The sequence below is a fragment of the Bufo bufo genome, chromosome 9 (assembly GCF_905171765.1).
Source record: "Bufo bufo chromosome 9, aBufBuf1.1, whole genome shotgun sequence".
Taxonomy (NCBI): Eukaryota; Metazoa; Chordata; class Amphibia; order Anura; family Bufonidae; genus Bufo; species Bufo bufo.
The window spans coordinates 221,646,954-221,707,901 of record NC_053397.1 but is presented as its reverse complement, the minus strand read 5'-3'; the positions used below and the strand labels follow the sequence as shown (position 1 = coordinate 221,707,901).

At 43.1% G+C, this 60,948-nt stretch overlaps 3 protein-coding genes across 12 annotated transcripts in view; 1 reads left to right on the top strand and 2 right to left on the bottom strand.

The window, feature by feature from the left end:
- Positions 1 to 10,337: 10,337 nt before the first annotated feature.
- Positions 10,338 to 27,411, top strand: C8A (complement C8 alpha chain). 3 transcript variants are annotated; one of them, XM_040407236.1, is made up of 11 exons: positions 10,338 to 10,506; positions 14,777 to 14,873; positions 17,804 to 17,948; positions 18,032 to 18,176; positions 18,566 to 18,755; positions 19,256 to 19,456; positions 20,260 to 20,500; positions 20,589 to 20,723; positions 22,888 to 23,045; positions 24,541 to 24,763; positions 27,128 to 27,411. In XM_040407236.1, the coding sequence occupies exons 1-11, from the start codon at positions 10,367 to 10,369 to the stop codon at positions 27,277 to 27,279; spliced, it is 1,827 nt and encodes a 608-aa protein (XP_040263170.1). In that variant the 5' UTR covers positions 10,338 to 10,366; the 3' UTR covers positions 27,280 to 27,411. The 3 variants fall into 3 exon arrangements, with proteins under 3 accessions (XP_040263170.1, XP_040263172.1, XP_040263171.1); XM_040407237.1 differs by lacking the exon at positions 10,338 to 10,506 and adding an exon at positions 14,647 to 14,694 and having other exon boundaries at positions 14,736 to 14,873; XM_040407238.1 differs by lacking the exon at positions 14,777 to 14,873 and having other exon boundaries at positions 10,339 to 10,506.
- A 5,232-nt stretch (positions 27,412 to 32,643) lies between these two features.
- Positions 32,644 to 51,386, bottom strand: C8B (complement C8 beta chain). Its single transcript, XM_040407144.1, has 12 exons — positions 51,241 to 51,386; positions 47,303 to 47,447; positions 46,725 to 46,866; positions 46,206 to 46,347; positions 45,557 to 45,689; positions 41,668 to 41,865; positions 39,893 to 40,133; positions 38,710 to 38,838; positions 38,280 to 38,443; positions 37,687 to 37,840; positions 34,297 to 34,365; positions 32,644 to 33,198 (listed from the first exon to the last, which is right to left on the bottom strand). Exons 1-12 carry the CDS (start codon positions 51,348 to 51,350, stop codon positions 33,047 to 33,049), a joined length of 1,779 nt encoding a protein of 592 aa, XP_040263078.1. The 5' UTR covers positions 51,351 to 51,386; the 3' UTR covers positions 32,644 to 33,046.
- Positions 51,387 to 60,720: 9,334 nt separating this feature from the next.
- Positions 60,721 to 60,948, bottom strand: part of DAB1 (DAB adaptor protein 1) — a 230,960-nt gene continuing 230,732 nt past the window's right edge. For all 8 annotated transcript variants that reach the window (XM_040408230.1, XM_040408231.1, XM_040408234.1 and 5 more), the window contains one exon: positions 60,721 to 60,948. This exon is cut by the window's right edge and continues 989 nt beyond it. The gene's annotated coding sequence lies outside the window, so the exon portion shown is untranslated.

The window sequence follows — 60,948 nt, the reverse complement described above, 5'->3', positions numbered from 1 at the left end:
CAGGATGAGGCCCCTGCACACTGAATGAGTCCGCACCACTGCCCCTAGACTGACAATGGCTGGACAGAGAGGTCTCGTTTCTTTCTCTTAGACGCCTGTCAAGGCGTACCGCCAATGACATGGCAGACTCTAAGGACGTTGGTCTCTCATGGAAAGCAAACGCATCTTTCAATCTCTCTGAGAGACCATGACAGAACTGACTCCGGAGTGCAGCATCATTCCAACCTGAATCAGCTGCCCATCTCCGAAATTCAGAACAATAAAGCTCCGCAGACAGTTTGTTCTGGCATAAAACACGTAAGTTAGATTTGGCCAGAGCAACACGATCCGGGTCATCATATATCTGCCCCAGGGCCACGAAAAATCTTTCCAGGGATCGAAGGGAGGGATCCCCTCATGGCAGCAAAAAAACCCAAGTCTGAGCATTACCCCTGAGCAGGGAGATGACAATCCTCACCCTCTGCTCCTCCTTACCAGAGGAGTGGGGACACAAGCAAAAATGGAGTTTGCATGCCTCTCTGAAGCGAACAAAATTCTCACTGCCCCCGGAGAACGTCTCCGGAAGTGAGACCTTTGGCTCGCAACAGACTCCATGAGCCGGAGCAGAGCCCAATGCTTGGAGCTGAGTCATAGATTGACGGAGATCCGCTACTTCCAAAGAAAGACCCTGCATGCGGTCAACCAGGCCAGAAAGCGGATCCATGTAAAAAAAGGACGGTTTTGATGGATTATAATGTCACGGCTGTATGTGAGCAACAAGAGTAACACAGTAAAAAGAGCTACTGACCGGACCCAAACTAGGGAGGATAAAGGGTGACCCCTGTCAGACCCTCAAAGCTCTCCCTATGCTGCTAAAGCACATGCCCGGATCCAAATGGCGGAACTAGGCATGCCCACGTACCTAAGACTGATGACCACTGTAACCCCTACAATAGTGGAAGGGGCACGGCCACCGGTGCCCTGCTCAGTATATGGAGGGAACCGTGGCCACCTCAGATCCAGTCAGAAAATAACCAGGTACACAACAATGTCTGCACACTTAGCTGAAGGTGCTGCAGCCGCAGAGAAGACGGATCCAAGGACAGCTGGCAATATCCGGAGTGCTTGCTGCAGCAGAACACAGGTCCAGTGAACTGATAGCTACAAGTGAAGATACTCAAGCAAGAGCTACAACTGAAATGAGAAATATAATCCACGCCCTACAATAGGAGGAGGGGTGATTTAAAGGCAGGGAAATCAACTGCAGGAGGAACAGCTGGGAGGAAGGAAACAGAGAGTAAAGACTTCATCACAGGGGCGGAGAAACAGAGCAGTAAGAACTCCTCCTTACTCTAGTAGTGACATCATCACAGGGGTGGAGAAACAGAGCTGTGAGAACGTCTCAAAGCTCTGCTAGTGACACCTCCTCACTCCAGCCCCAGTGTCCTCCGCTCGCCTCTACAGTGTCCTCCTCACTCCAGCCCCAGTGTCCTCCGCTTGCGTCCACAGTGTCCTCCGCTTGCCTCAGTGAATAGCCAGATAGCCCCAGTGTCCTCCACAGTGTTCCTCCTCACTCCAGCCCCAGTGTTCCTCCTCACTCCAGCCCCAGTGTTCCTCCTCACTCCAGCCCCAGTGTTCCTCCTCACTCCAGCCCCAGTGTTCCTCCTCACTCCAGCCCCAGTGTTCCTCCTCACTCCAGCCCCAGTGTTCCTCCTCACTCCAGCCCCAGTGTTCCTCCTCACTCCAGCCCCAGTGTTCCTCCTCACTCCAGCCCCAGTGTTCCTCCTCACTCCAGCCCCAGTGTCCTCCGCTCGCCTCTACAGTGTCCTCCTCATTCCAGCCCCAGTGTCCTCCTCACTCCAGCCCCAGTGTCCTCCTCACTCCAGCCCCAGTGTCCTCCACAGTGTCCTCCTCACTCCAGCCCCAGTGTCCTCCACAGTGTCCTCCTCACTCCAGCCCCAGTGTCCTCCTCACTCCAGCCCCAGTGTCCTCCGCTCGCCTCTACAGTGTCCTCCTCATTCCAGCCCCAGTGTCCTCCGCTCGCCTCCACAGTGTCCTCCGCTCGCCTCCACAGTGTCCTCCGCTCGCCTCCACAGTGTCCTCCGCTCGCCTCGGTGAATAGCCAGATAGCCACGACCACAACTGTGAAGTTTCTCTATGGAAACAAAGTTGCCTTGTCATCACGGCAAAAAATCTGATGACAATGCGGCCGCGGTGATCTTTACCTTGACTGGCAGCGAAACTGTAACCAATATGGCACAGATTTGCACGACCCGGTTCTGTATAGACCCGAGATCGTCATCACTGCAGCACTGACAATCCCTCGTCGGCGATTCATTGGTCACATTCCATCCGCTGACCTCCATGGTGGATCTTTCATCTGATGGTTGCAATCTCAATTTTATGTTATGAGCGCCTAATGCAGCAGATGTCATAAAAGTGCAGCCACCGGGATGTTAACTGGGTTGAAACCCCTCATTCTTTACACTGCAGGTTGCTTTCAGAAAACTGTAACCCAGCTTATGTTTACAGCTTGGTTTATGATGCATGACATTTTGCATCTTCCGGGGGCACTGGGTGACTTGTGTTTTTATGTTGTAGTTTTCAGGTTTGTAAATTCCTGGTTACATTCCTGCTTTGCACAGCAAAGAGTAAACACGGGGCCCCATGTCTGAAGCCAGAGCTGATGGAGCATGCTTCACCCAATCACACTCCACCTGACTACACTCTGGGACTTTTTGTTCCATCCCCCCATCTGAGTACCAGTCACCCTAAAGTAGAGTAGTGCACCACCACAGTATCCTCTATAGGGTGCTTCCTGCGTGAATGTAACCAGCGGCAGCACCCCTGTAACATTTGCAGACATCCCCCCCCTGGGTGCCCCCACATCACTGTCAGCCAGTTATGGCTCCCATCATAGTACCCCCATAACATTTCTAGGCACTTTACTACCATGAGACGAGCGTCCACAGAGCCCCTATAACATATGCAGCCATGTGTACCGCAACAAGTTCATGTGCAATGTGAAAAGCATAAGGGCACCTGCATATGGGCGCCATATGGCGGCACATGGAAAACGTGGCAAAAAAAATAACCTTAAGGGGGTATTCCGGTGATATTGTTATCCACTATCCACATACTAGGGGATAACTATTAGATCGGTGGGGATCCTACCACTGGGACCCCCCTCATCAGGAGAACGGGGGTCACAGCGCAACTCACACGTTTGCCACAACCGTGACCCCAGAATCTCAAAAAATCCAGCAGGGTTGGATTGGTTTCCTAATTCTGGGCCTGTGGCAAATGTGTGAGCCGCGTTGTGACCCCAATCATTTCTATGCCTCACGACCGCGTAAAGTCAAACCCTAAGGCCCCTTTCACACGAGCGAGTATTCTGCGTGGGTGCAATGCGTGAGGTGAACGCATTGCGCCCGTACGGAATCCGGACCCATTAATTTCTATGGGGCTGTGCACATTAGGCGTTGTTTTTCACGCATCACTTGTGCGTTGCGTGAAAATCGCAGCATGTTCTATATTCTGCGTTTTTCACGCAACGCTGGCCCCATAGAAGTGAATGGAACTGCGTGAAAAAAACGCATCGCATCCGCAGGCAAGTGCGGATGCGATTTTCACGGATGGTTGCTAAGAGATGTTGTTAGTAAACATTCAGTTTTTTTATCACGCGCGTGAAAGACGCATTAAAACGCATTGCACTTGCATGGAAATAAACTCATCAACGGAACGCAATCGCAGACAAACCTCACTGAACTTGCTTGCGATTTTCCAGGAACGCACCCACAACGCATCCGGACCTAATCCGGACACGCTCGTCTGCAAGAGGCCTAAGGCCCCTTTCACACGAGCGAGTTTTCTGCATGGGTGCAAGGCGTAACGTGAACGCATTGCACCCGCACTTAATCCTGACCCATTCATTTCTATGGGGCGGTGTTTTTCACGCATCACTTGTGCGTTGCATGAAAATCCTAAAAAGCCTAAAACTCCAGTCCAGGCAATAAAGGGTTTCTGTTTAGTACTGAACGAGCTTCACCTTCAGGAGGTGATAACATTTAGCCCCCAGGGGCCACAACTGCCAGCAAAGGAGGTATGTAGTTCTAAACAGCAAACTGCGCACTATGTAGCCACACACACTGGGGGTCATTCACAAAGCTTTTTACGCCAGTCTTTTATTCCCCCTGCGCTGCCAGAAGATACGCATCGTTTATGAATTATTATAAATAGGTGCCTCTTCTGCACCCATTGTGAAACATTACTCTACTCCAAGTTTTTTTGCCAAAACGTTAGTAGGTTTTTGGGTCCAGTCGTCATGGCCGTCGCTCCCAAGTGGCAAGGACGGTGTCAAAACTCCATCCTGCAAAATATCATTGCAAGGAGGTTTTAAAGTCACTAAAACGGGTCATGCAACTTTTTTATGTTACCAACTAGCATAATAAGGTTAGTAAATGACCCTCACTGTCTCACTGAGAGCAGCCTTTGAGGGCCAAACTCTAGAGTGCACAATGTTACAGATCTGCTGGAAGCTGCAGAACATCCCGGGATAAAGGATCAGTCCACTGCCCGCACCCTGTATCTAAACACCCTTGTCCCCCAGCACCTCGGTGCCGCTGCTCACCGCGTCCATGGCCGCTGATCTCCGGCTGCTCTCACAGTCGCTCTGACTCTTTGCTGTCGCTCGTCAGGATTCTCATTTTTCTTTACTTCCTTGTGTGTAGATATGCGGCATCTCCCCGAGCTATGCTCGCACTGGGTGATCCTGCAGATCTTGACCCTCCCACAGGTGGAGAAAGGCGAGGAGCGGCACCTGTTATTAGGGGCTGCTGGGTTCTCGCCTGGGAACCTTCACAGATATAGACAGCGGTGCCTCAGAAAGGGGTTGAGCAGGGGCGGCCTGGGATCATAAAGTGGCCCAGGAAAAAACGAAAAGTGGCCCCGTTTTGTAGTCGGATCCAAATTGACAGTAGGCAGGGCCAGCAATACCATATTGCAGCACATTAAACCGCCCCAGCAGCAAACATACATCCCGAAAGACCGACACTAGGTTGGCCAAAAAGAGGGCTCAGGCGTCCCCATGGGCATCGGCCCACCAGGAAGTTTATGGCAAATCCGCCCCTGAGGGTGAATGTGCCTTTAAAAAGCACACAGAGTGCCATAGGGATCTATAGGGTCGCAGGCTCCGTAGAACTGTGGGGGGTCCAGCTGTTACATCTGGCCGTGCCGAAAACTGTGCCGCCATATAACTGTCATCCATTATTCATTAAACATCCATTGCTTATTGTTAATGGCAGCATTACAGCAGTCAGCAGTGTCTTGACCATGTCTGGTCCTACCCTTAAAGGGTCTGTGTGGACTCGGAGCTGCCAACCCCTGGGGTCATACCCTGTGCCCCTTTACATAACCAGGACCAGGAAGCGGCTTAGTCCTGTGACTGCTGCAGCCAATCAGAGGCACAGGTTGGGCGCTCACGGGTTATCAGCTCCATGGGTGCAATACTCCAATGTGAATGGAGCCCTGAGCATCAGTGAGGAGGGGGCAGGAGGATCTGCATAGACTTTCACACTGTCAGTATTTTGGGGGTCATTTTATGCTAAATCACACAATCAAAAGCACATTGGAATGAAGTCCTGTTTGTGCTCTTACCTTCATCTGACCAGTAGATGGCGCTGTCTGAACAGGATTTAGCTTCTCATTCAGAAGAAACAATGTAACAATCTCTCTGCTGCAAAGTAACAATTTAAGGCCTCATGCGCACGACAGTATCTTTTCACGGTCCGCAAAACTAGGTTCCGTTGTTCCGTGATCCGTGATTTTTAGAGGATCCCCAGACATGGACAACACACGGACCCATAAATCTTAATTACTGTATTCACACATCCGTGTTTTAGCGCGGTCTGTGGGTCAGTGGTAGTGTTCAGCGAACTTGTGTTTTAAGTTCGGCGTCTAAAGTTCGGGTTCGGGTTATCGAAGTATCCCGTTATGGATTCTAAATTCCGTTATGGTCCGTGGTAGCGGAATCCATAACGGGATACTTCGATAACCCGAACCCGAACTTTAAACGCCGAACTTAAAACACAAGTTCGCTCAACACTAGTCAGTGGTATTAGCACAGATGCATGCCTTGTTTTGTCCATCACACCCATTATAGTCTATGATCCGGGAAATACACGGACGCAACACGGATGCCATCTGTGTTTCACGGACCATTAGGAGGAGATGCAATGAAATTCTTTTGAGAGGTACAGTGCCTGTGAAACATGGATAACACACGGAGAGCAAAAAACGGACACGGACTAACCACGGATCCTTCACGAATGAATCGCTGACCATCTTATCACGGATGACATCACGGACGAGTGAATGAGCCCTTAGCTTGTAGGGGTTGATCCTGCCACAAAGATTTATGGTTTGGAATTAAGTGAATTTTGGAAATATGAAGATTTGAAAGATATCCCTGTCCGCTGACTCTCTACAGATGCAGCAGAGCTGAATGTGCGGGGATGAGATCACCTTATAGGTGTTTTCTGCACATTGGGACAGATTTATCGAAGGAAATGCTCCAGATTTTCAGTAATAATTCAATGAGTTTTTAATATTTTGTGTAAAATCACATCAGAAGCTCCAGCCCAAAATCCTGTGCACAGATGACCTGTGTGTGCATACGCTAAGTGGAAGCACACAGGGTCCCTATGGCTGTATACCCCATGTGCTGCCATATGGTGCTATATGGAGTCACACAGGGTCCCTATGGCTGTATACTCCATGTGCTGCCATATTGTGCTATATGGAGTCACACAGGGTCCCTATGGCTGTATACTCCATGTGCTGCCATATTGTGCTATATGGAGTCACACAGGGTCCCTATGGCTGTATACTCCATGTGCTGCCATATTGTGCTATATGGAGTCACACAGGGTCCCTATGGCTGTATACTCCATGTGCCGCCATATGGTGCTATATGGAGTCACACAGGGTCCCTATGGCTGTATACTCCATGTGCTGCCATATGGTGCTATATGGAGTCACACAGGGTCCTTATGACTCTATACCCCATGTGCCGCCATATGGTGCTATATGGAGTCACACAGGGTCCCTATGGCTGTATACCCCATGTGCTGCCATATGGTGCTATATGGAGACAGGGTCCTTTTGACTCTATACCCCATGTGCCGCCTTATGGTGCTATATGGAGTCACACAGGGTCCCTATGGCTGTATACTCCATGTGCTGCCATATGGTGCTATATGGAGTCACACAGGGTCCCTATGGCTGTATACTCCATGTGCTGCCATATGGTGCTATATGGAGTCACACAGGGTCCCTATGGCTGTATACTTCAGTGCTGCCATATGGTGCTATATGGAGTCACACAGGGTCCCTATGGCTGTATACTCCATGTGCTGCCATATGGTGCTATATGGAGTCACACAGGGTCCTTATGACTCTATACCCCATGTGCTGCCATATGGTGCTATATGGAGTCACACAGGGTCCCTATGGCTGTATACTCCATGTGCTGCCATATGGTGCTATATGGAGTCACACAGGGTCCCTATGGCTGTATACGCCATGTGCTGCCATATGGTGCTATATGGAGTCACACAGGGTCCCTATGGCTGTATACGCCATGTGCTGCCATATGGTGCTATATGGAGTCACACAGGGTCCTTATGACTCTATACCCCATGTGCCGCCATATGGTGCTATATGGAGTCACACAGGGTCCCTATGGCTGTATACCCCATGTGCTGCCATATGGTGCTATATGGAGACAGGGTCCTTTTGACTCTATACCCCATGTGCCGCCTTATGGTGCTATATGGAGTCACACAGGGTCCCTATGGCTGTATACTCCATGTGCTGCCATATGGTGCTATATGGAGTCACACAGGGTCCCTATGGCTGTATACTTCAGTGCTGCCATATGGTGCTATATGGAGTCACACAGGGTCCCTATGGCTGTATACTCCATGTGCTGCCATATGGTGCTATATGGAGTCACACAGGGTCCTTATGACTCTATACCCCATGTGCTGCCATATGGTGCTATATGGAGTCACACAGGGTCCCTATGGCTGTATACTCCATGTGCTGCCATATGGTGCTATATGGAGTCACACAGGGTCCCTATGGCTGTATACGCCATGTGCTGCCATATGGTGCTATATGGAGTCACACAGGGTCCCTATGGCTGTATACGCCATGTGCCGCCATATGGTGCTATATGGAGTCACACAGGGTCCCTATGGCTGTATACTCCATGTGCTGCCATATGGTGCTATATGGAGTCACACAGGGTTCTTATGGCTGTATACTCCATGTGCTGCCATATGGTGCTATATGGAGACAGGGTCCTTATGACTCTATACCCCATGTGCCGCCTTATGGTGCTATATGGAGTCACACAGGCTCCCTATGGCTGTATACTCCATGTGCTGCCATATGGTGCTATATGGAGTCACACATGGTCCTTATGACTCTATACCCCATGTGCCGCCTTATGGTGCTATATGGAGTCACACAGGGTCCCTATGGCTGTATACTCCATGTGCCGCCATATGGTGCTATATGGAGTCACACAGGGTTCTTATGACTCTATACCCCATGTGCCGCCTTATGGTGCTATATGGAGTCACACAGGGTCCCTATGGCTGTATACGCCATGTGCTGCCATATGGTGCTATATGGAGTCACACAGGGTTCTTATGACTCTATACCCCATGTGCCGCCTTATGATGCTATATGGAGTCACACAGGGTCCCTATGGCTGTGTACTTCATGTGCTGCCATATGGTGCTATATGGAGTCACACAGGGTCCCTATGGCTGTATACCCCATGTGCTGCCATATGGTGCTATATGGAGTCACACAGGGTCCTTATGACTCTATACCCCATGTGCCGCCTTATGGTGCTATATGGAGTCACACAGGGTCCCTATGGCTGTATACTCCATGTGCTGCCATATGGTGCTATATGGAGTCACACAGGGTCCCTATGGCTGTATACTCCATGTGCTGCCATATGGTGCTATATGGAGTCACACAGGGTCCCTATGGCTGTATACTCCATGTGCCGCCATATGGTGCTATATGGAGTCACACAGGGTTCTTATGACTCTATACCCCATGTGCCGCCTTATGGTGCTATATGGAGTCACACAGGGTCCCTATGGCTGTATACTCCATGTGCTGCCATATGGTGCTATATGGAGTCACACAGGGTCCCTATGGCTGTATACTCCATGTGCTGCCATATGGTGCTATATGGAGACAGGGTCCCTATGACTCTATACCCCATGTGCCGCCATATGGTGCTATATGGAGTCACACAGGGTCCCTATGGCTGTATACTCCATGTGCTGCCATATGGTGCTATATGGAGTCACACAGGGTCCCTATGGCTGTATACTCCATGTGCTGCCATATGGTGCTATATGGAGACAGGGTCCTTATGACTCTATACCCCATGTGCCGCCTTATGGTACAGCACTGTATTATGCCTCGTTCACACGTCAGTGTTCGGTCAGTGACTTCCATCAGTGATTTTGAGCCAAAACCAGGAGCGTCTCTAGACACAGAACAGGAGCAGATTTCTCCCTTATTCCTTATGTCTGTGGCGGCTCCAGTCCTGGTTTTGGCTCACAATCATGATGAGCGGCAGGGACAATATTCAAATTCGCGACACTTCGCGAATATTTGGGCGAATATTCGTCAGATATTGGCGAATTCGAGAATTTGTGATCTCCAGTCATCATTTTCTTGATTTGCGAAAATCGGCAATCGGAAAATTTGCGAGAAAAATTCGCGATATACGAAAATTTGCGATCAACGCTACTCCTAAAGTCAAAGACATTGCAGCCTTCTCATTGGCCCACAAGCAAGAAGCAGTGAGGGATCATGGGTACTGATGAGAAAAAAATCTAGAATATTCGCGATTACGAAGATATAGCACTGTATTCTAGATTTTCGCGAATTCTTGAAATGCCAATATTCGCGATAAAAATTTGCTATTAGAATATTCGTGATCAACACTACGTCACAATCACTGATGGAAATCACTGACCGAACACTGACGTGTGAATGAGGCTTTATGGAGACATTCTCCTCTAGAAGCCTGATACATATATAGACCTGAGGTATGTGGCGGCACAGTATGACCCCCTGAATATAGAAGTATCGCCCCCTCCCCCGTGTATCTTCTCATTTTGCTCCAGGGTCTGCAGTTGTCGGGGGTGGGGGGCCTGAGCTAATCTCCCCCCTCCCCCGTCTACTCTGGGATTTCCAAACTCCGGCTTTATTTGACATTTGGTAACTTTGTTGCTTTGGGATTATCAGGAATGTTTAGAAAGTTGTCAATGATTCACCGCCGCGGACGATGCCGGAAAAGCTCCAGTTTTTGCTCCGGCTCTTCTCAGTGGGGACGATGAGACGCGATCTCTGCTCCGAACTCCTCTGCTTAATCTCATTATGTGTCGCGGTGACGGTGCAAAGCGGGGACGTCGGATCAGCCGGCAGGTAGGTTGCCATATTGGGGGGGGGGACCCGTCGCTTTAATTACCAGCTTTCAGCGGTTTTAGGACTTTGCCAATGGGGATAGTAAAACAAAAAATGGCCGATAAGGCTCCATTCACACGTCCGCAAAATGGGTCCGCATCCTTTCTGCAGCCGCAATTGCGGAGCGCGGCCCCGATTTTGGGTCCGCAGCTCCGCAAAAAGATAGAGCATGTCCTAGCTTGCGGACAAGAATAGGCATTTCTATGGGGGTGATGGGCTGGTGTGTTGCGGACCGGCAATTTGCGGGTCCGCAACACACAACGGACGTGTGAATGTAGCCTAATTGCGACAAAACTGTGCAAAATTCTTTAGTTTGTCGGTGTTGCTGCCACTTGCATAGGAGCTGCTGTCACTGCTGCTTGTACAGCCCCTGAAGGGTTTGGATCTGCCTTTTCTACCTGTATGCGGAACCGTTCACTTCAATGATCCGCAAAAAAAAAAAAACGGAAATGACTCTGTGTGCATTCCATTTCCGTATGTGCGCATGGCCGTTCCACAAAAAAGATGGAACATGTCCTATTCTTGTCTGTTTTGCGGGCAAGGATAGGCATTGTTACCATGGATTCGCAATATAAAAAAACGGATGTCACACGGACGGCATCTGTGTTTTTTTTGGACCGCAAAATACATACGGTCGTGTACATGAACCTTCAGTCTTTCAGGCCTAGAGCCAGGTCCCATGTAAAAAAGGCGAGTCCAATAGGAATACAGAACTTTCTGCATGTGAATGGAACACTTTTTATTTTGCTTCTACTCCAGTCACATCCGGAGCTGCATTTAGACTTTCCATGAGCTGCACAGTGCTAACAATGAGATTGCATTGTGGAAGTAGATAATGGTATAATGCTACATCTCCCACATGATACCAGAGCAGAGGATGTTCTGTGCAAACCTTCAGGGAGCAGGGGCAGGAAAGCAGAATATTTTATGCAGCTTTGGATGTGATTGGAGTGTAAGGTATAATGCCTTGCAGGATCAGTATAAGGTAAGTAATGCCAGGGGTTCTCAGGTAGATTTTATTTGCAGAGGTCGAGAGAAATGTAAAGGAAATCTCAGCACAGACGCTTGGCGTGTCATACGTCTTCAGAATGGCTTCCTACTGAATAAATGGCGCCAGAAAGAAGCGATTTGTCTTGAAGTATCTTTTGTGGTCCACGTTATGGCTTCTTTTAAGATTTAGCGGGTTTCTAAAAATGACAGTCTATGTCAGGGGTGCACAACGTTTCCTGGTTGGGGGCCACATTGCCAGACTGAACCAATGACGAGGGCCGAAATAAAAATTTAAAGGTGTATTAACAACTGAAATATTGTACTTATGACATATTGAACACACATTATATACCATTAATGTCTAGTTGCACTTCCAGGACTCCATCTAATGGGAGAAATACATGAAAAATACATGTGAGCAGCCACAAGACATAGGCATACATGTTAGAAGATGGTTGGGGGCCGCACAAAATGGTATCAAGGGCCGCATGTGGCCCCCGGGCCGCAGGTTGTGCACCCCTGGTCTATGTGATGTACAGTCACAAGTTCTCACTCAGTCATGGTCAGGATCAATGGCTGTCAGATGCTCGCTGCTCTGGAGGCTGAAATGCTGAAATACTGGATGTGATGGAGCCTGGGGGAATAGAATACAATACTAGAGTCAGTGGCAGTGCTAGACTGACACACTGCATCAGCTACAATGCACCACATGCAGAGAGATACAGCCTGAGGCCTCTTTCACACGACAGTTTTTTTTTTTCCGTTTGCCGGCCTTTTTTTGCGTTCTGTATACGGTCCGTATACGGAACCATTCATTTCAATGGTTCCACAAAAAAACCTGAATGTACTCCATATGCATTCCGTTTCCATTTTTCCGTTCCGTTGATAGAACATGTCCTATTATTGCCCGCAAATCACGTTCCATGGCTCCATTCAAAAATGGAACACATATGTACTCCGTATGTCTTCCGTATCGGTTCCGTTTTCGCGGAACCATCCATTGAAAATGTTATGCCCAGCCCAATTTTTTCTATGTAATTACTGTCAGGGCCGTCTTTAACAAGGAGCAAAAGCGGCAGCTGCCCCGGGCCCAGTTGCTCCTGGGGGGCCCAAGGCAGCTGCCTCTTGAGCCCTGCTAGCCACTGCCCCGGGTGTCAGGCTGTCAGCTACACAGGGGGTGCTGCCATGCCTGCCGGCACTCCAGGCAGCGTACTGTGAGAGCTGTGATTCTCTAGGACCTTAGATGACATCATCACCATGTGATCAGTAACCTAGCAATATTACTGGTCACATGGCTAGGAGGTCATCAAGGTCTTTTCCTCCAGGAGTGTTTCTGTAGAAGTTTGCCTTAACTGTGGAGCTTTTTTTTGTGAAGATTACATCAGAAAAAGGTGACAGGGGCTGTTATGCTAATATACTGTAAACTACTGTATAGTGGGGTGCTGTATACTGTGGGGGGCCTGTGTACTGTGGGGGGCCTGTATACTGTGGGGGGCCTGTATACTGTATACTGTGGGTGCTGTATATTGTGGAGTGCTATACTGCTGTACTGTATAGTGTGGGGGGCTGTATACTGTATACTGTGGGTGCTGTATATTGTGGAGTGCTATACTGCTGTACTGTATACTGTGGGGGTTTATACTGTGGGGGGCTGTATACTGTATAGTGTGGGGGCCTGTATAGTGTGGGGGCCTGTACACTGTGGGGGGCTGTACACTGTGGGGGGGCTGTATACTGTGGGTGCTGTATATTGTGGAGCGCTATACTGCTGTACTGTATACTGTGGGGGGCTGTATACTGTGGGTGCTGTATACTGTGGGCTGCTATACTGCTCTACTATATACTGTGGGGTACTGTATACTATAGGGTGCTATACTGCATACTGTGTGGTGCTGTATACTATAGGGTGCTATACTGCATACTGTGGGTTGCTGTATACTATAGGGTGCTATACTGCATACTGTGTGGTGCTGTATACTATAGGGTGCTATACTGCATACTGTGGGGTGCTGGGGTGCACTGTAGCGCTAGGGTGAGCCGAGCCCCGGTCTCCTTCCTGCAGAGCGGTGCCCACTTCCAGCCTCAGCCCAGCTGCCCAGAGCACTGACCCTGAGCCGCTGGAGTCTTCAGAACTGGAAGTATTTACAGTCATTCACTTGACTCTGCCAGAGGTGTGGATTTTTGTGTGTGTGTTGTGGTGGAGGCCGTGATTGCCTGCTAAGGTGTGGGAAGGCGGGATCCAGGGGGCCCAAGTAAATTTTTTCCCCAGGGTCCAATCAATATTAAAGACGGCCCTGATTACTGTATATGCCATACGGAAAAACGGAATGGAAACGGAAACACAACGGAAACAAAAAAACAGAACAACGGATCCGTGAAAAACAGACCACAAAATACTGAAAAAGCCATATGGTCGTGTGAAAGAGGCCTGGAAGAAACTAGCAAGGCAGCAGAATTGTATATGCTGCTCTAAAAGTGAATAGAGACTGAGAGCCCTGTGTATGGATACGTAGCATGCTGTAGGCGCATACTGTACCTATATTTTGCGCAGCGTGACGCACATTATTGCAGGTATTATGTTGGCATGTGGAGGTCCTTAATTCATGTGCTGCCATACAGGGTCCCTAAGTCTCTGTGCTGCCACCTGGTGCTTCACCAGAGCATGCCCTCATGTGGTGCATTGCAGGAAATTGTGGGAGATTTACAAAGCTGAATGTGTCAGAATTCTGTGTCAAACATTTGCATACTTGTTTTGCACCACATTTATTATGTGTTTTAAACACTTTTTGCACCTGGCTCAGCGGGGGGGGTACTATAGCGGGTAAATGGGCGTTGCCTAACATGCACCAACCTGCATCAAAAGTTTTCTACAAAGTAACCAATCAGTTAATAAAAGTGTCTAAATGTATCATCCAGCATCGGCCACGGTGATAAAACTGGCGCATCTGATTGTTCATTCTAGACCCATTTAAAGGGTTTGTCTGGGGGGTGGGGGTCAATAATTAGTGGTAGACTGTTTGAAAAAAATAAAAATTAAATAAGCCATACTCGCCAATCCTAAGCCGTACTCGCCAATCCCCGGCTACGTTGCTCTTTACTTCCTCATCTCAGATCGACACACAGGCGATGCCTGGAAATGTCTGCTCAGCCAATCACTGCCTGAGGCGGGTCTCTGCTCGGGTCTCTGGTTTCTGGATGCACTGAATGTGATTTTTTACATTTTTTTTATTTATTTTTCCAGGTTTGCCCGGAGTTCAGGCTCCGCTCCGGCCCCTGTGGACTGTCAGCTCGGCCAGTGGTCTCAATGGTCTCCATGTTTTCCATGCCAAGGTACCAAAGTAAGAGCATCCTCCATTAGCAATCATTCTCTATGCTTTCTTCCCATGTAAGTTGGTCCCAGACGAGCAGACTGATTGATTTCTCAGATAGGAGGAGAAGTTAGCTACTTCCTACCGCAATGGCGTCACCTTATGTCACCACATTTCCCATCATCCTTTGTTTCTAATGTCTTATATGTTTAATATGAAACAATCCAGGACGACCCTATAGGAAGGGGAAGGACTTATATGGCGGATGGTAAGACGCCTACGTCCTGCACTGTACTGCTGTGAGGACCTCATCAAACAGCTCCTTATAGCTCGGAAGAATGGCCGGTGTAGGGCAAGATGCTGATTACATAATCCCCTCCTCCCAACGATGGCGCTTGACCGTTCAGCAGAGATAAAATGGTCATGTGACACTTCCACGCAGCCCTGACTCTTGCGTCTAATCCTAAAGAGTCCGGAGGGCGGAGCTCCGGGACACTGGACACTGTTCCAGCTTTGCTATGACATCCGCACACTGAGGGGATTTTGTCCGGGTGACAGGGTCCCTTTAAGTAACGCCGTCTCAGTTTTTCTTGCTGACATTTTTAATTATCTTCTTCTTCTCGCTCTTGATTTAGGTAAACAGATTCATTTTCTAAAATAAAAAGAAGGCAAGAATTGCGGCAGGTGATTAAGTCGCTGCGAACGGATCGTGGCAAACAGCGAATCTCGTGCATCTGTTATTGTAATTATCACGGTTTTTAGAACCGGTTACAGATCCAATTAATGTCAGATGGAAATAATTGAGATTGAAGAAGAAAAAAAATCACTGCACGATCTCGCTGATTTATATCCGGACAATTCTGCGGCAGAACGAGCGTGAAAAAAAAAAAAAATTAACATAAATAACAGGATAATTTTTTTTTAATCAACAACAGAATTCACTTCTTCTCCTTCCTGGTTCTGCCAAACGTCCCGATACAACTGCAGAATTATTCTTACCCTTCCTGACCCAGCTGCCATAAAATGTATGGGGGAACGACATCTAAGGGCTCATGCACACGGTCATAGCTGTTATTGCTGTCCTCAAATTGCGGATCCGCATCCATGAAAAAGAGTTGTCCTGGGCAGGGGTGCACCTAGCCTTTCTGCTGAAAGGGTGCCCGCCCCTAATGCCGAATTCTCAACCTAAACCCTTCCCTCCAGCCCTACTGTTAAAAACATATTTGGAAAACATTCCATACAGCGCTACAAAAGATACAGGGTAATACAGCGCCATGCCGCCACATACCTCTTCCATCCAGTGACCTCTGATGTAGACGTTCTCTTTCTTCAGACCAGACCGCCATGATGACTCCTTTCACCCATCTCTTCTCTCTGTAGAGTTTGACAGACCGACATCTTAGTTTTCTACTTTTCCATCATCCTCCCACCTTCTGAACACCCCATTCTGCCACCCCCAATACTGTGCTCACTGTGACCCCCGATACTATACTGCAGAAATACCAGGAGTCCACTTACAAATACTAGCACCACACAGATAGTGCCCTCTTCAATAATTATTGGCACACAGTGCCCTAAAAAATAACTTTGCCCAGCCGATGGTGTCCCTGACACTTATTGCCATAAATATAGTGTACTCCAAAAATACCTGTGCTATGCTGATACCGTGCCATGGTGCCCCCCAATGTGACAGTACTCCCCAAAGTCCCACCAATAGTAATAATTCTCTTCCAGAGTGCACAGTGCACCAAATAGTAATAATGTTCCTCATTTTGCCCCCAGAAGTAATAATGCCCCCATAGTGTCCATACTAGTAATCATTGTAGTCCTCCAGTAGTAATACAGCCCACCATAATGCCTTCAGTAGTAATAATTCCTCCCATAATATGTGCCTGTACAAAAAAATACCCTATTATAATGTGTGCCAGTAAAATAATTCCCCTTTACAATGTGTGTCAGTACAAAAATGCCCTCTTATGTGTTCCAATACAAAAAAATGTATACCCCCTTTTAGTGCCCCCAGTAGAAAAAATATCCCCATAGTGGCCCCCTTAGAATGTGTGCTAGTGCAAAAAATACCCCCTTATAATCTGTGCCAGTACGAAAATGCTCCCTTATAATGTGCGTCAGTACAAAAAATGCCCCCTTATTTGCCAGTAGATAAAAAATGCTCCCTTATAACGTATGTCAGTACAAAAAAATTACCCCCTTTTAGTGCCCCCAGTAGAATGAATATCTCCATAGTGGCCCCGTTATAATGTGTGCCAATACAAAAATGCTCCTTTTTAGAGCCCTCAATACCCCCATAGTGCTTCCCCCATTGCGGCTCAATGCTGTCCAATAAAAGTATTAAACTCAAATACTTACCTCAATTCTGCTGTCAGTGTCAGTGATGCGCTGCAAGACGCCGACCTTTTCCAGTCTGTGTACTGAGCTGATGCCCCTACTTACTGTCTGGTTGGTTCCAGGAGTGGTGGGAAACAGTGGGTTAAAGGGGTTTCTAACAAAGCTACGACCTGCCCTGTACCTCACATGGATCCAAAGATCTTCCCATTCATTGCTCTGCTTTATTATATTTTAAGCTGTCAGTTTAGGGGCCGTGTCCTTTCTCAGGGTCGTGTCTTTCTCTACTGCAGCTGCTGGTAGTTGAAGGATGAAACTGAGCGTGTGCGACCACCTCAGTGAGCCGGACAGAGAAATTAGAAGAACAGCAAACAGCAGGTGGCGCTGTACAGATAGATTTCATTTAATAACTCAGTGGTTGTACCTAATTTTTCATCACGTGCAATTGCAAAAGTATTCAGATCCTGGTGCTGGTTTGAAAAGTAGAATATTTTTCGTGGGAAAACCGCCGTAATGTTTGCTACTCTGCGCGGGCCGACCCTCTATCTGATGTCAGAGTCTATATCCGGTCCGGGGCTGTACGGACGCCTCTGATGAATGCCCCCTCTGTTACACAGCACAGGTACCGGGCCCTGGCACAGCCGGCCAAATACGACGGAAGGATCTGCATCGGGAATCTGTGGGAGTCAATGATCTGCAAATCCTCCGAGAAATGTGTCCCGGACAATAAGTGCGGAAACGATTTTCAGTGTGAGGAAACTGGTAAGAGACTGGGGTGAGACCAGTGTGATGATGGGAGTATTACCCGCAGCGATGTGTCTATAGGAAATCTACTGTGTTCATAGGTCGCTGTATAAAGAGACAGCTGGTTTGCAATGGAGAGGCAGACTGCAGGGATGAGTCCGACGAGAGGGACTGCGAGCCCCAGGAAGATGAGAGGTTCTGCAGGCAGCTGTTTCCAATACCCGGAGCTGAGAGAGCTGTCAGAGGGTGAGGGTTTTTATCTATTTGCATAAACCTGTACATATTAATAATTCATTAGAAGTAATTTGCATCTTCCTCACCGTCCAGCAGTCGGCACTCAACTTTTCTCTGACTGCAGGATCTCTGTAAATGCCCAGAAGCCTCCTCAGCCACCAAATGAATCCATCTGGTGTAACACAGTAAATCCTAGTAAAGTAGGGAGAGGAGGGGGATGCAGCTGCAGTATCTCTATGTGTCTGGGACTTGCATGCTGTGAGAGGGGAGAAGGAGCTGCAGAACTCAATACAAGGATTTATTTACTGCAAAACATCTGATTTTTGGAGACATTTAGAACACCCCAATCTTTGTGCATCACCCCAATATGCTGATCATTTTCCGGCTCCCTTTTTCTACAGGTTTAACATCCTGACGCAGGAAGAAGCGCAGAATGTCCTGGATCACAGATACTTTGGAGGTCAATGTGAATACGTCTATAACGGTGAATGGAGGGAACTGAGATACGACCCGACCTGTGAGCAGATGTATTACGCCGCCGATGAGAAGTACTTCAGAAAACCCTACAACTTCCATGTCTATCAGTTCCTTGTAAGTGTTTGGACCCCGGTGCAGCATCTACGGTTACATCATGGCAGACGGGCCTTCACATACTGTACCTAACAACAGTCCTAGCTGCTCGGGACTATTCTTTGAAATGGACCACTAACTGGTCTTAAAAGGGGCATTACCAGTAATTTTGGTGGTGCTCCATGATGGAACTGGGTGTGGCTTAAATATCTTGGAGAAAGTGGGTGGAGCAAAGTGCAGGAGAGGCAGCGGACATGGTCTAAGAGGCAGGTGTGTCTGCTGAGAGGGAAAATAACGGAATCGGAATCTGGAATCCTGAATCAGCCTATCGCCCCCTGATACAAAGCGGTCATCAATAAATGGTGTCTAGTGAGAAGTTCTGTAACTATAGACTGTGATGCAGGTGCTTTTCAAAATCTCTGCTTGCGGTCAGTAAATGGAAACATTAGTTGTTTGGTCAGATGGTGGGTCCAGTTCTGATGGTTATTCTTTTTTCTGTTGTCTACACCTGTGTTCTCCAGGCCCGGGCAGACACTGGGATGTCTTATGAGGTGTACGACGACTCCAAGGATCTGCTCGATGCTATAAGGAAAGAAAGTTCCTCTGCCTTAGGGTTCAGCTTCAATATAAAAGCCGCAGAGAGTCCGGTGGGAGTAGAGTTCGGAATCAACTCCGAGAGTAAAAGTGATTTCCTGAAAAATATATCTTCATATACTGAAAAGGTAAACTATCTATTATCTATCTATCTCATATCTATCTATCTATCTATCTATCTATCTATCTATCTATCTATCTATCTATCTATTATCTATCTCTCTATCTATCTATCTATCTATCTATTCTCTATCTATCTATCTATCTCATATCTATCTATCTATCTATCTATCTATTCTCTATCTATCTATCTATCTATCTCATATCTATCTATCTCATATCTATCTATCTATTCTCTATCTATCTATCTATCTATCTATCTATCTATCTATCTATCTATCTATCTATCTATCTATTATCTATCTATCTATTATCTATTATCTATCTATCTCATATCTATCTATCTATCTATCTATCTATCTATCGATCTCATATCTATCTATCTATCTATTCTCTATCTATCTATATATCTCATATCTATCTATCTATCTATCTATCTATGTGTCTATCTCTATTTATCTATCTATCATCATCTATCTATCTATCTATCTATCTATCTATCTATCTATCTATCTATCTATCTATCTATCTCCTATCTATCTCTCTATCTATCTATTATCTATCTATCTATTATCTATCTATTATCTATCTATCTATCTATCTATTATCTATCTATCTATCTATCTATCATCTATCTATCTATCTATCTATCTATCTATCTCATATCTATCTATCTATCTCATATCTATCTATCTATCTATCTATCTATCTATCTATCTATCTATCTATCTATCTATGTGTCTATCTCTATTTATCTATCTGTCTATCTCTATCTATCTTTAATCTTTGCTTATATTTTGTTTTCTTGAAGAACCTGCAGTTTGTTCGATTTCTCACTGAGGTTCAGACGGCTCGTTTCCGGATAAGAAGGAATTCTCTGGTGTTGGATGAGGACATGTTAATGTCACTGATGGAGCTTCCTGATACTTACAGCTACGGCCTCTATGCCAGGTTCATTACTGACTATGGCACTCACTTTGTCACCTCTGGCACCATGGGTGGCATCATGGACAACGTCCTTGTATTGGATAAAGAAGTCATGAAAAAACAAGGTAAAACCAACATTTGGAAATGATATGTTAGACGTGGAGCGCTGGTAGGACATCTATCTGCACAGGGTCATCTCTGCTTCTTTTCCAGATGTTACGTATTCCATGTTGTATGACTGTTTTGGCGGCTATATTAGTGGAACCGGCGTATCTGATGATGGACAAGTCGAGGGATCATTTAAGATACAAGCGAAAAACTGTGAAAGACTTGAAAGCAAATTTACTGGTAAAACTGATATTTGATGTATTAAAAAAATGTGACATTTCCATCTCTGCGGTCAGTGGGGGTCATTTATCAATGTGTGATATCGAAGTGGTGCAAATGTTTAAAAAGAGGTGGCGTATGTGACAACCACTCCCACCACATGTGTGAACTCCAAGCCCAGAGGGAAAGAGAGCGGAGCAACATTGAGAGGTTATTTAAATGGCGCCAGCAACATGACCGCCATGATTATCACTAGTGTTGAGCGAAGCATTCAAAGCGGAATTCGGTCCGAAGTTTAGAAAAACTTCCATTCCCAATGTATCTGAATTTTCTTGCTCTTCGTGGTAATAATTTAGTTTTTCTTAATATGGCGGCTGAATGTGTTACAAAGTGAAAGTAAGAAGCCCGGGAATGCGATAAGACCCATAATGCCGTGCAGCCAGCCAATCCGCAGATAGCCAACCCCTGTCATAGCCCTATAAAACCCTCATCCCACGCGGTCTTCGCCATTGTCCCGTGAGCTGAGCAGAGGGAGAGACTTGGCAAGCGCCTATGTGCTAGGGACAGTGTTGTTGAAAAGGATTGAATAGGGAGAGTGTATGGAGAGTGAAGGGAGAGTGAAGGGAGAGTGTAGGGAGATTGTAGGGAGAGTGAAGGGAGATTGTAGGGAGAGTGTAAGGAGAGTGTAGGGAGAGTGAAGGGAGAGTGAAGGGAGAATGTAAGGAGAGTGTAAGGAGAGTGAAGGGAGATTGTAGGAAGAGTGTAAGGAGAGTGAAGGGAGATTGTAGGAAGAGTGTAAGGGAGAGTGAAGGGAGAGTGAAGGGAGAGTGAAGGGAGAGTGTAGGGAGAGTGTAGGGAGAGTGTAGGGAGAGTGTAGGGAGAGTGTAGGGAGAGTGAAGGGAGAGTGAAGGGAGAGTGAAGGGAGAATGTAGGAAGAGTGTAAGGAGAGTGAAGGGAGATTGTAGGAAGAGTGTAAGGGAGAGTGAAGGGAGAGTGAAGGGAGAGTGAAGGGAGAGTGTAGGGAGAGTGTAGGGAGAGTGTAGGGAGAGTGTAGGGAGAGTGAAGGGAGAGTGAAGGGAGAGTGAAGGGAGAGTGAAGGGAGAATGTAGGAAGAGTGTAAGGAGAGTGAAGGGAGATTGTAGGAAGAGTGTAAGGGAGAGTGTAAGGGAGAGTGTAAGGGAGAGTGTAAGGGAGAGTGAAGGGAGATTGTAGGAAGAGTGTAAGGAGAGTGAAGAGAGATTGTAGGAAGAGTGTAAGGAGATTGTAGGAAGAGTGTAAGGGAGAGTGAAGGGAGATTGTAGGAAGAGTGTAAGGCGAGTGTAGGAAGATCGTAGGGAGACTTATTCTGTGTCACTTTTATTTACTTATTCCTACATCAGCTGTAAACTAAGATATGTAATTCAATGCCAATAAGATTTATTATTCAGGTGCCAGCATGTCAACCAGTACCATCTAGTCTGCACCCATTTGGCGGGCTAGGTCTTAATGATGACCATCCTAATCTTTTGCTGGCTTTACTTCTTCCAAATCATCCTCCTTGGTCACCATGCCATAGAAAAGTCAGCATGATGCAAAGAGAGGAGGAGCTGGATGTTCCCGATGACATATTCTCATTGATATTAGATGTTGTGGAAAAGGAGGAAAAGCAGATGGAAGAAGAAGGGCTCACACCTGTAGGGCAGGAGGGCGCTGGGGTTGGAGAAGTGGGTATGCCAGAGCTGATTAATATTCTGTGTTTACTGGCAAATAACCTGCAGGAGATTGCACGCAAGAACAGCAATAATCTGCATATTGTGCCTCCACCTAACCAGCCAAACCACGTACCAGCAACAGCCCCTGTATAAAGGTGCATTAACCGTGCAGCGCGGCCGTTAACAATGAAGAACAGTGTGTTCTTCAATATTAATTGGCCACACGGATCTTCACTGCAGCATTGCCGCTCTGTGTAGCCGTGCCCTACCGCAGAGTGGCCTGGGCATACCTGATTTGTAGCGATTCATGACAAATTAATTCGGAACAAATCAAATTTCTTGGCTAACTTTGGTGAAGTTGCCGAATTGAATTTTTCAAAACTTCGCTCATCTCCATTATTACTATTGATACATGACCCCCAAAGTATCCTGTAAGCTTCATGTGTGTTATTCTGTAGTAAATTTGTCTTTCATCCTTTTTTTTTTTATAACAGAACGTCATGGAAGCGAGAGTGTAATAAAGGATATCATCACTCATATAAAAGGAGGAGACACAGGATCAGCCGGGGGGCTGCTTAATGTAATCAGGGGCGACACCTATCGCTTTTGGGGAAGATCCCTGAAATATAATCCAGCTGTGATTAATTTTGAGGTAAAATTAAGGGAAATGATTATTACAAGTGTAACAGATGCAGAATAGTGAGTGCAGCTCTGGAGTATAATACAGGATGTAACTCAGGATCAGAACAGGATAAGTAATGTATGTATACAGTAACAGCACCAGCAGAATAGTGAGTGCAGCTCTGAAGTATAATGCAGGATGTAACTCAGGATCAGTACAGGATAAGTAATGTATGTACACAGTGACTGCACCAGCAGAATAGTGAGTGCAGCTCTGGAGTATAATACAGGATGTAACTCAGGATCAGTACAGGATAAGTGATATAATGTACACAGTGACTGCACCAGCAGAATAGTGAGTGCAGCTCTGGAGTATAATACAGGATGTAACTCAGGATCAGTACAGGATAAGTAATGTATGTACACAGTGACTGCACCAGCAGAATAGTGAGTGCAGCTCTGGAGTATAATACAGGATGTAACTCAGGATCAGTACAGGATAAGTGATATAATGTACACAGTGACTGCACCAGCAGAATAGTGAGTGCAGCTCTGGAGTATAATACAGGATGTAACTCAGGATCAGTACAGGAAAAGTAATGTATGTACACAGTGACTGCACCAGCAGAATAGTGAGTGCAGCTCTGGAGTATAATACAGGATGTAACTCAGGATCAGTACAGGATAAGTGATATAATGTACACAGTGACTGCACCAGCAGAATAGTGAGTGCAGCTCTGGAGTATAATACAGGATGTAACTCAGGATCAGTACAGGATAAGTGATATAATGTACACAGTGACTGCACCAGCAGAATAGTGAGTGCAGCTCTGGAGTATAATACAGGATGTAACTCAGGATCAGTACAGGATAAGTGATATAATGTACACAGTGACTGCACCAGCAGAGTTATTACTGCAAGACAGGTAGACAGAGACTGGCGGGGAGCACTAGGGTCCCCTCTGGAGCAGCAGGGGTCTGCAGGTCAGTAATTGTTCATTTTATTTTATTTTTTATTTTTTTATGTATTATGTTTTCTGCTGTTAGACACATTTTTCTAACTTCCAGACAAACCCTTTAACCCCTGTATATGTTCTAGACCGTCAGGGATTTTGGCAATAAGACTGTCTCTGCAAAAACAACCAAGGAAATGGACATTAACCCCTTCAATGTCCTAGACCGCTAGGGATACTGGCTGTAAACCATTTGTGCCTTAGACAACCAGTTATATAGACCTCAACTAGTTCTTTGCCCTAGATCACAGGGATTTTACCGTAAACCCTTGAACCAGTCTTGATATCGATGGTTAGTTATTTGGCGATTTACAGGAATTTTCCTTTGACTCTGATTTGGATCTTTTAGTCTAGAAGGAACTGCCCCGCTCACTAGTAACAAAGGCTTAAAGGGGGCGCTTTTTCCGTCCATCTTGCGTCACCTGATGCATTTTGCTGGTGGACATTTCCAGTTGTTCTGTCCTATTTTTGGATGACTTGTATATTTCTCATGTATCACATCTGTAATTTTAGCTCCAGCCGATACACGAAGGTCTGCAGTTAACAGGTCTGTCTGGGATTGAGATGAGGAGGCAGAACCTGAAAAGAGCCTACGACGACTTCCTGAGCGAGTTTAACTCGTGCCGCTGTGGCCCCTGTCACAATAACGGGGAGCCCATATTAAACAATAATGTGTGCAGCTGCCTGTGTCCTGCGGGGTACGAGGGCCCATCATGTGAGCAGACATCACGACCAGGTAGGAACCAGCCGCTCTGTCTCTATATAGATGTCCGTGGCCTTCAGCTTCTGCAGACTATATCCCCCAGCACGACTTGACGACTCAAGAAACATAGAATGTGAACAACAATTGTAGTCGCACGTCTTCAAGCTTCAGAGCTGAATCGCCCAACATTCACTGCTTGTTCAGTGTCTGCATACAGCAGCGTGTTCTCAGGATTTACATTCTGTGAAGAGTTACAGCAGACACTGAACAATCATCCGATATCAGAAGAGCTACAGAAAGTGCATTATAGGAGCTCTGCTAAGACGTGTCTGTCCACAAGCTTTCTGACTGCTTCTTATAATCACTGAAAAGGGACTCCACCAGCAGAATAGTGAGTGCAGCTCTGGGGTATAATACAGGATGTAACTCAGGATCAGTACAGGATAAGTAATGTATGTACATAGTGACTGCACCAGCAGAATAGTGAGTGCAGCTCTGGAGTATAATATGGGATGTAATTCACAATTAGGGTTGAGCGAACCCGATCTGTAAAGTTCGGATTCGTACCGAACTTTACGGTGTTCGGAACCCGAACCCGAACATTTCAGTAAAAGTTCGGGTTCGATGTTCGGGTAATATTAATATACCATCGGATCGAAGTTTTCTCCAATCCGATGGTATATTTTAACTTGAAGCGTCCCCATCACCATGGGAACGCCTCTATGTTAGAATATACCATCGGATTTGAGTTAGATCGTGAAAACTCAGATCTGACAGTATATTCTAACACAGAGGCGTTCCCATAGTGATGGGGACGCTTCAAGTTAGAATATACTGAGAACTGTGGACATAACGGCCCCCTGCTGCCTGGCAGCACCTGATCTCTTACAGGGGTCTGTGATCCGCACAATTAACCCCTCAGGTGCCACACCTGAGGGGTTAATTGTGCGGATCTCATCCCCTTGTAAGAGATCGGGTGCTGCCAGGCAGCAGGGGCCAGACCCCCTCCGTCCCCAGTATTAAAATAATTGGTGGCAAGTGCAGCCCCCCCACCCCCACTCCCCCTATTAAAATCATTGGTGGCTAGTACGGCCCCCCCTATTAAAATCATTGGTGTCCAGTGCGGCCCCCCCCACCCCTAATTAAAATTATTGGTGGCAGTGGCCACAGGTTAACAACCCCCCCCCCATCATTGGTGGCAGCGGAGCGGCAGTTCCGATCAGAGTCCCAGTTTAATCGCTGGGGCTCCGATCGGTTATTATGGCAGCCAGGACGCTACTGCAGTCCTGGCTGCCATGATTTACTTAGCACTTTTAGCAGCATTATACTTACCTGCGCTGTCTGTGGCCGGCCGGGCGCTCCTCCTACTGGTAAGTGACAGGTCTGTGCTATAAACAATGCGCCGCACAGACCTTTCACTTACCAGTAGGAGGAGCGCCTGGCCGGCCACAGACAGCGCATGTAAGTATAATGCTGCTAAAAGTGCTAAGTAACCATGGCAGCCAGGACTGAAGTAGCATCCTGGCTGCCATGGTAACCGATCGGAGCCCCAGCGTTTAAACTGGGACTCTGATCGGAACCGCCGCTCCGCTGCCACCAATGATGGGGGGGAGGGGGTTGTTAACCTGTGGCCACTGCCACCAATAATTTTAATTAGGGGTGGGGGGGCCCGCACTGGACACCAATGATTTTAATAGGGGGGGGGCGCACTTACCACCAATGATTTTGATAGGGGGGTGGGGGTGGGGGGCTGCACTGACCACCAATTATTTTAATGCTGGGGAGGCAGGGGGGGGGGCCGCACTGGCCACCAATGATTTTAATGCTGGGGAGGGAGGGGGGTCTGGCCCCTGCTGCCTGGCAGCACCCGATCTCTTACAGGGGGCTGAGATCCGCACAATTAACCCCTCAGGTGCGGCACCTGAGGGGTTAATTGTGCGGATCACAGCCCCCTGTGAGAGATCGGGTGCTGCCAGGCAGCAGGGGGCAGTTATGTACACAGTTCTTAGTATATTCTAACTTGAAGCGTCCCCATCACTATGGGAATGCCTCTGTGTTAGAATATACTGTCAGATCTGAGTTTTCACGATCGTGAAAACTCAGATCTGAAAAAGCTAATACTATTATTTTCCGTTATAACCATGTTATAACGGAAAATAATAAAGTGACTTCAATGGGGTTCGGGTCCCGAACCCTAACTTTTTTTAAAAGTTCGGCCGAACTCCCCGAACCCGAACATCTAGGTGTTCGCTCAACTCTATTCACAATGTCTTACATACAGCTATCAGTATTGCACCCGTGTAGTAGTAGTTTTATTATAACTGGTGCCATCAGTCAATGCTGTGCTTCGGTTGTAATGTACATATATCCAATCCAATTTTGGGATCTGTATTACAGATATAAAAGCAAAAGGAGGCTGGAGCTGCTGGTCCTCATGGTCCACCTGTCAATCTGGAAAGCGTCAAAGGACAAGGTCTTGCAACAATCCACCTCCTAAAAATGGTGGCAGTCGATGCCTGGGGAGAAGCGTCCAGACTGAGTCCTGTTAAGAACCAGGGGTCTTATATTTTACACTTTTGCTGTGTTTCTGTCAATCATTCACTGACAGCCTGAGTCAATGCGTGACCTTATTGCTTATTTAACATTTGCACAAAATTAAAGTCTTTTACGTTGTATGTTAATCTTGTCTGTGTTTAATGTATTTATAAAGAGATAAGTCTATGTAAACGATGGCGGCTCTACGCTATATACACAGCAGAGCGTACGAGTCTATATCCCCTCACGTGTTACTATAATATATGCCCTATGGCTATCGGTAGTATATACAGTTGTGTTCAAAATAATAGCAGTGTGTTTAAAAAGTGAATAAAGCTCAAAATCCTTTTAATAGCTTTTATTTCCATCCACACAGATGCATTGGGAACACTACACATTCTATTCCAAATCAAAACATGAAGAAAAATATATCACATTTGTGTTGTTCCTCTAAAAAAAATGAAGAAAAGTGAATAATAAACTGTTCAAAAAAATAGCAGTGTTTGTCGTCTTCTTTACAAACTCAAACACTCACTATATAAACTGAGAAATGTCTGTAGATTTTCTTTCCTCTGAATCCCGTCACTAATATTCAGTTGTATAACCGCTGTCTCTGAGAACTGCTGGACGTCTGTGCTGCTCGGAGTCACCACCTTCTGCCCCTGTGACCAGGTATTCCAGCCCAGGATGATCGGACTATGAGGGTCCAGTCACACGTCCGTAAGTGTTTTGCGGATCCGCAAAACACGGACACTGGAAATGTGCATTCGGCAAATTGTGGACCGCACATCGCCGTCACTATAATAGAAAATGCCTAATCTTGTCCACTCTGCAATAGCGGACAAGAATAGGACAAGAATAGGAAGCACAAATGCGGAAGTGCGGATCCGCAAATGCGGATGCGGACAGTACATTCCTGCCCCATTGAAAATGAATGGGTCTGCACCCGTTCCGCAAAATTGCGGAACAGATGCGGACCCATTTTGCGGACGTGTGAATGGAAAAGATATCCCTCAAAATGAAAATAAATTAAATTATTAAAGTTAAGCAAAAAGCCTAGATGTGGTCGGCAATAACAAGTGCTCGGCCGAACCATATCAGAAGCCATATGTCCGACCACAATCCGGGGGGTTCCAGTGCACATCGATGAATCCCGGAGGGAAAGCAAAAACCATCCATCCCTGGGCTAGATGATGATGTGGTATTGAAGGACAGGGGGGGCAAAGAACTGTCCCTGATATTGCCCTACAGGGGGGGCTATTCTGGCCCTGAAAGCCTAATCACAGACCACCCGCCCTGATAAGAGCGACCCCGTCCGGAACCTTACCCTATATAAAAATGGCCCTAGTAAGCCCCGAGGCCCCTGACTTCCAGGTGATCACTATATAGATCTATGTGTTTTTGACTCATTATAAAAGTATATTATAAGCATATCGCACCCCTCTGTGTATCACACCTATCGATAGCACACCTATACTAGTGCTTAGAAGGACCTTTGTGGCCCTATTAGCTAGCGTTTGGTGTCCCTAACAGCCTGTCCCTGCTCCACACAGCAACCTCTCCCTACACTGGCAAAACACTGAATGTAAAATGGCGGCCAGATCGGGTTTATTTATAAGGTAGGGGGTTATGTCCATGTGCTGAAATGTCTCAATTGGCTGTCCTGTACCACCTGATGGACGTGTCATGGGTCAAAGTTCTTCATAATGTAAAAGAATATGGCGGGCGCGAAATTTCTCCATATGTTCGCATGTTCGGCGAATCGCGAACACGCAAAGTTCGCAGCAAAACGACCGCCGGGCAAACTGCAAGGCCATCTCTTTTTGCGGGGGCTTCTTGCAGATCGCTCGGCTTCACATCGGCGTCTTCTCATTGTAACAGGACTCACAGGTGACTTTACACCTTCTTTCATCTTCCTGGAGTTGATTGTTGGCCGAGTCCTTGCCATTTTGGCTATTCTTCTATCCATTCGAGTTTTTCGCTTTCTTCCACGTCTTTCAGGTTTTGGTTGCCATTTTAAAGCATTTGCCATAATTTTAGCTGAGCAGCCGATCATTTTCTGCACTTCTTTATATGTTTTCCCCTCCAATCAACTGTCTAATCAAGGTGCGCTGTTCTTCTGAACAATGTCTGGAACGACCCATTGTCCTCATAATTTCAGAGAGAAATGCACTGTAACCGGCATGTACAACATTCGCTGCCTTCCTTCCTTAAATAAGGGCAATAATTGACACCTGGTTTTCAAAGAATGAATGACCTCACTCATTGAACTCCACACTGCTATTATTTTCAACATGCCCCTTTCAATAAGTGATTGAATTACAGAGAATCAGTAGCATGCATGTCATGACTGTTGGGTCTGTTGGGTTTCTATTACTCTACTACACCTGCTAGTAAATTATTCGCCATGTAGAAATATCATTTCTACCAAAACCAGTGATTGATCAGATTAGTGATGTCTGACTGCTAATATTTTGAACACAACTGTATGCCCTACAACTGGTATTAGTCTGCAGTATATACACTGCAACTGGTAACATTATATATGTATTGTAGCTTGCACTAATATACAGTATGTGGATTACAGCTGGTACAGGTATATAGTATATACACTGCAGCTGGTACTATTATTTGTACTCCTCAGTTAGTACTATTATGTATGTCCTACAGCTGGTACTAATATATACACTGCAGGTCTCTGCTGGAATTATTATACATGCTCCACCGTTAATACAATATGTATAAGAGCTGGTACTGGTATACAGGATATACACTATGGTTGGTGCTATTATATGTGCATTACAGCTAGCACTAGTATATACACACCACAGCTGGTAATATTATATATGCTGTACAGCTGGTAGATTTTTATGTGTACTGCAGTTGGTATTGGTATATAGGCACCATGCACTATGGGATCTGCATTATAGGTATTTTATTATGTGAAAACATACAGTGGACTTCTATCTGGTACCATTAGAAGGTGTTGGTCACTGAAAGGAGCAGAAAGTTAAGCGGTCATACAGGAGCATTTTTTAGAGAAAAGTAACGCACTTACATTGAGGCTACAGACTTCTCTGCATACTGGTGGGAGAAAGAAGCTCCAGTCTTCCCATCATATAAAAGAACAGCCTGATCCCCAGAGACTGTGCTACATTGAGGAAGACACCTATATAGGGAGCGTTGAGAAGATTGTGCAGACTATCAGAGAGAGACTCATCCCCCTATATGCCATAAACAGCCATGGGAATTGCCTATGCCGGCTGTAACGACTGCATTTAATCTGTACAGTGCCTGTTCAGTAAAGTAGAGTGAACGTGTTGACTCAGGTTACTGGGATTTGTGCCTCAAAAACCTACAACCACCAAGGGCACCCCAATCACCATCAGACAGAAGAATTCTGAAGGCCAGGAAGTGCCTCGAAGGAAAAAAAGGGGCTACCTTCTCATCACTGCACGGTCCAGGAGGGCATCACAGTGAGTAACTACTACCACCATCATCACTATTATCACTCCTATCTTCTCCCCTCTCCTGGGCTCGCTGTATTTCCAGCAGCTAGATAAAAAAACAGCAGAAGATAAAGAATATGGATGAAAGTTAAATGAAGGTGCGGGAGCGAAATACTGAGAGTAAACTAAAAGTATTGCAAAGTGTCCAATGCCTTTAAATACACTGCTCAAAAAAATAAAGGGAACACTTAATCAACACAATGTAACTCCAAGTCAATCACACTTCTGTGAAATCAAACTGTCCACTTAGGAAGCAACACTGAGTGACAATCAATTTCACATGCTGTTGTGCAAATGGGATAGACAACAGGTGGAAATTATAGGCAATTAGCAAGACACCCCCAATAAAGGAGTGGTTCGGCAGGTGGTGACCACAGACCACTTCTCAGTTCCTATGCTTCCTGGCTGATGTTTTGGTCACTTTTGAATGCTGGCGGTGCTTTCACTCTAGTGGTAGCATGAGACGGAGTCTACAACCCACACAAGTGGCTCAGGTAGTGCAGCTTATCCAGGATGGCACATCAATGCGAGCTGTGGCAAGAAGTTTGCTGTGTCTGTCAGCGTAGTGTCCAGAGCATGGAGGCGCTACCTGGAGACAGGCCAGTACATCAGAAGACGTGGAGGAGGCCATAGGAGGACAACAACCCAGCAGCAGGACCGCTACCTCCGTCTTTGTGCAAGGAGGAACAGGAGGAGCACTGCCAGAGCCCTACAAAATGACCTCCAGCAGGCCACAAATGTGCATGTGTCTGCTCAAACGGTCAGAAACAGACTCCATGAGGGTGATATGAGGGCCCGACGTCCACAGGTGGGGGTTCTGCTTACAGCCCAACACCGTGCAGGACGTTTGGCATTTGCCAGAGAACACCAAGATTGGCAAATTCGCCACTGGCGCCCTGTGCTCTTCACAGATGAAAGCAGGTTCACACTGAGCACATGTGACAGACGTGACAGAGTCTGGAGACGCCGTGGAGAACGTTCTGCTGCCTGCAACATCCTCCAGCATGACCGGTTTGGCATTGGGTCAGTAATGGTGTGGGGTGGCATTTCTTTGGAGGGCCGCACAGCCCTCCATGTGCTCGCCAGAGGTAGCCTGACTGCCATTAGGTACCAAGATGAGATCCTCAGACCCCTTGTGAGACCATATGCTGGTGCGGTTGGCCCTGGGTTCCTCCTAATGCAAGACAATGCTAGACCTCATGTGGCTGGAGTGTGTCAGCAGTTCCTGCAAGACAAAGACATTGATGCTATGGACTGGCCCGCCCGTTCCCCAGACCTGAATCCAATTGAGCACATCTGGGACATCATGTCTCGCTCTATCCACCAACGTCACGTTGCACCACAGACTGTCCAGGAGTTGGCAGATGCTTTAGTCCAGGTCTGGGAGGAGATCCCTCAGGAGACCGTCCGCCACCTCATCAGGAGCATGCACAGGCGTTGTAGGGAGGTCATACAGGCACGTGGAGGCCACACACACTACTGAGCCTCATTTTGACTTGTTTTAAGGACATTACATCAAAGTTGGATCAGCCTGTAGTGTGTTTTTTCACTTTAATTTTGAGTGTGACTCCAAATCCAGACCTCCATGGGTTGAAAAATTTGATTTACATTTTTTTATTTTTGTGTGATTTTGTTGTCAGCACATTCAACTATGTAAAGAGCAAAGTATTTCAGAAGAATATGTAATTAATTCAGATCTAGGATGTGTTATTTTCGTGTTCCCTTTATTTTTTTGAGCAGTGTATATACGACAGAACATGTACCGGGGAGATTCACTATAATGGGATTCAGGGATCCTTGAAATCTGACAACACTGCATGGAGACAAAATAATAACACCAGAGAGTGAAATAATAAGACATCTCTCACATTCACACTGTAATATTTTATTTCACTTTTGCAAAAAACTAAATAAACCACAAAATTCAAGATGTAACAAAATGAGATCTAGGTTGATGGACACCATACAGTGTAACTGTTGATTATAATGGTACCAAAAAAATCCAATGGGTGGGATCTTTCTGCTGTGATGTCAGAGCTGAGCTTTTTGCTCTGAGCCAATCAGATGTTTCCTCTTTGCAGCTCCTCCTCCCCTCTCACAGCATGCAGCCTCGCAGAGGGAAACTGCAGCTGCATCCCCCTCCTATCCCTCCTCCCTGTCTTCTTTTAACTTTATTACTATAAACTGATTTTTTTTGTGCAGGCAGGGAACGTGGGATACAGGCTACTGCAAGGTGAGGAAGATGCCACAAAGTTTCATAAACTGTAGCGCCTTAACAGCTACTTGTGTCAGTGGCGGCTCCTTCACATGACTGTCCTCCGTTTTGTGGCGAGGGGTTATTACACTGACGCTGCCTCGTCTGGATCCTCCCCGAGCACGATGTCCAGCTTGACCAACAACTCCAGCTTCCATCTATTTTTGGAGCTGAAAAATAAAACAACGCAAATCAAACAGAAGGATCATAGTGCATCGGAGCAGAGAATGAAGGGATAATGGGCATCCCATAAAGATTTCCCATCATGCACGGGATAGTGGGGGGCAACATGTATGGGACCTTCATGTAATGTGTACGGAAGGATTACAGCGGAAGCCAGATGGTCTATCTGGGAGGGGGGAATTAGATCCTCTATGTTTGGTGTTTAGTCAATCCGATTGTTTGACGATGGGGGGTCTGTGTTTAATCAATGGGGGGAGGTAAGGCTGTAACAATGCACGGAGCTGGGATGTGAGGAGTCAGAAATGCAAGCTGATACAGGTCCCAGATCTGCCATGGGCCATTCATAATTCTGGTGTCTTCTCAGGTAGCGTCTTGGAGACCAGAAGACATTGCTGCCTATAGATTCTATAGCTGTGCTCCAGGAATGGAAGATGACTTAAGGTCTCTGATAATAGAAATAGTCATTAATGGTTGGTTATCTGCCCATAAACGAATGTTCAGACACGGCAGATTTGTTGCAGAAATTTGGAGCTTGCAGAAATCAACAAAGCAACCCCAGTCTGATGTATGAAACTCAGGGGGTCATATACTAATGTGAAATACGCCTAAATTAGGCGTATTTCAGGCGCAGATGGCAGCACAGCGGTTAGTTGCGCCGTTATCTGCTACTTTGCCGTGCTCACACCAGTTCTAACATTTTGGGTGTGGCGGGGAAGGTGAGGGGCCGTCAGACCCGTCTCATTCACCATTTTCTACGCCTGTTTTAAGCATAGAAAATGGTCTAAATTTAAGCCAGCAAGGAAGCTGCCTTACATTTAGACAGGCCGGCACCTCTTCATAACTCCGCTGGATCCACCGCCAGCTTAGGGCTTTGTTAAGACCGGCGTCAAAAACGCTGGTCTTAATAAATGTGTCCCTAAACTTTCAAATTTCTGCAACAAATCTACTGCATGTGAATGTGACGTGACAGGGGGCGCTCTCGAGTCATGGATTTGAGTACTGAATGTAACTCTGTGACCTTTCCCGTTAGCAATGAAAATAAAAGCCAAACAGAGAGCACAGAATGGACTAATCCTGTTATTTACCCGGCCTCTTGGTGATTTCACAAGCGGAGCCTTTGAACCCCAATGGACAAACACATTCACAGCGATTTTCTGTAAAGACCAAGAGGAAAAGACAAATAATCATCCACAGAAAGAAAGATCCTGCTTTATGTCTTTATTCTTTTGCTTTTTTAAATTTTTGTTAGAACATTTAAATGAAAGTTAAAGGGCTACTTTCAATGCAACTTAAAGTGATGTTCCAGAGGACCGTAATATCTATGATCTATCCTCAGGATAGGTCATGAACATAACTAAAAGATTGGTGGTGCGGAGGTGGTACAACCCCTGCCACCTCTGGCGATCAACACTGGTCACTGGACGAGCAGCTTTGGAACAGGCACAGCTCTGTACGCTCGGTGGTGACTGGTACTGTACTGCTCTCATTTAATTTACTGGATATTACAGCCCTGGAGAACCCCCTTAAATTATTATATAGCTATTACAGTTTTCTGTGTACAGCAACTGAGGAGACCTTCATGTAGCAAGTTGATGTTGCTTCCTGACAGCAAGCAAACCCTGTATTGCAGTCACATGTTACTACTCTGCTCCTCCTGAGCACCAACTTGGGCACAGGCTGAATATTCTTGAGACCTGTGAGTTGCATTTTCTAGCCGAAGTTGTTTTCACAATGATAAGTTTGAGAGAGAAATAGGGGAGAATGCAAAGGAAAAAAGAGTAGAGCATTGTGGGATAAAGAGAAAGCAGCTTCACAGGAGCATCCATTGAACTCTGAACCTGCAGCTCCACAGATAACACCCACTGCATTAAAAACCTATAGCTCCACAGAAAACACTCATAAAACTCTACAGCTCCACAGAAACACCCAATGACCCCCATCTTGCAGCTCCACAGGAAACACTGACTGAGCTCTGAACCTGCAGGTCCACGGGAAACACCTATTGAGCTATCAACCTGCAGCTCCACAGGAAACAACCAGTGAGCTCTGAACCTGCAGCTCCACGGGAAACACCTATTGAGCTATCAACCTGCAGCTCCACAGGAAACAACCAGTGAGCTCTGAACCTGCAGCTCCACAGGAAACACCCACTGAGTTCTCAACGTGCAGCCTCCACAGGAAACACCCTCTAAACTCTGAATCTGCAGCTCCACAGGAAACACCTATTGAGCTATCAACCTGCAGCTCCACGGGAAACAACCACTAAACTCTGAATCTGCACCTCCACATGGTATGCTCACTGAGCTCTGAACCTGAAACTCCACAGGAAACAAACAGTGAGCTCTAAACCTGCAGCTCCACAGAAAACAACCACTAAACTCTGAATCTGCACCTCCACAGGGTATGCTCACTGAGCTTTGAACCTGCAACTCCACAGGAAACAACCAGTGAGCTCTCAACCTGCAGCTCCACAGGAAACAACCAGTGAGCTCTCAACCTGCAGCTCCACAAGAAACAACCACTGAGCTCTGAACCTGCAGCTCCACAGAAAACAACCACTGAGCTCTGAACCTGCAGCTCCACAGGAAACATCCACTAAGCTCTGAACCTGCAGCTCCACAGGAAACACCCACTGAGCTCTGAACCTGCAGCTCCGCAGAAAACAACCACTGAGCTCTGAACATGCAGCCTCCACAGGAAACACCCACTAAACTCTGAATCTGCAGCTCCACAGGGTATGCTCACTGAGCTCTGAACCTGCAGCTCCACAGGAAACAACCAGTGAGCTCTCAACCTGCAGCTCCACAGGAAACACCCACTGAGCTCTGAACCTGCAGCCTCCACAGGAAACACCCACTGAACTCTGAATCTGCAGCTCCACAGGGTATACACACTGAGCTCTGAACCTGAATCTCCACAGAAAACACCCACTGAGCTCTGAACCTGCAACTCCACAGGAAACACCCACTGAGCTCTGAACCTGCAACTCCACAGGGAACACCCACTGAGCTCTGAACCTGCTGCTCCACAGAAAACAACCACTGAGGTCTGAACCTGCAGCTCCACAGGAAACACCCACTAAGCTCTGAACCTGCAGCTCCACAGGAAACACCCACTGAGCTCTAAACCTGCAGCTCCGCAGAAAACAACCACTGAGCTCTGAACCTGCAGCTCCACAGGAAACACCCACTAATCTCTGAATCTGCAGCTCCACAGTAAATCCCCCTTTGAACTCTGAACCTGCATCTCCACAGATAACACCTACTGCATTCCAAACCTATAGCTCCACAGAGAACACTCACTAAATTCTACATTTCCACAGAAACACCCACTGATTCCCATCCTGCAACTCCACAGGAAACACTGACTGAACTCTGAACCTGCAGCTCCACAGAAAACATCCATTGAAATCTGAACCTGTAGCTCCACAGGAAACATCCTCTAAACTCTGAACCTTCAGCTTTAAAGGTAACACCCACTGAACTCGGAACCTACAGCTCCACAAATAACACTCACTAAACTCTTCAGCTCTACAGGAACATCCACTGATCTTCACATCTTGCAACTTCACAGGAAACACCCACCAAGCTCTGAACCTGCAGCTTTACAGGAAACACCCTCTGAATTTTAATTTTGCAGCTCCAGAAAGAACACCCACTGAGCACTGAACCAGTAATTCTACACTCTCTGAGCTCTGAACTTGCAGTTCCATAGGGAATACCCACTGAGCTCTGATTCACAAGCAGATATGTCAGAGAAAACTATTGGGATCATTTATTAAGACCGGTGCTTTAGACACCCTTGCGGTGGTGGTGGATCCGCTGAAGTTATGTAGAGGCACCGGCCTCTACATGACTTCGGCGTATCTACCGCCGGTCTAAATCTACGCCAGCTTCCTTGCTGGCTTGCATGTAGACCATTTTCTATGCCTAAAACAGGCCATGGCCACAATTTTAGACCTGGTGCGAGTGGGGAAAAGTCGCATAATTGCGGCCCAAATAACCTTTGCATTGCAATCTGTGCCTGAAATATGCCTAATATAGGCATATTTCTGATTGTAAATGACCCCATTTAGGCTTATTTATACATGTAAACATATATTATTCTATAACAAATGTGCACACTCCCAATGACAGGGTCATCTGACCATGCCACTTTATCAAAGTTCAGAACACATTGAACTAGCAGGCTGGAGGTTGGGGGTACTTTACTCCATTTTCACTATTCTACAATCCTTTAAATTGTACTCAGCTTTTGGCTACAACCGACCAAAATTTAATCTTCCATATAGATGACTATCTTTCAGAACAGTAACATTTCTTATAGAGAAGCATTCTGTTCTCGCTCATAGAGGGGGTGGAGTTCAGAGAAAGGAAACCCCCTCTCTATGACATCCATATTCTCAGTATTCATTCTAATTAACTTTTGCATTAAATATAATTTTCCAATAAAAGATTATTGTCCTGTATTCTTACCGGTGAACACAGCAACGCCATTGTTTTGACAGGGGGTGCAGCGGCAGGAACTGGTCTCCCTCTGGTATTCTCCCAAGGCGCGCTTCATGTTCTCTTGTAAGGTGGTTGCACCAATGAAATCTGTTGCTGTCACAAGTTCATACAAAGGGCTGACCTACAAGATTCAAGGGAAGACATGGGAGAGATCTCAGAGCCCACGAAGCTTTTAACTAGCTACATCACTATCAAAGGGTCTGTCAAATGTATTCAAGTATTTCATATTAATTTATAATAATTCAAGTGTTTAATTAATATTCACTTTTATCTTTTTCAACATTTTCAGTTTAGATTTGCAGTTGGTAACCAGACAAACTCTTATTTACAATCAAAGGCTGAATGTCTTGTTACAATGTATCAGAGCCATCAGCCTGGACAGACCTCATCTGATACATTGTAACAAAGCAATCAGCTATACAATGCTATGTAAAGTTTTACTCACAGCAAGTAGCAATCTTGAAAATGACAAGGAAATACAAAAATATATTAGCAATGAATATAAACATTGTAATTACATGTGTCAATTATAAAATTACATTTCATTTCACTGATCATACCTTTATCTTTATGATCTCTGGGTTGTATTGCACGGCGTCCCCCCATTCTTGCATTAGCTCTGGCGTCGGGAGGTTTTTGTATGCAAGGGTGGTCACATGCTCACTAGCCCCTCCCCTTACGAGAGCGACAAAGTCTTCCACTATTTTGCGACTTGATCTGTTATCTGTAACATCAGATGACGGCCATCAGATCCTACATCCCACCTCGTATCTGTCATCTCCAAACTATGGTTCTCTGACTTGCACCTGTGAGGCATGTTGGGAGTTGTAGTTTCACAACAGCTGGAGAGCCAGAGCTTGGAGACCACTGCCTTATAACATAACAGTATTAGACCCCTACTAAGGGCTTTGCAAATAAGTCAATTGTGCAATTATTTATTAGCTAATTATATCATGATTACATGACGTGTGACCACGGGCATCTTCTTACCTCCGATTTCCTTGAGGATTTTGTTGCACTCTGAATCAGTCATGCCGACCCCTACCCAGACTCCGCAGATATTCCCTCCAAGTGAAAAGCCAGCATTCACACAAGACTTTACATCACTGAAGGAATAACCTGTTTGGAAAAGTCAATTTAAAGGGATTTCAATAAACTGTTTGCAATAAACTGGTACAGAGTATTGCAAGATTCCTATTGAAACCCATGAATGTTCATTGATAGATATTTAGAACCTTAGGAGCTCGTCCACCCTGCAGGGCATGAGGGGGATTCAAAAACTGCCAAGGAAACATTTCTTATGCAATACTCCACCCCTTCAGGCCCTGTACTTATCATAACATAGTATATCAGTTTTTCTACAGTATCCCTCTAAGAACTTTCTCTAGTGGATCAGAAACCTCTGTCCATTCAAAGATCTCCTCCCCATCTCATCTCATATGACTCTAAGTTTTTTCTTCTCCACGTGGCCAATCGTTTACAGAATGGTCAAGTCTTTCTGTGCCCCTATAATACCACGAAGGCTCTAGAAAGTATATAGATGTTCTCCTAGACATACATAGGGTAAAGCAAAAAAATTAAATAAAAAATCAACCCCCTGCCGGATCATGTCACCATATCTGACAGAGACACGAGGGTCATATTTTCTTGTGTGACAGCCTCACCCTCTTCATGCATGATAGAAGTGAAGAGGAACATGACTTTTGGACCTATTTTGACTGCAGTTCCTTGCCAAGGAAACCCATAGCACCTAGGGCTCCATACTCATAGCAGGATCAGGATCCAGGAGAGTCTTCTGTCGAAATGGTAAGATGTAATTCTTGTCCCCAATTCCTTAACCAGCTCTTGGTTACAATGCACATGTTTACAGTTATTTATCACAGACTTTGGTATACCTTATGGCTATAAAGAGACCTGTGGACCAAGATGACCTATTTAAAAATATCTCCACATGGGATCTATAATAAATTCAGCCCTTTCTCCACACAGTGAGATGAAACTAATCCAAGGGCCACATTGTCCTTCTCTTCTTGCTGAAGGTGAGGCTTGGAGGTCTAGATCTGCAGGGGCAGGGCTCTTTTGATACTTCTGATGGGACGTCTCATTCTCTATGCACACCCCTGCATATGTTCAAGGTTGACTATTAACCAGACCCTGATAATACATACGTTACCTTCATTTTTTACAGCTTCCTCCTTCAGAATCAGCGTATATTCATAGACTCCACCCAGAGTGGCTTCCGTAATGAAATGTGTCCCATAATCCCGGTAGAGGTCTCTGTATTCACCGTACACGTATTCCATCGGTAATTGCTTTACTCTCTGGAAAAACTCTGAATGAAGCATGAGGTTCCGGGCTTTGAGTTTGTATCTTGCCACTTCTAGATCAGATCGTGCATGGATAAATAAACTTTTCTGAAATATTCGGAACAAAATATTATTGGCAAAATTGAGATAGGAGAATGAACTAGAGGTGGATCTAACCCATCTTTGGAGAACCACATGTGAACTCATTATATATGACTATCCTCTCTTGAGCTGATCTACAGCCAAGAGTCCTAAAGCTACTCGACTTGGTTTCAACTAGAAGATGCTCACATGTGGTCACTGACCAAACTGCTGCATTTTAATCAGGGGAGTAAATAATGGAGAATGTCAGGTGAATACCCTAACAAAAGAGTTCTCCATGTGGATGGCAAGACCCGCATTACCCTAGGACCCAATGGTCCATGGAGAAAGTTGGTAAATCCACTCAGAACTTGGGACTTACTCTTCATCTACCCCATAAGAGAATGCCTCTATGGTGCACACACTTTGCTGTTAAGTACAGGGTGGGCCATTTATATGGATACACCTTAATAAAATGGGAATGGTTGGTGATATTAACTTCCTGTTTGTGGCACATTAGTATATGTGAGGGGGTAAACTTTTCAACATGGGTGGTGACCATGGCGGCCATTTTGAAGTCGGCCATTTTGAATCCAACTTTTGTTTTTTCAATAGGAAGAGGGTCATTTGACACATCAAACTTATTGGGAATTTCACAAGAAAAACAACGGTGTGCTTGGTTTTAACGTAACTTTATTCTTTCATGAGTTATTTACAAGTTTCTGACCACTTATAAAATGTGTTCAATGTGCTGCCCATTGTGTTGGATTGTCAATGCAACCCTCTTCTCCCACTCTTCACACACTGATAGCAACACCGCAGGAGAAATGCTAGCACAGGCTTCCAGTATCCGTAGTTTCAGGTGCTGCACATCTCGTATCATCTGAAGGCAATCGTCTATGCTGTGAAGACACGAGATGTGCAGAACCTGAAACTACGGATACTGGAAGCCTGTGCTAGCATTTCTCCTGCGGTGTTGCTATCAGTGTGTGAAGAGTGGGAGACGAGGGTTGCATTGACAATCCAACACAATGGGCAGCACATTGAACACATTTTATAAGTGGTCAGAAACTTGTAAATAACTCATGAAAGAATAAAGTTACGTTAAAACCAAGCACACCATTGTTTTTCTTGTGAAATTCCCAATAAGTTTGATGTGTCAAATGACCCTCTTCCTATTGAAAAAACAAAAGTTGGATTCAAAATGTCCGACTTCAAAATGGCCACCATGGTCACCACCCATCTTGAAAAGTTTCCCCCCTCACATATACTAATGTGCCACAAACAGGAAGTTAATATCACCAACCATTCCCATTTTATTAAGGTGTATCCATATAAATGGCCCACCCTGTATAAGAAGATGTGGGAGACAGTCCCAACACAGCCTATATGTAGAATTATGTAAGGGCAATCATATGGGGGCTCTAGAACCTGATTTGTCTAGAGACCTCTGCATTTTGGGCATTGCATGTATTATGAGCACTGGTACTTGAGCGTCCCTCACATATCCAACACGTCCATTTTCTGAGATGTCCCACGACTTACACTCTTACATACTCACCGTGTGAGAATATCTCGTTGTCCTTTCTCTATAGGTTTTGAATTTCATATCGCTGTAGCTGAAGCCAAATTCAAAGACAGATGGTATCTTGAAGCCGATGCTGAAGCTGCTCTGTTTTGCATGAGCTGAGGAAAAATTTCTCGAAAAATCTGAGTATGACTCATATTCGGAAAGGGAAAACTCGTATTTGCCTTTACCCTAGAGGGGAGAACATATATCATATAGTCACAGCTCAGGTTACTCATCACAAACTTTCATAAGCCAAAATTTCACCAAACACATTCCTTCAGTTGAAAAATTATAAAGATCCTTTGGATGCAAACCTGTATCAGGTACCTGCAACTCTGCACCCTCATCCCAATAACCCCTCTCCCTCCCTGCTGGAGCAGAGGACATCCCTCGCTCTGTGCACCTGCGTGCTCTCCAACAGCAGAAGCTCGGCAGTTCATGTTGCTCTATGCCTCAGGGTGCAATATTAAAATCTTTACATTTTTAATCAGTTTTTTTAAATGACTGCTTCTTCCATTGAAATGAATGGAGACACCAGAAGGAGGGGGTTCCACTGCTCGTCCCCAGGATGCACTAAGGCCGTTTTAGTATTTCTACCTCAGTGGAGAGATCCAAGCATGCATAGAAGGTGCACTGGTGAGACCACTAAAGTAGAATGATGTGAACATAGTGCCGGCTAGCAGACATGGAGAAATGATATTGAAGAAAGGAGAAAGCAGACAGAAAGAGAAGACATAGAATGAGGGTCACAAGAGCAGAACATGAGAAATATCATATAAGAGAGCAGACATGGAAAACTATATTGAAGAGAACAGACATAGAGAGCAGATATAGAGAACAGACATAGAGAGCAGATATAGAGAACAGACATAGAGAGCAGATATAGAGAACAGACAGAGAGCAGACATAGAGAACAGACATAGAGAGCAGATATAGAGAACAGACATAGAGAGCAGATATAGAGAACAGACATAGAGAGGAGACATAGAGAACAGACATAGAGAGCAGACATAGAGAACAGACATAGAGAGCAGATATAGAGAACAGACATAGAGAGCAGACATAGAGAACAGACATAGAGAGCAGATATAGAGAACAGACATAGAGAGCAGACATAGAGAACAGACATAGAGAGCAGACATAGAGAACAGACATAGAGAGCAGATATAGAGAACAGACATAGAGAGCAGATATAGAGAACAGACATAGAGAGCAGATATAGAGAACAGACATAGAGAGCAGACATAGAGAACAGACATAGAGAGCAGATATAGAGAACAGACATAGAGAGCAGATATAGAGAACAGACATAGAGAGCAGATATAGAGAACAGACATAGAGAGCAGATATAGAGAACAGACAGAGAGCAGACATAGAGAACAGACATAGAGAGCAGATATAGAGAACAGACATAGAGAGCAGATATAGAGAACAGACATAGAGAGGAGACATAGAGAACAGACATAGAGAGCAGACATAGAGAACAGACATAGAGAGCAGATATAGAGAACAGACATAGAGAGCAGACATAGAGAACAGACATAGAGAGCAGATATAGAGAACAGACATAGAGAGCAGATATAGAGAACAGACATAGAGAGCAGATATAGAGAACAGACATAGAGAGCAGACATAGAGAACAGACATAGAGAGCAGATATAGAGAACAGACATAGAGAGCAGATATAGAGAACAGACATAGAGAGCAGACATAGAGAACAGACATAGAGAGCAGATATAGAGAACAGACATAGAGAGCAGATATAGAGAACAGACATAGAGAGCAGACATAGAGAACAGACATAGAGAGCAGATATAGAGAACAGACATAGAGAGCAGATATAGAGAACAGACATAGAGAGCAGATATAGAGAACAGACATACAGTCATGTGAAAAAATTAGGACACCCTTTGAAAGCATGTGGTTTTTTGTAACATTTTTAATAAATGGTTATTTCATCTCCGTTTCAACAATACAGAGAGATTAAAGTAATCCGACTAAACAAAGAAAACTGAAGAAAAGTCTTTTCAAGATCTTCTGTAAATGTCATTCTCCAAAAATGCCTATTCTAACTGAGGAAAAAGATAGGACACCCTTGCCCCTAATAGCGAGTGTTACCTCCTTTGGCTGAAATAACTGCAGTGAGACGGTTCTTGTAGCCATCTACCAGTCTTCGACATCGGTCTGAGGAAATTTTACCCCACTCCTCAATGCAGAACTTTTTCAGCTGTGAGATGTTTGAGGGGTTTCTTGCACGTACAGCCCTTTTCAAGTCACCCCACAGCATCTCAATGGGATTCAAATCTGGACTTTGACTTGGCCATTCCAGGACTCTCCATTTCTTCTTTTTCAGCCAATCTTTGGTTGATTTACTAGTATGTTTTGGGTCATTGTCATGTTGCATGGTCCAGTTCCGCTTCAGCTTTAATTTTCTAACTGATGGTCTCACATGTTCTTCAAGCACCTTCTGATACACAGTAGAATTCATCGTGGATTCTATGATGGTGAGCTGACCAGGTCCTGCTGCAGCAAAGCAGCCCCAAACCATGACACTTCCACCTCCATGCTTCACAGTTGGTATGAGGTTCTTTTCTTGGAATGCTGTGTTTGGTTTACGCCAAACATGTCCTCTGCTGTTGTGTCCAAATAATTCAATTTTGGACTCATCTGTCCAAAGAACATTATTCCAGAAGTCCTGGTCTTTGTCAACTTTATCTCTGGCAAATGTCAGTCTGGCCTCGATGTTTCTCTTGGAAAGCAAAGGTTTCCTCCTTGCACACCTCCCATGCAAGTTAAACTTGTACAGTCTCTTTCTGATTGTAGAGGCATGTACTTCTACATCAACAGTAGCCAGAGCCTGCTGTAGTTCTCGAGATGACACTTTAGGGTTTTTGGAGACCTCTTTTAGCATCTTGCGGTCTGCTCTTGGGGTGAACTTGCTGGGGCGACCAGTCCTGGGCATGTTGGCAGTTGTTTTGAAAGCCCTCCACTTGTAGACTATCTTCCGGACAGTGGAATGGCTGATTTCAAAATCTTTTGAGATCTTTTTAAATCCCTTCCCAGACTCATAGGCTGCTACAATCTTTTTTCTGAAGTCCTCTGACAGCTCTTTTGCTCTCACCATGGTGCTCACTCTCACTTCAACAGTCAGGAGCACACCAAACTAAATGTCTGAGGTTTAAATAGGGCAAGCCTCATTCAACATGCAGAGTAACGATCTACTAATTATGTGCACCTGGTGTGATATACCTGTGTGAGATCTGAGCCAATTTAAGAGGGAATACATGTGAGGGTGTCCTATCTTTTTCCTCAGTTAGAATAGGCATTTTTGTAGAATGACATTTACAGAAGATCTTGAAAAGACTTTTGTTCAGTTTTCTTTGTTTAGTTGGATTACTTTAATCTCTCTGTATTGTTGAAACGGAGATGAAATAACCATTTATTAAAAATGTTACAAAAAACCACATGCTTTCAAAGGGTGTCCTAATTTTTTCACATGACTGTAGAGAGCAGAGAAGACATTATAGACAGCAGACATGGAGAAGTGATATTGAAGAAGCAGACATAGAGAGAAGACATGGGAGAGAGAAGACAGCAGCCACGAAGAGAGGATATGGCAGAGAGCAGATATGGAGAGGAGACATAAGACACCAGTACTTGGGAAGGAGGTTGGGATCTCTGAATGTCTGCTGGTTCAGAGACTTCACCCATCACAAACTAAAAGACCAGAGTCCTTAACACAAAATCCAACATCTTAGTGACTAGGTGACCAGAGACTGCTCTCTGTTGCCTCCACGATGGCTGACTTATCCTGACATACAGCGGTATACAGCATTTCATTTAGTTTACACTTTATATACTGATTTACAGTCTCACTTACCTCAGGGAGGAAGCTTTCCACGTTGTATGGCTTTCTAAATCTCGTCCCCAGTATGTAGTGAGGCGAGCAGCCTCCGGCGTAGTAACGGTGATCTAATACCAAGCCTTCCCGGTTATTGGTAAATAAATTCAATCTAAGAGGAAACATTAGCCTTCAGTTTTTCCTCTAGCACCAGACTCCAGCTCAGAGGATACCCTGCCGCCGTGCATTCTGGGAGATGCAGCACAGACATTGTGCAACAGAAATAAAACCACATCTCGCAGGATGCATAACAAAGTGCATTATGGGATCTCGGCACTGTATATACTGTACATGGGTTATGCTGCAGATTGATCACACGTGGTATAAAAGTGTTCTCAGTCCATCTACAGCCACCACTAGGGGGAGCTTACTGCCTACTGTTTCAGTATAACCTCCAATGTCAACACTGTATGATAGAGCTCCCTCTGGTGGTGGCTGCAGGCAGCATGGATTATTTATGTCTATGCAGAGAATGTGTATCAGAAAACTGGAGCTCTAAATGATATAAATGTAATGACCATTGGACTTATTAATGCTGAGTGGACACTTACTTTAAGCTTTGGTTACTCAGGTTTAATGTAAGGTCTTTATTTCTATGGGCAGCTTTAGTCTCATGGAAGGTACTTACCCTGCTGCCAGGTTTTCAATTGCCCAGTATTGTTCCATCTCATCAGTACATGTACTCCGGACCACCTTACAGTTCTTCTCATCTGACAGGTCGCCACAGTCATCATCTCCATTACACAGTAGCCGACGGCTGATGCATTTTCCTGACAACAGTAGAAATACTTAAAGTAACTGATCTCAGCATTCAGAGACTTCTTCACCCATCACAAACTAAAAGACCAGAGTCCTTAACACAAAATCCAACATCTTAATCTTAAGATCCATCATGTCCACCAGTCAATTTGTTTTTGTATTACTGGAGACAACTACAAACAATTGTGAAGTTTTCAAGGCCCCCCCACTACCTTTAGCATCATTGAATGGCAGATGACCTTGTGTGATTGAATTCAATGCACATACAAATATCCAGGGATACATTGTATCGAGCTATGTATCAGATGACCTGTAGGCTGAAGACCCCAAACCTCTAACCTTGAATTTTTTTTCTGAAAGAATTCAACACGTCACAGTGGATACTTACCGGACTCTGCACATTGGAAACCTTCACACCGCTTTGTGTTCCTACAAATGGTTCTGGTACTGCAGCTCTCCTCCTGTCGGTCTACTACATAACAAGGGTCACCTTGGAACTGAGGGACTTGGGTCAGCTGTGAATATCGGTACTGTATGAAGAGGAACACAATAGAATCAATATATTACAGATTCCTCAGGGGCGGGGTTATACTAAAAGCTGTGTAACAATGTTACATTTATTGTCAATTCACTTTGACATCTTGAAAGGTTGCAGCGGTGAAGTCCGTGAGTTGGGGCCTCTCTGAAGACCTAGGTAAAGGAGTCTTAGCACTTTTTAGTTCTCTTTGAACTATGATCAGCTTTTTTATATCAATCTATTAAAGCAAATCATACAAAAAAAAAAGGTCTGGAGCTCAGAGCTTCACCAAAATCCTTTGCTGCACTCGGGAAACCTTAGATGTTTTCTCTCCTTAATAGGAAGACGAACCTCTCATTTACTCGTGAGTTCCAAAAGGGAGGAGTATCAGGTATACAGCACATGGCTCCATTACAACCGATAGTTTTTGAAATTTTTATTGGACTTACTCTCTTTTTTTCACACGGGTCACATGAGCTCCAGGAAGACCAGCCGGAAAGCACGCAATCGACCGGCTCTGGACCATTCTCCACAGATCTCGCCACTCTTCGCTTTGGAGGATTCCAAGTGGCTGCATTTTTATGTGATTGACAACTGCAAATGGGTGAAAAGTTTTATATCAAAATAGGATTATCGCAATAAAATTGTATTATTTAATAATGACTGTCACATCGAAAAAATACAGTTCAATTTCTAATTAAAACAAGTGGCTCATTATCTCACAGATCATTACCGCCTAATTGTCATTATGAATGAGCTGTCAATGGAGGCTTCAAGGGACAAGGAGCAGAAATCATCTAGCTTTAAAGTGACTCTCCATATTTTATCATCTTGTCGTTTCAAGGTCCAGTATTCTGCTTTGCGTAATTTATTAAGACATCTGTAAAACGATCGGAGCCCAAAATCACCTCCAGAATACAAATTACCGTAAACTGTTCATCCCTCTAGTGGTGGATTCAGTAATCAGCATAATATCCTCTAAATCTGATGTACACAGAAATGGTATTCAAAGGCTGATACTAGTTATAGCCCAAATGTATATGGTCTGGGGGACCTCACTTTATCCCTACCTATGTCAACTCTTGTACATAGGAGGCAGTATTATAGTAGTTATATTCTTGTACATAGGAGGCAGTATTATAGTAGGTATATTCTTGTACATAGGAGGCAGTATTACAGTAGTTATATTCTTGTACATAGGAGGCAGTATTATAGTAGTTATATTCTTGTACATAGGAGCAGTATTATAGTAGTTATATTCCTGTAGATAGGAGCAGTATTATAGTAGTTATATTCTTGTATATAGGAGGCAGTATTATAGTAGTTATATTCATGTACATAGGAGCAGTATTATAGTAGTTATATTCTTGTATATAGGAGGCAGTATTATAGTAGTTATATTCTTGTACATAGGAGCAGTATTATAGTAGTTATATTCTTATACATAGCAGCAGTATTATAGTCGTTTAATTCTTGTACATAGGAGCAGTATTATAGTAGATATATTCTTGTACATAGGAGCAGTATTATAGTAGTTATATTCTTGTACATAGGAGCAGTATTATAGTAGTTATATTCCTGTACATAGGAGCAGTATTATAGTAGTTATATTCTTGTACATAGGAGCAGTATTATAGTAGTTATATTCTTGTACATAGGAGCAGTATTATAGTAGTTATATTCTTGTACATAGGAGCAGTATTATAGTAGTTATATTCTTGTACATAGGAGGCAGTATTATAGTAGTTATATTATTGTACATAGGAGCAGTATTATAGTAGTTATATTCTTGTACATAGGAGCAGTATTATAGTAGTTATATTCTTGTACATAGGAGCAGTATTATAGTAGTTATATTCTTGTACATAGGAGCAGTATTATAGTAGTTATATTCTTGTACATTGGAGCAGTATTATAGTAGTTATATTCTTGCACATGGGAGGCAGTATTATAGTAGTTGTATTCTTGTACATAGGAGCAGTATTATAGTAGTTATATTCTTGTACATAGGAGGCAGTATTATAGTAGTTATATTCTTGTACATAGGAGGCAGTATTATAAAAGTTATATTCTTGAATATAGGAGGCAGTATTATAGTAGTTATATTCTTGTACATAGGAGCAGTATTATAGTAGTTATATTCTTGTACATAGGAGCAGTATTATAGTAGTTATATTCTTGTATATAGGAGGCAGTATTATAGTAGTTATATTCTTGTACATAGGAGGCAGTATTATAGTAGTTATATTCTTGTATATAGGAGGCAGTATTATAGTAGTTATATTCTTGTACATAGGAGGCAGTATTATAGTAGTTATATTCTTGTACATAGGAGCAGTATTATAGTAGTTATATTCTTGTACATAGGAGCAGTATTATAGTAGTTATATTCTTGTACATAGGAGGCAGTATTATAGTAGTTATATTCTTGTACATAGGAGCAGTATTATAGTAGTTATATTCTTGTACATAGGAGCAGTATTATAGTAGTTATATTCTTGTACATAGGAGCAGTATTATAGTAGTTATATTTTTGTACATAGGAGCAGTATTATAGTAGTTATATTCTTGTACATAAGAGCAGTATTATAGTAGTTATATTCTTGTACATAGGAGCAGTATTATAGTAGTTATATTTTTGTACATAGGAGGCAGTATTATAGTAGTTATATTATTGTACATAGGAGCAGTATTATAGTAGTTATATTCTTGTACATAGGAGCAGTATTATAGTAGTTATATTCTTGTACATAGGAGCAGTATTATAGTAGTTATATTCTTGTACATAGGAGCAGTATTATAGTAGTTATATTATTGTACATAGGAGCAGTATTATAGTAGTTATATTCTTGTACATAGGAGCAGTATTATAGTAGTTATATTCTTGAACATAGGAGCAGTATTATAGTAATACAATTTTTGTACATAGGAGAAGTATTATAGTAGTTATATTCTTGTACATAGGAGCAGTATTATAGTAGTTATTTTCTTGAACATAGGAGCAGTATTATAGTAATACAATTTTTGTACATAGGAGAAGTATTATAGTAGTTATATTCTTGTACATAGGAGCAGTATTATAGTAATTATATTCTTGTACATAGGAGCAGTATTATAGTAATTATATTCTTGTACATAGGAGCAGTATTATAGTAGTTATATTCTTGCACATAGGAGCAGTATTATAGTAGTTATATTCTTGTACATAGGAGCAGTATTATAGTAGTTATATTCTTGAACATAGGAGCAGTATTATAGTAATACAATTTTTGTACATAGGAGAAGTATTATAGTAGTTATATTCTTGTACATAGGAGCAGTATTATAGTAGTTATTTTCTTGAACATAGGAGCAGTATTATAGTAATACAATTTTTGTACATAGGAGAAGTATTATAGTAGTTATATTCTTGTACATAGGAGCAGTATTATAGTAATTATATTCTTGTACATAGGAGCAGTATTATAGTAATTATATTCTTGTACATAGGAGCAGTATTATAGTAGTTATATTCTTGCACATAGGAGCAGTATTATAGTAGTTATATTCTTGTACATAGGAGGCAGTATTATAGTAGTTATATTCTTGCACATAGGAGCAGTATTATAGTAGATATATTCTTGTACAGAGGAGGCAGTATTATAGTAGTTATATTCTTGTACATAGAAACAGTACTATAGTAGTTATATTATTGTACATAGGAGCAGTATTATAGTAGTTATATTCTTGTACATAGGAGCAGTATTATAGTAGTTATATTCTTGTACATAGGAGCAGTATTATAGTAATTATATTCTTGTACATAGGAGCAGTATTATAGTAATTATATTCTTGTACATAGGAGCAGTATTATAGTAGTTATATTCTTGCACATAGGAGCAGTATTATAGTAGTTATATTCCTGTACATAGGAGGCAGTATTATAGTAGTTATATTCTTGCACATAGGAGCAGTATTATAGTAGATATATTCTTGTACAGAGGAGGCAGTATTATAGTAGTTATATTCTTGTACATAGAAACAGTACTATAGTAGTTATATTATTGTACATAGGAGCAGTATTATAGTAGTTATATTCTTGTACATAGGAGCAGTATTATAGTAGTTATATTCTTGTACATAGGAGCAGTATTATTGTAGTTATATTCCTGTACATATGAGCAGTATTATAGTAGTTATATTCTTGTACATAGGAGGCAGTTTTATAGTAGTTATATTCTTGTACATAGGAGCAGTATTACAGTAGTCATATATTCCCAGAATTCTTAGAAGCCCAAATGTATATGGTTTGGGGACCTCACTTTATCCCCACCTATGTAAATTTTTCCCATAGTTTATATTGAGTAGACACTACACAATGCCCAGTTATACACATTGAGGTGCTTACCTGGAATGATACAGGCCTAGGCTGATCAGTATGACATGTAATAACATCATGCATTTGTAGGATTCCTTCTCTCTCTTGCAAATGATTCCTCTACACTGACCACTTTGCATTAAGAAGTATTACACATGTAACAGCCTAGACTATGGAAAAGAAAAAAAAAGAAAAAGAGAAAAAAATATTTGCAAACCAAAGTGCGCCACCTTGTGGCCATTACTGATATGCAACGTGGTATATAGTTACAATATTTTGTATGTGGAGAATATTTATATCTATTTTACTTTCTTTTCAAAAACAATATTACGGTAATACCTTTTGAACATATGTATGCACACTTATCCAGCAATTATAAGCTATATACTGTATGAGAAGAGCACAAAAATACAGAGAATGATTTTACAACTCAAACTGCAGCAGAAAGAAATTACCAAAATTAGAGCCAGCAATTAGAAATGTCTTTGAACAACATTGCCCTCTAGTGTTAATTCTGCGGAATGTCTTTTTTTTTATAAGCGCTACTTTTTTTAAAACCACCTGACAGATGGGGCTGATATGTCAGAAGATTTTATAGATAGTTTTGAGAGTCTGAGATCCCACCAATTACTGAAATAAAAAAACTGAATGACTTAGATGATGGTTGTCGCCTTTTACTCTCATGTATTTTTACTACGCTGCCCTAAGATCAGGTATGTACTTTACCACAATTACTTTTCTTTTGGTAAAGACTTATACCTTCAGCGTATGGCTAGCGCCATGGGCAGTAGAATGTCACCACAATATGCCAACCTGTTTATGGCCAACCTGGAGGAGGATTTTCTATCGACTTGCGCCACCAAATCTCTGGTGTACGATAGGTATATCGATGACCTCCTGCTGATCTGGTCTGGATCGGACGAGGAACTACTGACATTTCATGAAAACTTCAGCAAGTTTCACCCGACCATCAGGCTCACTCTCGATTACTCCAAATTCTGTGTACATTTTCTGGACACTATTGTGTACATAAGGAACAAACATCAATCTATCATAAACCCACAGGCCGACCGACAGGGGCATAGCTAAAGGCTCATGGGCCCTGGTGCAAGAGTTCGGCTTGGGGCCCCCCTTCCCTCAGTGCTTTGTGGCCAGGGGCAGGCAAATATTGAAACTGCCCCCCCCCCATGCCAAATTCTTGACCTAACCCCTTCCCTCCAGCCAGGTGTCACTTGACCAGCATGCACTTTCTATAAAACTGTTGTCTTCTTATGCGACACCCCATGAGCGATGGCATAGCGGAGGACATCGCTGCATGTAATATTTATTTATTTATTTTACGCACTAACAGCGCTGTACAGACATTATCATCACCTGCTGATGCCCAGTGCAGCTAAAACTTTAAGGTTCGCTATCAGTCTGTCTTTGGAGTGTGGGAGGAAACCCCCGCAAACACGGGGAGAACGTACAAACTCCATGCAGATGTTGTCCTTGGTCAGATTCAAACCCAGGACCCCAGCGCTGCAAGGCACCAGTGCTAACCACTGAGCCACCGCTAACCACTGAGCCACCGCTAACCGCTGAGCCACCACTAACCACTGAGCCACCACTAACTGCTGAGCCACCGCTAACCACTGAGCCACCATGCTGTCCATGTAATAGCAGCAGTCTCCTCTGCCAGCTATCTGCCGATTGCCGGGAAGGAACGCTTCCCTCCCGACAATCGCTAGCAGCATCGTGGTGTCCAATACACCCTATAAGTGTTGTGCCTGTTAATCAGTCTACCATTTGTAATCTTGCCTGAAGAAGGAGCCTTTGTGCTCTGAAAGCTGCAATATGTTTTCCCGCAAAGCTTTGAATAGATCTACACAATATAGAATAGAGACATTTTCTGTCTGTCCTTAGTACTTACTATGCAACAGATATATCTCAGCAGCGTCACCATAATTGGTATTCTGCTGCAGAAGAAGAGCGCACATTTCAAGTCACTCTGTGACACTGACCTGCGAGATCATTGTTAATAATTGACAACTTTTAGGGGAATTTGTTCCATGTTTTTTGTTAAAATTTACATAGAAAGAAAGGGAAGTAAAATACAAGTGATAACAATGAAGACTTAACTGTCTGCAAATAAACTTTTATCTTAAAGAACAATAGCTCTTTAGGGCCACCGACTGGATGGCCGCCCTATCAATGTCTGACCCTTGCAACAAAGGCTTGGGGTGGAAGCAAAAACCAGAAACTGTTTCATAAAAACTCAGTGAGAAAAGTTTGAGATGTGTATGCAGAAGATAAGCTTCTCATTGTGGAGAGTGCAAGGTTGGGGCAGTTTTCAATTAATAATGGTTTGTATGGGATGCAGTTATATTCTTATACATAGGAACAGTATTATACTAATTATATTTTAGTACATAGGAGGCAGTATTATAGTAGTTATATTCTTGTACATAGGAGCAGTATTATAGTAGTTATATTCTTGTACATAGGAGCAGTATTATAGTAGTTATATTCTTGTACATAGGAGGCAGTATTATAGTAGTTATATCCTTGTACATAGGAGCAGTATTATAGTAGTTATATTCTTGTACATAGGAGCAGTATTATAGTAGTTATATTCTTGTACATAGGAGCAGTATTATAGTAGTTATATTCTTGTACATAGGAGGCAGTATTATAGTAGTTATATACTTGTACATAGGAGGCAGTATTATAGTAGTTATATTATTGCATATAGGAGGCAGTATTATAGAAGTTATATTCTTGTACATAGGAGTAGTATTATAGTAGTTATATTCTTGTACCTAGGAACAGTATTATAGTAGTTATATTCTTGCACATAGGAGCAGTATTATAGTAGTTATATTCTTGTACATAGGAGGCAGTATTATAGTAGTTATATTCTTGTACATAGGAGCAGTATTATAGTAGTTATATTCCTGTACATAGGAGCAGTATTATAGTAGTTATATTCTTGTACATAGGAGCAGTATTATAGTAGTTAAATTCTTGTACATAGGAGCAGTATTATAGTAGTTATATTCTTGTACATAGGAGCAGTATTATAGTAGTTATATTCTTATACATAGGAGCAGTATTATAGTAGTTATATTGTTGTACATAGGAGCAGTATTATAGTAGTTATATTCTTGTACATAGGAGGCAGTATTATAGTAGTTATATTCTTGTACATAGGAGCCGTATTATAGTAGTTATATTCTTGTACATAGGAGCAGTATTATAGTAGTTATATTTTTGTACATAGGAGCAGTATTATAGTAGTTATATTCTTGTACATAGGAGGCAGTATTATAGTAGTTATATTCTTGTACATAGGAGCAGTATTATAGTAGGTATATTCTTGCACATAGGAGCAGTATTATAGTAGTTATATTCTTGTACATAGGAGGCAGTATTATAGCAGTTATAGTCTTGTACATAGGAGCAGTATTATAGTAGTTGTATTCCTGTACATAGGAGCAGTATTATAGTAGTTATATTCTTGTACATAGGAGCAGTATTATAGCAGTTATAGTCTTGTACATAGGAGCAGTATTATAGTAGTTATATTCCTGTACATAGGAGGCAGTATTATAGTAGCTATATTCTTGTACATAGGAGCAGTATTATAGTAGTTATATTCTTGCACATAGGAGGCAGTATTATAGTAGTTATATTCTTGTACATAGGAGCAGTATTATAGTAGTTATATTCTTGTACATAGGAGGCAGTATTATAGCAGTTATATTCCTGTACATAGGAGCAGTATTATAGTAGTTATATTCTTGTACATAGGAGGCAGTATTATAGTAGTTATATTCTTGTACATAGGAGCCGTATTATAGTAGTTATATTCTTGTACATAGGAGCAGTATTATAGTAGTTATATTTTTGTACATAGGAGCAGTATTATAGTAGTTATATTCTTGTACATAGGAGGCAGTATTATAGTAGTTATATTCTTGTACATAGGAGCAGTATTATAGTAGGTATATTCTTGCACATAGGAGCAGTATTATAGTAGTTATATTCTTGTACATAGGAGGCAGTATTATAGCAGTTATAGTCTTGTACATAGGAGCAGTATTATAGTAGTTGTATTCCTGTACATAGGAGCAGTATTATAGTAGTTATATTCTTGTACATAGGAGCAGTATTATAGCAGTTATAGTCTTGTACATAGGAGCAGTATTATAGTAGTTATATTCCTGTACATAGGAGGCAGTATTATAGTAGCTATATTCTTGTACATAGGAGCAGTATTATAGTAGTTATATTCTTGCACATAGGAGGCAGTATTATAGTAGTTATATTCTTGTACATAGGAGCAGTATTATAGTAGTTATCTTCTTGTACATAGGAGCAGTATTATAGTAGTTATATTCCTGTACATAGGAGCAGTATTATAGTAGTTATATTCTTGTACATAGGAGGCAGTATTATAGCAGTTATAGTCTTGTACATAGGAGCAGTATTATAGTAGTTATATTCTTGTACATAGAGGCAGTATTATAATAGTTATATTCTTGTACATAGGAGCAGTATTATAATAGTTATATTCTTGTACATAGGAGACAGTATTATAGTAGTTATATTCTTGTACATAGGAACAGTATTATAGTAGTTATATTCTTGCACATAGGAGCAGTATTATAGTAGTTATATTCTTGTACATAGGAGCAGTATTATAATAGTTATATTCTTGTACATATGAGGCAGTATTATAGTGATTATATTCTTGTACATAGGAGCAGTATTATAGTAGTTATATTCTTGTACATAGGAGGCAGTATTATAGTAGTTATATTCTTGTATATAGGAGCAGTATTATAGTAGTTATATTCTTGTACATAGGATCAGTATTATAGTAGTTATATTCTTGCACATTGGAGCAGTAATATAGTAGTTATATTCTTGTCTATAGGAGCAGTATTATAGTAGTTATATTCTTGTACATAGGAGCAGTATTATAGTAGTTATATTCTTGCACATAGGAGCAGTAATATAGTAGTTATATTACTGTACATAGGAGCAGTATTATAGTGGTTATTTTTTTGTAAATAGGAGCAGTATTATAGTAGTTATATTCTTGTACATAGGAGCAGTATTATAGTAGTTATATTCTTGTACATAGGAGCAGTATTATAGTAGTTATATTCTTGTACATAGGAGCAGTAATATAGTAGTTATATTCTTGTACATAGGAGACAGTATTATAGTAGTTATATTCTTGTACATAGGAGCAATAATATAGTAGTTATATTCTTGTACATAGGAGCAGTATTATAGTAGTTATATTCTTGTACATAGGAGACAGTATTATAGTAGTTATATTCTTGTACATAGGAGCAATAATATAGTAGTTATATTCTTGTACATAGGAGCAGTATTATAGGTGGCGTAATGAAATCCATAATTTTATATATCAAACCTTATAAGTAAGACAGGAGACGTTTTTACAGTGGTATAAAACTTGGTTGGAATTTGGCTTTTCCATTGCTGACATGATGCTACTTTTATTGTGCACTGATTCTTTTTGACGATCAGTATCAGTAAAATGCAATCTCTCTTTGATTGATCGCTATCTTGACTGGGCAAAGGTTACGAGAAGATGCTTAGGTTTTTCTGTCTAATGGAGAAACATCATCTTGTTTCACACTTCTGATACTCTCGTCTTACAAAAATAGAGACCAGGGAAGGTGCATTGATTACGTTGGCAGCCAGACCCAGAATTTGAAGAGGAGCCCTGCGGGCAGTTGGTGCTTGCTGGGATTTTGTTTCCATTTATAACTAGATTGTGAACTCAGTAAGCAGCTCTCCCCTTTAGCTGTTGACAGAGATATCACTGAAAGCTCCTGTGCCTCTATCTTCCCATGTACCATTCATTATCCTGGTGTTTTCACTTGTATTAAATGGCCCCTTGAGGGCCCTCAGGCACCAGTGGCCGGGCGTGACAGCTTTGTCTGCACCTTTTATAGCTATGCCTTTAAGGGCTCTTGCACGTGGCCGTAGCCGTTTTTGCTGTCTGAAAAACATAGATACCCGCCGGAATGCGTCCAGCCCATAATAGAACAGTCCCATCCTTGTCCGTTTTGTGACCGTCCAGATGCCATGGTCACATTTGACCACGGGATCCGGGGGGTTAAATGTGTGCAATTAATGTTATTGTCGATCGCATACGTTAGCCCCGGGTGTGCTGTCCGCATCTTTTGTGGCACCATTGAAACAAATGGGTTTGCATCTCACCCGCACAAAATGCTGATCAGAGGCGGACGTCCGAATACGTTCATGTACATGAGCCCTTACTGTTGGTGAGCATGGAGCTTCAATTCTAAACGGGGTGGAATTATAAAAAGAAACACAATCCCGCCACAACTTTATGGGTTTTGTTTTTACAACTGTGTTAAAACTGACCTTTTACTTTCATTCTACAGGTCGGTATGATTACAATTGGAAAATATAGTATAGAAGGCAGCTCTCCTACTAATCGTAAGGGATACGGTGCACTGTACAAACCAGTCTGAAAATTTTGGAATACAATTCAATTTTGACAGGCACTCACTCACTTGGATTAATGTGGATACAAAAATGTATTCCTAAAATATACAAACAGTAAGAATAAAAACTAATAAAATACATAAATTTAAGGGAGACTTCTCTATTTGTAATTCTATGAATTGAAGCAAATTAGATGGTTAACCTATAATAAAATCAGGATCAAACTTGTCAATATATAGGGAAATGTTCACATTAGATCCAGGAGAGTGTTCACATTAAAATAAAAACGCATTGTTGTTCCTCTCAAAATCAATCGAGGTGTGTAGCAAATCCACTGGAATATACGGTCTGGTTCCCTTTGTCATATAATAGGCAATCCCAATAGTTGTACAGTCTCTCCAACAAGGTACCTCAATACATAGGTAAGTATTCACATTGCACTTGGAACAATGTTCGCGTTCAGATTAAATATGGTTACAATGGAAAGTATGCATGCCTGATCCGCTTAGGTATATAGCTGGATATTTACATCACATAAAATACAACTTGATCGGCCCTCTTTTGTTATGGCAATATCATCATTTCATCATCGATGGATAATTACAGGCTGTTACTTACAATTCTGAAGTTTCAAAATGATGAGCGGAGTATTGTGCCTCGGCGTGGCGCCCCACGTGGTCTCCGGCACGGATGTACCTTACCTCCGCTACTTCTCCTCTTTAGAAGCGCCGCGGCTCTAGGATTCAGCCCCCCACCTCTGCACTACATTGCCCAACATTGTGGTATGATCCATGGGAAATTGAGAAAATTGGTCAAAACTCCCTAAGTGCCCGAAGTAGTGAATTTAGAAAGTGCCCACCCCTTCCACCCTTGGTCCTTGAAGTTCTTTAGTTCTAGACCTAAGATAGAATATTTGATCAGAATATTGATGTATTATAAAGATTTTCAAGGTGACTTGTGGTTCAACCTATTGGACTGAACCTAGAGTTCTCCTCCTAGATGGTTACCATAAAAATCTGCTAGATGACTCATACATCAAATCTCTAGCTTGCAAATCTTCTTCTTTGAAGTTAAGTAGTGGATACTCTCACACATCATCTTGGTGCTGTTCACTGGATTATAAACTATCCTAAAAGAATGGAAGGAGCCCCACATGTGCTCATTACCTTGCATTTCTTGATATCAATCTCAAAGGTGTTACAATATATTTTTACTGATGACCTATCATCAGTATCTGATCAGTGGGAGTCCGAAACTTGGGACCTTCACAGATCAGCAGTTTGAGAAGGCACCAGAACCGGCCATAGCACCACGGGCTTCTCACAGCTTACCAAGCACAGTGCCGTACATTGTATAGTGGCTGTGCTTCGTATCGCGCTCAGCCCCATTCACTTCTATGGGAATGAACTGTGCCTAGGCCATGTGACCGATGAATGTGTCCTATGGCCTAGGGAAAGCTGCAGAAAGGTGCGGTGCTACTGCGAGTGGCGATGCCTTCTCGAACAGCTGATCGGTGGGGATCCTGGGTGTCAGACCCTCTCCCCACTGAGATAAAAATATCTTGGAAAACCCCTTTAAAGGGTTGTTAGTTGGGCAGAATTATGGTGACAGAGGCAAAGCAAATTCCAGTCATCAAACATTTTACAGTGATATCCCCTTTAGGGTACCAGTGATAATTGGCTTTAAACTAAAGCTCTGAGACATCAAAACGCTATATTTTATTTTACATAGGTCCGCAAATAAATCGTTTCCAAATATATTTCAATCCAACCAAGGGTGGAGCTTAGTGTCACATGACTGTGTGGACCTACCACCTGACACCTCGATAAGTAAAGGTTGTCAGTGGAGATAAGAAAATCCATCGATCTGACTGGTGGTCCTGCCATTGTGATGTATTGAATGATTGGTTTTAGAATGGACTGACTTTTGTCAAGCTGATACATTTCCTGACCTGGAAACATTTGTATCAAAGAAATGACAGCTATTCTGAAGATAAAGAGAACATATTGGGTTTAGGGCAAAGGAAAATTGAAAGACATAATAAAAAATTGCAAAAGCTTATTTTTCCTTTTTGCTCCAATATTTTTGCCCATTTTTTCTTTTTTTCGTTTCAGCCTCTCCAGTCTTTTTGATAAGCACTAATTTAAATTTCAGACCATTTATGAGATTAGAAATATCTCACAATGGTATTGCTAATTATTTAAAAATGGAAATAGAAATATGCTTAAATATAGATTTGAGAAAAAAATTGTCTAAAACCTATTTCTTTTAAAAGTATCTTTGTCTTAAAGGCTATGTACACCTTTGTGACCATTTTTTATTTATTATTATTGCATTGTACTCATTTTGAGCTAACAATCGTTTTTTCAATTGGTCTTTCTTCAAAATTTGGAGCCTTTTTATCTGTACAGGGTTGAGTTTTTCTTGTAGCAGGTTCTTAAGTTTCTCTCTGTTCCGCCAGGCAGCTTAGCTGATGGGCTCCTTATGAACACTCATTATAGATCAGTTCTTATCTTACTGATAAGAATGTGGCTTAAATAAGTGTTTATTAACTTTAGTAATTTAGAGATAAGGTTTATTAGATGACCCGCACAAAGTGAAAGTAAAAAGTATGATTCACACAGCTAAACAGTAAACCAGTTGTAACAGAATGGCTCAATATTTTATAATAAACACCAATTGAAAAAAATATTTTTAGCTTAAAATGAGTAAAATGCAATCATAAAAAATAATTTCCCCCGAAGGTGTACACAGCCTTTAAGTAGATGCTCCAGTGTTCCAACTATTTTTCATTTTTAGCTCTCCAGTGTGCAAACCAGACAGACCCTTAGTTCAATAATGAAGGATAGGAGGATTTTTTTTTATCAAGGCCAGAATTATTTTAGGCTTCCAGGGCTTCGGAGAACACTTTCTCGAGTCTCACAAGTAATTCGTTTTCTCCTAATAAAACAGAAATGGTCATACAAGAATCCCCATTCAGTTTATTAGATTTTGACAGGATAATTACTCAGCACTTGGAAAAAGAAATTGTGGTATGACCCTGTTTATGACACTTTATATTTTTTTCTGCTACAATGTAGCAGTAAATAAAAAAAAATAAAAACAAACAAAATAGCTTATATTTACAAAACCTGCCCTTTTTATGTGAATTATTTAAAGCCTTTCCCCATTTTCAAGAATTTCATGTCACGATTATAAAATAAAAATTATAATTTTTTTCCTAATGTACAAAAGAGACAGAGA

Bases quoted from the DNA above. Each gene is read 5' to 3' on its own strand.
- C8A (XM_040407236.1), top strand. From the start codon at position 10,367: ATGCCGGAAAAGCTCCAGTTTTTGCTCCGGCTCTTCTCAGTGGGGACG. The intron at 14,874-17,803 runs GTAAGAGCATCC...TCTGTTACACAG, and splicing joins TTCCATGCCAAGGTACCAAA to CACAGGTACCGGGCCCTGGC. The intron at 24,764-27,127 runs GTAGGAACCAGC...TCTGTATTACAG, and splicing joins TGAGCAGACATCACGACCAG to ATATAAAAGCAAAAGGAGGC.
- C8B (XM_040407144.1), bottom strand. From the start codon at position 51,350: ATGCAAAGTGGTCAGTGTAGAGGAATCATTTGCAAGAGAGAGAAGGAA. The intron at 46,348-46,724 runs GTAAGTATCCAC...TACTGTTGTCAG, and splicing joins TTTCCAATGTGCAGAGTCCG to GAAAATGCATCAGCCGTCGG. The intron at 33,199-34,296 runs GTAAATAACAGG...TTTATTTTTCAG, and splicing joins TGAAATCACCAAGAGGCCGG to CTCCAAAAATAGATGGAAGC.